Source organism: Papaver somniferum, chromosome 7, assembly GCF_003573695.1.
Source record: "Papaver somniferum cultivar HN1 chromosome 7, ASM357369v1, whole genome shotgun sequence".
NCBI classification, from domain to species: Eukaryota; Viridiplantae; Streptophyta; class Magnoliopsida; order Ranunculales; family Papaveraceae; genus Papaver; species Papaver somniferum.
Genome location: NC_039364.1, coordinates 230,990,797 through 231,062,885, shown reverse-complemented (window position 1 = coordinate 231,062,885; position 72,089 = coordinate 230,990,797). Strand labels below are relative to the sequence as shown.

General features: G+C 36.3%; 2 protein-coding genes across 2 annotated transcripts; both read right to left on the bottom strand.

The window, feature by feature from the left end:
- Positions 1-44,142: 44,142 nt before the first annotated feature.
- LOC113296096 (E3 ubiquitin-protein ligase MBR1-like) lies at positions 44,143-44,893 on the bottom strand. Its single transcript, XM_026544434.1, has 3 exons — positions 44,747-44,893; positions 44,487-44,639; positions 44,143-44,328 (listed from the first exon to the last, which is right to left on the bottom strand). The coding sequence occupies exons 1-3, from the start codon at positions 44,891-44,893 to the stop codon at positions 44,143-44,145; spliced, it is 486 nt and encodes a 161-aa protein (XP_026400219.1).
- Positions 44,894-46,117: 1,224 nt separating this feature from the next.
- Positions 46,118-46,989, bottom strand: LOC113293466 (multiprotein-bridging factor 1c-like). The gene has a single exon (XM_026542093.1). The coding sequence runs from the start codon at positions 46,903-46,905 to the stop codon at positions 46,456-46,458; it is 450 nt and encodes a 149-aa protein (XP_026397878.1). The 5' UTR covers positions 46,906-46,989; the 3' UTR covers positions 46,118-46,455.
- Positions 46,990-72,089: the final 25,100 nt, after the last annotated feature.

The following is a 72,089-nucleotide window of genomic DNA, read 5'->3' as shown; positions in this document are numbered from 1 at the left end:
AATACTGAGCTAACAAAAACAACGTCCACGTAAGTGTTGAAGGGGTCCCGTTGTCTTCCCTCCTTGGATATCCTCCAGTTGTGTGTATGAATCAATTACTCGACGATATCTCCCTTGCTAGGGTGCTCGTAAAGAATGGCATAGGTCAGAGAACAATGTCGGAACTCCCTAAGTGGAGTACATGTTACTCTACATGTTTCTTCATTTGATTATGGCAGTTGAACGACCATAGTTTGTATCTCATTAGTCATATCAATGAAAGGAACACAAGGATATCTATTCCTTGCGAAAACGCTAATTTTTCCGGTATTCATTTGTCATCTCTTTAGCATGCGTATCAAGTTGGATTTCGGAACATCAACCACCTAGCTCGTTTAGATACTCTAGCCCAGATGATAGCTTGGTGCTGTCAGCTTTTTCTCCCAAATATCAAGTTCAAATGTTGATACACCTCTGAAGGTACCAGACATGTCGTAGCTTTCTGATAATCAATGAACCGAACACCAACTGGGAACTGAAACAACATTATTAGATTAACCCATCAACATTAGATCATGAGAGCAATCTTCCTTCAGGTAACCGATTAAGTCGTAGCTTGTTCTTGAGGACATCCACTGACAAACAATGAAGCCGTCACCACACATTGTCAACTCCCACGTATGATGTCCGTATGTTACTACACTTTCCACTACACACTTGTAGAAACGCCGGTATGTACCGTGCCCGATGATAACTTTCTTCTGTCAAAGGAATCAACCACTTGATTAATTAACAGATGCAAAAACATTCTCAATTAATTTAGCATCCCACACGCCACATGGTTAGCTCATGAGACAAATTAAAAGCCTGACTCATGATCTTAACCGAACAACATGATGGTTTCAAGTTTCAAATTCGGTATGAGAACAGTTCCTCGAGGCAAGGCATCAAACATCTACGTGACATAATTAAATTTAGTTTCCACTTTATCATATTACCCGTTTAACATATTTGGTAAAACAAGGAAACGAGAAACGAGAAACGATCAATTCCAATATACTTTTAAATCAATAATTAGGTCTCAATTACCCACTGTAAGTATTTTTTTCTTCTTCGGGTTCATACAAATTTTAGATTCATGATTATCAAGACCGACATTCAGCTTTAATTGTCCTAGTTATTAAATCCAATTCCGCAATTTTAATTGTTATTAAAAAAGTATCTTGTCTTAAGATTGTTGGGTAATAACAATTAAAACTGAAAAAATCAAATAACTAATCAATAAAACGAAGCACTTATCTGATTTTTGTGTTGTCTCCGATTCAATGGTTGATGTCTTGCACATCCCTGTTAAACATCATAGAAAGAAGAAACTGGTAATAGTAGATTGAGGCGCATGTTCAACATACTGTCCTTAAGACAAGAATGCTCGGCTACACTCTAAAAAGATGATGCTATAGCCCTACGGGTACATCTGCCTCCAAGATACAACAATCTTAACAAGCTTGAATAGCACATTCAAACTTGTCCTTCTAGAACTTGGCAGCGGAAAACTCACGAATCGTTAGCACTTAAAACCCTCGTATCAAACATCGAAAAAACGAAGAAGAAGTACTTAAAAAACCTTAGGGGAAAAAAGAGAGGTTTTACTATATATATATACAATAAAAAATAATTCTTCATATATATAAAACCCTAACCCGATAAAATTTGGAAGGTGTTTTTATTTTTTGGAAAAACCTTTTTATTAGTAATTTTTATTCATATAAAACTGTATTTTTTCCAACACTCTCCTCTCACTTTCGTCTCTAACAAGGCTTCAACAACAAAAACAATAACAACAACTTCCAAAATGGTGCGAGCTTTTGCGGGGGTTAAGCAGTTTACAAACACTAATGGGGAGTATCATGTTTCTTACAAAAACACATCCTTTTACAAGAATTATCTTAAATTTTGTAAACACTACTTTATATTCCTATTTTAAAAAGTTTCCTTACGTACAAAAATTGTTTGCATAAAATGAAAGTTCTCTCATGAAATGTATTTGGCTTTGGTAACAAATTTACTAGAAATTATCTGAAGGATCTTATCAGATCAAATGATCCTGACACCACTTTCCTCATTGAAACAAAAAATACCACCTGAAAGATGACACAATATATTGCGTCTTTTAGTTACCCAAATTTCAGTTTTCTTGATCCTATTGGCTAGTTTGGAGGCCTACGCTTGATGTGGAAACATGGTGTCGATTTGAAAATTGTTGAATCAAAATTTAACATTTTACATTGTATTATAAAATTGGATTCGATAACTGATTACTCCTTCTTGAGTTTTTTGTATGGTGCTCTTGATGATAATCACAGGAAAATGCAATGGGATTTAATGCAAAATATAGCTATCCAACTGGATATGCCTTGGATTGTAATTGATGATTTAAACTTCATTCTTAAATAAGAGTAAAAGGAAGGTGGTAATCATGTATCTCAAACCCAGTTTGATATAACAATTGAGATTTGAGATTGTAATGATTTGCATATGTAGGCAACCTATTTACTGGGTATAATAAGAGACGAGGTCAAGAATTAACCCTTGAGAGACTAGATAGAGTTGTAGCTGATTAACATGGATTAATAATTTTCATGACTCTGTAACATATCATTTAATGCCTTTGGCTAGCGATCGTTGTAATATTTTGCTTACTACTTCTAGAATGGATTCTAAAATTCATAAGCCTTTTATGGTGAATATACCGTGGTTTAAACATCCTCCTTGTAAATACCTTATAGCTAATAATTCGGATGCTAGTACGAATGGCTCAACAACTTTCAGGTTGTCTAGAACTTTGTTTAATACCAAACAAATTCTTAGAGGTTGGAATTACATTCATTTTGGTAACATAAATACTAAAATCAGTAAGGCTAAAGATCAGATATAATTATTTACTGCTCTCAATGCTACACTACAAAAAAGAAGGCTTCTAGGGACTTTCAGTTTTGAAAAAACCGTCCCTAAAGAAGGATATTTGGGACGGTGATGGCCTGACCGTCCCTAATAATCATAAAATATTTAAATCAAGGCTAAAATATGTCCGTCCCAAAAAGAAAACATGGCTAAATAGTATTAGTGACGGTGGAACAGGGGACGGTACATAAACCGTCCCTAATACCTCTTGGGACGGTTTTTTGTCCTCTTGGGACGTTTTTTGGTCGTCCCAAGAGGCCTTCTGTTTTGTAGTGCTAATCCTGTTGATCCTGAGTTGATTAGGTTACAGGATATTCAAAATCATTGGTACGATGTTGAAGCTGACTACCGGAGACAGAGAGGTAAGGAAGATGATTTATTACTAGGTAATAGAAATACTGCTTATTTTCACCACAAAAGAAATTTTAGAAGGAAGACCCAAATTGACTCCCTAAAAAATGAGATGGGCTTTGGTTATCTAATACACAGGACATTGTTAATTGTCTTAACTCTCATCTTTTAAATATGAGCAGAACCTATAGTCCTCCTCCATCTGATAGATATGTTGATTTTATAGAACCTTGTATATATGATGATGATAATGCTAGTTTAGTTGTGATGCCTAGTTATGATGAGACAAAGCGAACTGTTTTCGCTATGAAACCTTGAACCACCCCTGGTCCAGATGGTTTTCTACCAGGTTTTTACCAAATCATGTGGGACACAGTTGTAAATGGTTTAGTTAAAATGGTACAAGCTTTTTTTTCCATTCAAAGCATATTTTGAATCAAATGAATCATAACTTTATCTCCTTAAAAACTAAAAATAGTTGTCCTAAGAGTCCTGTAGATTTTAGACCAATAAGCTTATGTAATGCTTCTTACAAAGTTATTTATAAGCTCTTAGCCTCTAGAATCAAAGTCATCTTAGAGAAAACTATTACCTCTTATCAAACTGCTTTTGTTGCTGGTAGATGCATTACTGATAATATAGTGATTGCTCATGAATTTGTTGACTCTATGAAAAATACCAAAGCTAAGAAAGGGTGGATGGCCATCAAGTTGGATATGTCGAAAGCATTTGACAGGGTTTAATGGCCTTTCCTCCTTAACACCCTTAAGAAGCTGGGTTTTGTGATGATTTTTGTACTATGATAGAATAATGTATAAGTACTGTTTCTTCTTCCATCCTTTTGAATGGATATCCAGGTGAGTTGTTCACTCCTCAAAGAGGTCTAATACAAAGGGACCCCTTGTCCCCTTACCTTTTCATTCTCTATATGTAAGCTTTTTCTAGAGCTTTACTCTTTGCTGAAAATCATAATCTTATTCGTGGTATAAAAATCAATGAACATTGTCCTGCAATTTCTCACCTTTTATTTGCAGATGATTATCTCATTTTTGCTAGAGCCAACGCTGAAGAAGCAAAAAATCTAGTTAATATCAATGAACAATTTAGCTGTTTTTCAGGCCAGTCTTCAAATTAGACTAAATCTGGTATTGATTTTAGTAATGATGTTCCTAATAATATTAGGAATGAGGTATCTAATGTTCTGATATATCAAGAAACTTGCCATGAATGAAAATTATCTTGGAATTCCTCTACTTCTACAAAAAAGTAAAGTGCAATCATTTTTTCCTCTTCTTGATATATATGGTGATAGGCTTGCTGCATGGAAACCTAATTTTTCTTAAACTTCCAGGTAAAACTATTCTGAATCAATCTGTGTTAGGAAGTTTAGCTTCACATCATATTCTTGTTTTTCAGGCCAGTCTATCAGTTAGACTAAATAAGGTATTGATTTTAGTAGTGATGTTCCTAATAATATTAGGAATGAGGTATCTAATGTTCTGAATATCAAGAAACTTTCCATGAATGACAAGTATCTTGGAGTTCCTCTACTTCTACAAAAAAGTAAAGTGCAGTCATTTTTTCCTCTTCTTGATATATATGGTGATAAGCTTGCTGCTTGGAAACCTAATTTTTCTTAAACTTCCAAGTAAGGCTGCACAGGAACCGAGCCGAAAAACTGGACCGTCCCGGAACCGGTGGAACCGTACCTGTTTTTGTACCGGACCGAGGAAGGGGATACATGTACCGGTACTAAAACTGAGAACTGAGCCTAGAGAGGTACAGGTACACGGTCCTAAGCATATCTCATACTGTCCCGTCCCGATTGTACCGAGTAATAATAACCATTGGATTTAGGGATTTAATTTATTACAGTTCATTTCCATGATTAGTGTACTTTCATCTTTCCAATTATTCCATCAAGTTGCCTAAGTCATAATTTACTCCTTATAAGAATTTCAGGTACAAAAGATAAAGTTGAACATTGAAAAATTCCATGTGCATATATAGGTGTGTCAGTGTTATAGTCATTTTGGCTTTGACTAATCAAAAAACAATTGATGGATGCTAAATTGCAGACGTGCGCTGACAAAGATGCAACACCAGAGAGGGATGAGCTAGATTTTGAGTTCTTGGGAAAAAAAACAGGTGAACCATACGTAATTCAAACTAATGTATACAAGACTAGCGTAGGAAACAGAGAAATGAGGCACAACCTTTGGTTTGATCTAACAGAAGATTTTCACACTTATTCAACTCTTTGGAACAGTCACCAAATTGTTCAAGTTAACTCAATATTATAACTTCTAAAGTGCCTGGATAGTACATTGCTTAATTAGTCTATGACAGTATTCTTCAGCACGACCAAAAGTCCTGAAACATTTAGTTCCTTCTTTTCAGGTCGGATCTTGGGAAAAGTTAAAGGGAGAGATGGATTGTCAGATTTTTGTAAACAACTGAATAGAGCACCCATTAGTGAATAACCATCCCCCAAAGCATGATGAAGCTTGAAAAAAAGTGTCCCAACATCATTTGTTGTTGGGTACTTAAATATGTGAATTTCCCACAATGGTATACTCTCTGGCAGTTGTTCCGTAGCTATCTTTATCGAGTATTCTTGAAAGCACTCGTCGTAAGATTCTAATGAAAACCCGTCAGGAAAAATGGGAACCTGAACGTGGTCTTCGAGTTTAACTCTAACCTTCTTCTAGTGTTTTCCCCCATTCTCACTATTTTTGACCTTCGTCCCGATTGTACAGAAAGTACCGACAGGTACCGGAACCGTGCATGGTACCGTACTTGTCCCGAATGGTACCGGAACAGAGGACGCAGGTACCAGTCCAAATTTAAGAGCCGAGGCTAGGGAGATACAAGTACTCGGCCTCGGCAAGAACCGAGCCTAACCGTACCGTGTGCACCCTTACTTCCAGGTAAAACTATTCTGACTCAATTTGTGTTAGGAAGTTTAGCTTCACATCATATTCATATCTTTCATATTCCCAAAACTCTGACTGATAAAATGGATCCAAATGACGTTTTGGTGGAACAAACAGAAAGGAAAAAAAAGTTGGTTATTTCAAAAAACATGGAAAACTATTGCTCAGCCTAGAGACTTAGGAGGTTTAAACATCAAACAACATGACATAATGAATTTGGCTTTATTAACCAAATTGGCATGGAGAATGTTACATTCTAGAGATGCTTTATGGGTGCAGAGTTTAGATGGGAAATACTTTCATAATTCCGATCCTTTGAATGATAGTTTAACCGCCGATAGGTCCTGGATTTGGAATGTCATTTGTAGGGGTCTTGAAATAGTTAAGAAATATGCATGATGGGAAGTTGGTGATGGAAACTCTATCACTATCTGGAAGGATAGATGGATTCCATCAATAATTTCCATTGTGAGTTCGCAATTTTTTTTCCTCGAATATGATTCATATATCCCAATTGATTAATTCTAAAACTAAACAATAGAATTTGCAGATTCTTAATGCCTTGTTTGATGCTAATACCATTAGTATAATCCAAGACATTAGAATCCCTTTAAATGGACAAGATTACCTCTGGTGGCAACCTAATTATGATGGTTCTTTCATTGTCAAGTCTGCTTATAAAGCTATTTTAAATGATAGGAATCAAGAGACATGTTTTGTTAATACTGTACCAATCTCTTGGAACTCATTTTGGAAAACCAACCTGTTAGAGCACTGCTCGGTCGAACTCACAAGCGTTGTTAGGGATGAAAACTTTATCAGATGAGAATAAAACCTTGTCCCAAGAGAAGAGAACTTATTTAAACAAGATGGTGATATCTTCGCAACAACTTAGTATTTTTTAAAAAGTATGTGATGACCAAGAGCAATCTCTCCGCTCTTTGAGAAATGAACTTAAAGAAGTAACAGAGTCATCTATCGTTGAAAGAGATACACTCATTCAAGGTAAAATATCTTTAAGTGTAAAGGCGAATTAGCTTAAAGAACAATATTCCAAATTAGAAGAATCTTATTCTTCTCTTGCGAAGAAAAATGCCTTTCTTATTTCTAAAGATAAAAATCTTCAGTCTCGACTTAAAGGTTTAGTTGGAGATAAATTTGATGACACAATGGACTGTTGGGAGAACAGTTGTCTGTCCTTGATTCAACACCTTATTTCGCAAAAGGAAGGTAGTCATAATAGTTTGACTGCCTTAATTATCTTTCCATTGTCATATCTCTCTGAATTCCTTATCTTAATAAAATTTTGTATTCTATCTTTCGCAGAGTCTGAGAAGAATCTTCATTCTTCCATTTCTGTTTTGGAGGCTAAATATGCCAAAATTCGTAAAGAAAATGCATTGCTCGTCTCTGCCCTTACTGGTTCTCGCGACCGAGCAGAAAGAAGACTTGATTATCTTGCTTATTTTAAGGATATTCAAGATAGGAATCATCAGAGAGCACTTCTTCGCCAAGTTCATCTCCGGGATGAAGTCCTTGTAAATGACATTTTATTGTCCAACTCTCTTCCTCATACATCAATTGATCCTTTAGAAGTAGATGATGATGAAGTTCCTCGTCCTGCTGATAGTGATTATGATTATGAAAGCAGTGCAGAGGATAATTTCTTAGAAGATGAAGAAGAGGTTCCTTCTAAAGAAGCATCTGCTGGTGTTAATCAGAATGAGAAAGAAATTTCTCCTGAAGAAGTAATTGCTGGCGATAATCAAGATGCTAGTCAAGGCGAAGATCAAAACCGAAATGAAGGAGAGGCTTGCGAGAATATTGGCGAAGAATTTTGTTATCTCCTGCTACTGAAATTAATACTGAAGCTTGAGCTTCTTATTAGCTTTGTCTTCTTGAACTGTCTTATTTTTATCACTTTTGCGAGTTACATTTTTCAACCAACTTTGGAGTCAACTTTTCCTTTTAATATTTTGTTGATGAGAAAGATAATGCTTCTTGTGTATTGATTCCCATACTTGCCTCTCATTATCTTTCTTGCAAAAAATAATCTGTTACGAATACTTATAAATATTTTTTTTATCATATGGTCTTATTTTTCCTTCCTAATTAAAGGTCTTATTATGCCCACCTCTTGTCATTGCGACAAAATCGCAGGACGTCCTTGCACTTTCATGCAAAAACCCATTGATCTTGCCTTAACTTTTTTTTTGTATTATGGCCTCTTCAGGAATGTTGCGACAATATGACAGGCCTAAATATTCTTGCGAAAATAAAGTCCCATGACATTGCCGTCTTGCGACGAAATCGCAGGACGTCTTCGCACTTTCATGCGAAAACCCATTGATCTCGTCTTATCCTTTTCTTTTGTATTATTGCCTCTTCAGGATTGTTGCACAAATATGACAAGCCTTAATACCTTGCGAATAAAAGCCTCATGACATTTGCGTCTTAAGACACTTATCAGCTCCCTAATGGAGGGTGCCGCCCTTATCTCCCCCTGGTTGCCCCTTCAAGGAGGCGTACTTCTACCATACAAGGTTAGCTCCTCCCATCCAGTCTTAACAACAACCAGTTGTTTTCGCAGCCTCTTATCCCTTTTACCTATAGGGTTTATGGTTACGAGACTGCACCCTAAGTGGGGTTTTCTTCAGGCCGAGTAGTATAAGCCAAGACTTGTCAAGAATGGCAAGGTACGCTTCAAACGTCCCTGGCACTCTTGACTCAACCGTGTACCTCGGCGCCTTGATCAGATCTGCACTCCTTGGGAGAGTCCTTATTACCTTAGTCGCCCAACCCAAGTCATATGCTTAAGCTGAGAATCCAAGGTGCCTCTCCCGGATGGGCTTTATTGACCCCAAATCTCCATGACTCAGGTTCCGGTGGCGGTGTAGCCTTTCCCTGAGCCATGTAACAGGTACCCCCTAATATGACGTACTTTAGGTCTTACATTTGCCTCTTGCGAAATTTTATTCGCGAACTAGGGTGTACGCCATAAAGGTTCGCCCCTTTCTTTTATGTCATTGTTCTGTGATTATCTCTGCGAAAATTTCGCACATCATGATCTTGTTTTGATATGAGTAATCTGCAATTATTCTTTCAGAATCATAACTTCTCAAAGCTTCTTACGGATAATATCTTTTTAAGTACAACCTGTTCCATGGTCTGTCTAATCTATGACCAACATCTCTTCCTTCTGGATCCATTAATCTATAAGCTCCTGTTCCAACTATCTCCTTAATGATGTAAGGTCCATCCCATTTTTTCGCTAATTTTCCACCATTTTCTCGCTGATATATTGGTGTTTCTCGCAGAACTAAATCTCCTGGTTGAAATTCGCGTATTTTGACACGTTTATTATATTCTCGGCTAATCTTCGCTGATAATTCTCCATATGTTGTAAAGCTTTTTCTCTTCTTTCTTCTAATTCATCAAGTTTATTTAAAATCAAGCCCACAAGATTTTTCTCCCAAGCTTCTCTTTTTGTTGTCGGAATAACAACTTCTGTTGGTAACACCGCTTCAACTCCGTATGTTAAACAAAAGGGTACATTCCAGTACTTCTCTTTCTAGTTTGTATTATAATCCCATACTGCATTTGTACTTGTTTCGCACCATGCTCTGTGATGTCCTTCCAATTTCTTCTTTAATATATCTGCAATTGTTTTGTTTGTTGCTTCTACTTGCCCATTAGCTTGTGGATACAAAGGAGTAGACTTTCCACATTTTATCTTGAATGCATTAAGTAGCATTTCTATATTCTGTCCTTCAAATTGTTTCCCATTATCAGATACCAACTGTGCAGGAATTCCGAATCTGCAAATGATATTTTCGAATATGAATGTAAAGATATCTTTGTCGCGAATATGCTGTACTGCCTTCACTTCTGTCCATTTTGTGAAATAATCTGTTGCGACTATTAAGTATCTTCTTTGTCCAGATCCTGGTAAAAATGGCCCCACAATATCTAAGCCCCACTTTCCAAAAGGCCATACACTGTTGAAGATGACAATGCTCCAGGTGCATGTATTTTCTTTCCATGCCGCTGACAATCTTCGCAACGTCTTGATATTTGTTTTGCTCTTCATGCATATATGGCCAGTAATAACCTTGCATTTTTGCTCTATGTGCCAAAGATCTTCCTCCACTATGATTGCCAGCATCCCCACTATGTAACATTTTTAGCACCTTTTCTCCTTCCTCCGTGTCAAACATCTGAGTGATGGTCCATTAAATTTTCGGTATAGCAACCCATCTCTTAATTCATAATTCGTTGCACGGCTTTTTAACTTGTGTGTTTCCAATCTATTTCTTGGTGTTTCTCCTTTCGCCAAATATGCATGAAGTTCCATTCTCCAGTCTGCGATATTGTTCATTTGTTCTTCTTCTTCATTGTCTATTATCATCACGTCCACGTCTTCTTCTTCTTTATTGATTGATGGTGACAGAAGTGTTTGTATTTTTATGCATCTCGCAGTTGGATCTGTCATCATGCTTGAGATGAAAGCAAAAGCATCTGCGAGTCTGTTATCTTTTCTTGAAATGTGCCTCCATTTTATTTTTGGGATTTTCGCTGACAATTCTTCAACCAGCTTCTTGTATTTCTTCAAGGATGGTTCATTTGTAGTATACTATCCTTTTATTTGGCGAATAACTAGATGCGAATCACTAGTGATCCTGGCATTTTCTAGTTTCATTTCTATTCCGAATTTTAAGGCATGTATCACAACTTCATATTCTATTTCATTATTAGTGGATGCAAATTCCAATCTGAATGAAAAAGCCATTTTTATTCCTTCTGGCGAAATTAAAATAATTCCAACTCCATTCCTTCTCCATTTGATGATCCATCTACCAATATCTCCCATCTATTTGGTTCTGTTAATAAATCTTTTGGATCTCCATGTTCTTCTTCTACATCCATCATTTCTTCTATTGCTTCATCTTCTTCTAAAGGAAATTCTGCCAAGAAATCTGCAACAACTTGTGATTTTGGTGAAGACAAAATTTCATATTTAATATCAAAGTGGCCTACTTGTGCATTCCATCTCTCCACTCTTCCTGATCTTTTAGAATTCTTCATCACTGATTCAATTGGTACTTTTGTTAATACGTTTATCTTGTGTGCTTGAAAGTATATGCGGAGCTTAAATGATGCATAAACTAATGCTGAGATTAACTTTTCAATCTTTGAGTAATGCTTCTCAGAAGTATTAAAAGTTTTGCTAATGTAATAAATGGGTTTCTCCACTCTTGCATCTACTCGCAATAACACAACACTTAATGCATGCGACGTCGCCGCAAGATAGATCAATAATTCTTCTCCTGATTCTGCTTTTTGTAAAATAGTTGTATTCATAAGATGTTCTTTGATTCCTTGAAAATATTTTTCACATTCATCCGTCCATTTAAATTTCGCACCCTTCTTGAGTATATCGAAAAAATATTTGCATTTGTCTGATGATCGCGAATCTCCCCAGCGAAGCTAGAATCCCATTAAACTTCTGTACATCTTTTATTGTTGCTGGTGTTTGCATGTCACGACTGCTTGCACTTTTTCTGGATCAACCTGTACTCCTTCTTTTGATACAATGTAGCCTAAATTTTTTCCCGATGCAACTCCAATAGTACACTTCTCAGGATTCAATTTAATGTTATACTGCCGCATTTGTTCAAAAATCTCCCTCAGGTCTTGTACATGGTCTTTAGCTTCTTTACTCTTTACTAACATGTCATCCACGTATACTTCTAATGTTTTGTGTATCCATTTTGCGAACACCTTCTCTATCATTCTTTGGTATGTCGCTCATGCGTTTCGCAAACCAAATGGCATTTTCGTGTAACAATATAAACCTCTAGGGGAAAAGAAAGCAGTATGTTCTTGATCTTCTTCAGCGAGAGGGATTTGGTTATACCCTTTGTATCCATCTAAAGATGATACCCTATCATTTCCCGCTGCGGATTCCACCATTTGAGGAATATCTGGTAACGGAAAACTATCTTTGGGGCAAGCTTTGTTTAAATCAGTGAAATCTATGCAAATCCTGATTCCTTTGTTTTTCTTTGGGACAATGACCATATTCGCTATCCATTCTGGGTATTTAGCTTCTTTTATGATTCCTGCCTCAAGCATTTTCTGTAATTCTTCTTCTATTTGGGAATGATAAGTTGTTGCAATTTTTCTTATTCTCTGTTTAAATGGTCTCACATTTTTTTTAATCTCCAACTTGTGGCATGCAATTGATGGATCTATTCCCGGTATCTCATCCATGTTTCCTGCGAAAACATCTTTATATTCTCGCAACAAGTTAACAGTTCTTTCTTCTTCTTCCATATCCATTTTGGTTCCAATTCTCAATGTTAGAGGTTCTTCTATAATCCCAACATTTATTTCTTTTGTTGGTTCTGCGGCAGTGTAAGTGGGTTTAGGTTCTCCCATTTGTGTTGGTTCTTTTATTATTTTCATAGGTTCTTCTCCTTCTTCCGAAATTTCGCTGGGTATTCCTTTGCCTTCTTTTTCCCTTATCATATATACTCTAAATTCTTCTTCTTTCTTTGCTTCCTTTGCCAACTTTCCGCGAAATTGTTTCTTTTTTGCCTGTCCTTCATAATGCTTTACTTCAATCTGATGACATAATTTCGCATTGTCAACATCTCCTCTGATTTCACCTATTCCATTTGGTGTGGGGAATTTAATACATTGATGCAACGTTGATACCACAACTTTTATCGCATGTATCCATGGTCTTCCTAATAACATATTATATGGAGATTCCATATCCACCACGCACAACGTTACATGTGTTTCGATTTCTCCAAGTGAAATTCGTACCACTATCTCTCCTTTAGGTATTGTTATGGATTTTCCAAAGCCGTGAACAAAATATGTTGAACTGGACATTTCTTAATCTTTAAATCCCATTCCCCGGAATGCGTGATAAAATATTATATCCACTGAACTTTCTGTATCGATTAAAGTTCTGTTCAATATCCATTCTCCTATGGATTTTGTCGTTGTCTCCCTCTTTTTTCGCGTAATAGGCACAGTGACAACCAATGGAGATGTGTGGTTCAAATTTTCTTTTGGTATTTCTGCCGCCATGAACGTAATTTTTTGCTTTTCCCAATCTTTCAAGGGTGATGTCTTTTCTAACGCCATAACTTTCCTTCCTTCAAAATTTCGTTTATGTATTCTTCCTTTGATGTTTTCATGGAATTCATTGATCATCGTTTTTGTTATCATATTACACTCCAATCTTTTGTCATCTATATTAATTCTATTCATCTTTCTTCTAACCGATTCACTGATTTATTTAATCACTTTCTTGATTTGAATACCCTCAACAACAATCTTCAACTTTCGATCTTCAGTCCCTGTTTCTAGCGCCATTATGTAGTTGCAGGAAATCCTACACTACACCCCTCATATGATTTCATTGTTAATCAACTCATTTTTAGGTTTACACTCTTAATTTTATTGATTAATATTTGAATGTTCTTATAAAAAAGATAAAGAAATCAAGAATGATCTTTTTTCTGAACTTTCTCTTTCCTAATTACTTGTTTCTTACTCAAAAAAGATCTCTCCCCTTCTTTACAACTCGAACGACTATTTATAAGGAAATACATAGTGGATGACAGCTAACCTGTCCTTTATTTTCGGATATAGTCTGCGACATTCTCGCAACGTTATAAATATTAATTTCGCAAACTCTCTAATCTTCGCAGGACTATCACATATTTCTCGTGATCTTAGATGACGTCATTTATTTTATCATTTCTAAAATTGTTCTGCGACGCTGTTATGTTGTGTCATTGATAATTTCGCTGAAACATTGTCATTGCGAAATTCTGATCCTACACGCTTCAACCAAGTTCATGTTATATTCTTGACTAAAGTCAAAAGATGATCATGTGAAAATCGTCGAGTAACATCTTACATGATTCGTGTGAGACAATCATTTTATGTAGACTCGGAATGTTTCGTATTGATCATTCGATCACTTGAAAATTGCTTTGAAGCTAATAGTTTGTGTGAGACAGCTATTGGCGTCTTCCAAGAATGTTTCAATTGTTTAAATGAGGTCTTAGAACATGTAACCATGATTGGATATAAACATAGTGTGTGCTCTCAATTCCTCTACCACTACTTATTGCATCAGTTCCAAAACTATCATCATCATCCCTTTCATAACCGCGCTCATCAGTTCCTAGTCTTGCAGCTACCTCTGGTGATTCAGATGCTCCTGTATTGTGTTCTTTAACTTGTTCGCCCATCTTACTCACAGCAGGGCTCTCCATTCCAGCACAAAAACTACCTCCACCACCAAAACTACCTCCGTCAGTTCCAAAACTCTCTTCTTCATCTGTTTCATAACCACGCTCATCAGTTCCTAATCTTTTAGTTACTTCTGCTGAATTAGTTACTTTATCCATATTCTCAGCGACTTTCTCTAGAAACTCTTCTTTTGGTTTATGCATAACTTCTGAGAACACTTCTAATAAGGGTTTGCCTTCGTCAGCATAACTTAACTTTTCTACCAGAGAATCCTTCACTGATCCGCCTGTATTGTGTTATGTAGCAAAGCCTACTTCCCCAGCACCTATACCTGCCACAGAACTTGTATCCTTTTCAGTTCCCTGAAAATTTGACACATCAGCATGTATGTGACCCATGATCGGAACTATAATATGCATACACGTATGCGTACCTGTTAGTTGTGAAATTCCGAGTACCTAAGTACACATATCCGTACGCGTACTGGCGAAGAGTTTGGGTCTTGGAATTTCTGCTGTGTTTGAAAGCATGCATACCCGTTTGCATACTAGCGAACCCAAACTCAGACCGACTACTAAAATATGCATACCCGTTTGCGTACTTGAGTGGTTAAAGTTCTAAAATCGGTTTGTTCATGAACTAATACATTTATATAATAAGGAATGCATTCTTTGCAAGCCGTGGCTATAATGTTCATGAATTGATTCGAGTGAATCAAACCGATTTTCCTTCAATTGTGTTCTTGTATACTTCTATGAGAATATAGAAATTTAACAACTCTATAACTAGTTTCATTTGAGTGATTTGAACTAGTTGTGGTTAAGATGAATAAAGTTGATATGAGAGTGTTTGTATACCTAACCTCGGTTAATTACTGTTGAGCCAACCTAGCGTACACGTTTAGGTACGGTTACTCAAACCTAAATGAAGATACATTTCATTTGTGTATAACAAGCTAAGTTCGATCTAACGGTTGAAAGATACTCCCTCCGTCCCACTATTAGATGACCTAGATCAAGTTTGCACAATTTTTTAAGGCAACAAATGGAAAGGAGTATTCTAATGTATTTTTTACAATTATACCCTTATGGATAATAATTTGTCAAATTTAGAAATGATTTATCTCACAAACGATTCCATGGATTTTCGTAAACTTTGTATCATTGAGAGGCATTTTAAAACACCTATGTAACGAATATAAACATCAATACCAAATTATACATATTTTTGATACTAATTATAATCAATTAAAAGGATAGTTTTAGAAATATCCCATTGTTTAATGAGATAGGTCAACTAATAGTGGGACAAAATTTTGAACTAAATAAGTAATCTAATAGTGGGACGGAGGGAGTATTAGCTTGAATCTAATCAGGTTTTCATCTAACGGTGAATATTGAATGCTTTGTTACCAAGGTAACTTAGATTGCAAACCCTGATTTGAAAATTATATAAGGGAGAACTCTAACAACTGGGAAACCTAATCTCCACACTTTCTGTGTGATACTAGTTGCGACTAGAGTCGATTCTCCTTTAACCTTAGGTTTTTCACGAAACCCTGTAGGTTAACGACTTGAAGACTTCATTGGGATTGTGAAGCCAGACCCAACTATTTTCTCTGTAGTTGCGTATTTTGATCTTACTTTTACTATCGTGATTGAGTATTATCTTTGCTAAGATTTGTTTGAGATTTATCTCCGATAGGTAAGATTAAAAGTAGTCATAAACATCTTCGTCTCATCGTTTGTGATTCCACAATATCTTGTTTCGCTACCATACAATTAGGATTATTGTGAGGTGATTGATAATACTAGGATGTTCGTCGGGAATTAAGTCTGGTTTATCAATTGGATCTTGTGCACCTTGATTTATCAAAATACGGAACAAAACTCATAGGTATTTCTGTGGGAGACAGATTTATCTATTCCAATAGACTTTTCTGTGTGAGACAAATTTGTTTATCAAGTCTTCGAATTTGGGTCGTAGCAACTCTTGGTTGTGAGTGAGATTATCCAAGGGAATCAAGTGAATATAATCATGCTGGGGTTCAGAGACGTAAGGAGCGCAACTATACCTTGATCAGTATGAGATAGAATAGGCCTCAACTACATTCCAGTCCGAAGTTTATTGGTAATAGGCTAGTGTCTGTAACGGCTTAATACAACGTTCAAAGCTGGACTAGGTCCTAGGGTTTTTCTGCATTTGCGGTTTTCCTCGTTAACAAAATTCTGGTGTTTGTGTTATTTCTTTTCCGCATTATATTTTTTTATATAATAGAAACATCATAGGTTGTGCGTTAAGTTCAATCAGTTCTTGAATCCGACCTTTGGGTTGTTGATCGAATTGATTGACACTTGGATATTGGTGTGTGCTACCGTCCAAGTTATTTCTCTTATTCAATCGGGCTCGCAAATCCCTATTTGTTCTTTGCAGATTGAATTGAGAAATTGAGATATAAACTCTTTGATATTTTTCTCTAGATTGAATCTGACTGTGTAGTTGATTCTCTTGAAAGTATATTAGAGTTTGTCTATTTAGATTGCCGAACGAAATATTGGGTGTGGTTGTTAGACCCCCGCTTTTTAATACCCGTATGCGTACTGATTGGTTTAGTAAAGGTTCGGGAACTAAGTACGCATACCGGCACACGTATTGGGTTCAAGTTCCGGGACTTAACTAAGTTTGGTGGTATGCATACTCGTTCGCATACTGATGAACCCAATCTTAGTCCGGCCACTTAAGTATGCATACTCGTTCGCATACTTGAGTAGGTTATGTTCTAAAATTGGTTTGTTCATGAACTAATACATTTATATAATAAGCAATGCAATCTTTTGGAAACCGTGGTTATAATGTTCATGAATTGATTCGAGTGAATCAAAATCTATTTTGCTTCAATTGTGTGTTGTATACTTTTCTGAGAATATAAACAATTGAAAAACTCTATGTTAGAGCACTGCTCGGTCAAACTCACATGCGTTGCTATCTTAAGCATGTTTGTCAATGTTAGTGATCAAAACTATAAGTCTTGATTTCTAGTCTACTATATCCAAGTCTCAGACTAGGATAGAAAGTGTAGTTGAGCTCAAGAACTCCATGGCGATCAACATACAAGACGAAGAACTACTCAAGGAACTGGTGGAACTTCATCGACTAAAAGGTATGTGGAGAATTGAACTTATCTATCACTCAAAAGTCTATCTACTCTTCTCCTATCTTGAGACAAAATTCGTTTTGCTATATAGACTTTGATTATACGCATTTGCTATTTCGAGCCGAGTTTATCTCGCTTATCTATTTCTCGAAATATTTGTTGCTAAGATTTCGCTTTGGCCAAGTTCATCTTTACCTAGTGACGAAAGTCATGTTAAGTTTCAATCACTTGAAAATGGCTTTGAAGAAAAATGGTTTGTGAATAACAATTATATAACGTCCTCTAAGAATGTTTCAATGATTGAAATGAGAGTTTATATTATATAATCATTGTTGGATATAAGCATTGTGTGGAAACACATACAAGTATAAGTCCTTATTCCTTGAACCAAAGTATGTGTACTTTGCTGCTCAGGAAAATCGGAATAGAGTCCGCGAACCCATTCCGCGAACCCTGTCCGCGTACTGTCGGAGGTTCTCTTCCCGAGAAAATCTGCTGGAGTTTGTGAACTATTTATAAACTTATTCTGGGTATTTAAGTCCGCACACCTAGTCCGCGTACTTAGGTTGGTTATTTTCTAAAAAAGATTATTCGTGAACTTATACTTATATTAACTAAGGAATGCAAGTTTGCAAACCTTGGCTATAAAGTTCATGAATCGATTCGAGTGAATCAAATCGTTTTTGCTTCGATTGTGTCTTGTATACTTCTATAATATCTAAACAATTGAACAACTCTCTAACTAGTTCATTTGAGTCATTTGAACTGGTTATGGTAAAGAAGAATATGGTTAATATGAAAGTGCTCATATGTCTAACCATTTGGTTAACTATTGTTGAACCAAAAACTGTACATGTTTGGGTACGGTTACACAAACCTAGAAACGTGCATTTCATTTGTGTGTAACAAGCTAAGTTTTCGATCTAACGGTTGAAAGATATTAGCTTGAATCTAATCAGGTTTTCATCTAACAGTGAATATTGAATGCTTTGTTACTAAGCTAACATTGATTGCAAACGCTGATTTGAAAGACTATATAAGGGAGAACTCTAGCAATTGGGAAACCTAATCACCACACCTCCTGTGTGATACTAGTTGTATAAGCTAAAGTCGATTCTCCTTTAACCTTAGGTTTCTACCGAGACCCTATAGGTTAACGAATTGAAGACTTCATTGGGATTGTGAAGCCAGACCGATACTACTTTCTTGTAGTTGTGTGATCTGATATTGTCGTTTCTATTGTATTGAGTACAATAGTAACGATTGGCTTGATATTGATATATCTGATAGACAAGATATAAAAGTAATCACAAACATCTTCGTCTCATCGTTTGTGATTCCACAATATCTTCTTTCGCCATGTTGATTATTGATTATTGTGAGGTGATTGATAATACTAGGTTGTTCTTCGGGAATATAAGTCCGGGTTATCAGTTGGTTCATGTTCACCTTGATTTATCAAAAGACGGAACAAAACTCGTAGGTATTTCTGTGGGAGATAGATTTATCTATTATCATAGACTTTTTTGTGTGATATAGATTTGTTTATTAAAGTCTTCGACTTTGGGTCGTAATAACTCTTAGTTGTGGGTGAGATCAGCTAAGGGAATCAAGTGCGTAGTATCCTGCTGGGATCAGAGACGTAAGGAGCGCAACTGTACCTTGGATCAGTGTGAGACTGATTGGGGTTCAACTACAGTCCAGACCGAAGTTAGTTTGTAGTAGGCCAGTGTATGTAGCGGCTTAATATAGTTTGTGTTCAATCTGGACTAGGTCCCGAGGTTTTTCTGCATTTGCGGTTTCCTCGTTAACAAAACTTCTGGTTTCTGTGTTATTTATTTTTCGCATTATATTGTTTATCTTTATAATTGAAATATCACAGGTTGTGCGTTTGAATCAATCAATTGGGAAATCCGACCTTTGGTTGTTGATTGAAATTGATTGATCCTTGAACATTGGTCTTTGGTACCGTTCAAGTGATTTCTCTTGTATTCAATTAGACTCGCAGATTTCTATTTGCTTGAGTAAGAATTGAATAAAGAAAGAGAGATATAACTCTTTGATATAATTTATTAAGATTGAGTCTAGTTGATTCTCTTGAAAGTATATTGGAGTTAGTCCATACAAATTTCTAATCGAAATATTGGGTGTGGTTGTTGTATCCCCACGTTTTCACTCTAGAACTAGTTTCATTTGAGTCATTTGAACTAGTTATGTTCAAGATGAATATGGTTGATATGGAAGTGTTCATATGGATAACTTCGGTAAACTATTGTTGAGCCAACAAAGGTGTACACGTTTAGGTACAGTTACGCATATCTAAATGAAGTCACTTTTCATTTGTGTGTAACAAGCTAAGTTAGATCTAACGGTTGAAAGATATTAGCTTGAGTCTAATTAGGTTTTCATCTAACGATGAATGTTGAATTCTTTGTTACCAAGGTAACATTGATTGCAAACCCTGATTTAAAGACTATATAAGGGAGAACTCCAGCAACTAGGAAACCTAATCCCCACACCTCCTGTGTGATACTAGTTGCGACTAGAGTCGATTCTCCCTTAACCTTAGGTTTTTCAAAAACCATGTAGGTTAACGACTTGAAGACTTCATTGGGATTGTGAAGCCAGACCCAACTATTTTCTCTATAATTGCGCGTTCTGATGTTTTCTATCGTGATTGAGTACTATCTTCTCTAAGATTGGATCGAGATTTAATCTCCGATAGGAAAGATAAAAAGTAGTCACAAACATATTCGTCTCATCGTTTGTGATTCACAATATCTTGTTTCGCTATCATACGATTAAGATTATTGTGAGGTGATTGATATTTCTAGGATGTTCTTCGGGAATATAAGTTCGGTATATCAATTGGTTCCTGGTCACCTTGATTTATCGAAAGACGGAACAAAACTCGGAGGTTTATCTGTGGGAGACAAATTTATCTATTCAATAGACTTTTCTATGTGAGACAGATTGGTTTATCAAGTCTTCAACTTTGGTTCGTAGAAACTCTTAGTTGTGGGTGAGATCATCTAAGGGGATCAAGTGCGTAGAGTCCTACTGGGATTCAGAGTCGTAAGGAGCGCAACTGTACCTTGATCATGTGAGATTGGTTAGGGCTCAACTACATTCCAGTCCGAAGTTAACTTGGAGTAGGCTAGTGTCTGTATCGGCTTAATACAGTGTGGTGTTCAAATCTGGACTAGGTCCCGGGTTTTTCTGCATTTGTGGTTTCCTCGTTAAAAAAACTTTTGGTGTTTGTGTTATTTTTTTCCGCATTATATTTTCTATATAATAGAAATATCACAGGTTGTGCATAAGTTCAATCAACTGTGAATCCGAACTTTGGGTTGTTGATTAAATTGAGTGACACTTGGGTATTGGTTGTTTCTTATAATGATCAGGCTCACAGATTTCTATCTGTTTGATTTGCTGATTACATCAAGAAATAGAGATATAACTCTTTGATATACTTTTATTAAGATTGAGTCTGACTGTCTAGTTGATTCTCTTGAAAGTATATTGGAGTTAGTCCATACATATTGCTAAGCGAAATATTGGGTGTGGTTGTTAGACCCCCGCTTTTTTACAACCTCCCTCGTAATATTCTGTTTTTTATTTGGAAAAGTTTACAGAATTGTCTCCTTGTTGGTGAAAATTTAGTTAGGTTTCGTAATAATAATTATGTTAATTGCCCTCTCTGTAATAATTATATTGAAAGTATGCAACATCTTTTTATTATTGTTACCTTTCTAGAGTGTTTGGAATGTTGTGATAAATAATGTTATCAATGATATGGGAAGTGTTCAGTATAATGATTGGTTGTGTAGCATGTTTCAGGTTAATAACCAATGAAGGCACACAGTAAGTATTATATAATGGTTTGGATTTGTTATGTGGCAGGTATGCAAGTGTATATGCAAAAAAGTGTTCGAGAATATCCAACCTAACTCTCAAAATGTGGTCAATCTTATAAAATATGACTATGCTGGGTGTCACAGGATAAGAAATGCAATTTTTGTATTTGTTACTACACCTGTTCAACCTTTTACAAAACTTAACTTTGATAACAATATTATGGGAAGTGGACTAATATTAAGAAATTTTGCAGGCACAACCGATGGGATTAGATGCAGCAGGAATGGAGCACTAGATCCTGAACAGGCTGAAGCTAAAGCTCTTCTAGATGTTGTTCTATGGGCCAAAGATAAAGGTGCAGCAGCTTTGCACCTTGAGGGAGACTGTCAAAATGTCATCAATGTTGTTAATGATAATTTTGAAGCAATAAAATGGACAACCAGAAACATAATCATGGATGTTTTAAAGATTTTATCTTCTTTTAATAGTTGGAAATGTATTTATGTGCAAATAGATGTAAACCATGTGGCTCATGCATTAGCAAAGCATGGTATCTTAAATTATCAAATTATAGAAATGTCTTCTAATTTCCCTGCTTGGAAAGCAGAATGCATTCATAGGGATGAACAAGTGTAACCTTTTCTCTTAATAATAAATCACCTTTTGTATTAAAAAGAAAATGTTAAGAGTTAGATAATATTAATAAAATAACGGAAAGAATTTGATCGTAAGTGATAACAACTAGGTCGAGCGATCAACACATTATCGTTAGAGCTATACTCTATCGTTCAATAAAATGTTTGTCTCATGTTCCTAAGTGGTATATTTGACGCTTAGACATCACCAATTGGTCTTGAAAATTTTCTAAGAGGACCACAAATTGGCTTTGTACGATTGATTGGCTAAGTGGTATATTTGACACTTAGACCCTGCTCTTTCTCTTTCCCCTTTCTCTAAACGAAAACCATTTCTTTACAGCCGTTTCCTGTTCAGATGGGCTCCTTAGGAGCAGATATGAGCAACCATGTTACCCTGGTCTTCAGCCTCTCATCTATTCTGTTTTTAACTTTGATTTTACTTTATGCCATGTCTTAATTTCGGTTCTTTATATTTTAAGGTTTGTTGTGATGCAATTTTAGTTCTGTTTGTTTGAGTTTGGGATTGTTTGGGTAACTATGGGTTTGCATCTGATGAAGATAAGAGGCCAGAGGTTACCACCATATTCATCTCGTCACAATCGGCAGTTGGCAGTTTCAGCATCTCTTCCGGCGTCTTTGTTCAAATCGGCGATTAATGGCTACGGATATCCTCTGACTTTTCTGTTAGGGGTTGTATTTGATTTATTTTCAAATGCATCAAGTTTTGTATCGGCTGTTAGTTTTAGTTTTAGGTTTACACTAATTTTGTTCTTTCACTGCTTAATCCCTGTATCTTTTGTTCCTGTGGTTCATCTTTTGGATTGGGTCTCTGGGTTTGTTATTTGGTTTGTGATGTTTGCTTACCTCAAGGGTAGTGTTGAATTTATTCTTTTTCACTGGGAAATAAAGATCTGTCGAGTTCTCCGACGAACTTTCTTTGTACCGGCAGGAAAAGTTGAGATTCAGTATGAGACTTTTGGTACCTCCTCTTCTTTGAGAAGAGGGTTCCATCTTTTGGAAATTATAAAAGTTGTTGTTCTGACGAGCTGTGAATCTAGCTTCACCGATTCAAGTTCTCCCGTAAAGGCGGGTGTTACTGTTTTATGGTTACGTTTCAATTTTCCGGCGGAGTTTCTGGTTGCGGGATTCGGGTTACAGAAGATTCTGGTTACGGAATTCAGATTACAGGATACAGATTACAGGATATGATTTGGAAGTCAATTAATTGTAAGTTTTGTTTGTTTTTGATTCTCTGTGTAACACCGGGGTTTTCCCCGTTTATTTATTAAAAAAAAAGAGGCTTTGTACAATGATTGACACTTTGCACTTTAAGAGCATCTCCAACAGTAGGTCAAAAAAATCCTACGTGGATGTCATTGCTAGACCCCCATTTATTTAGATTTTATCCCTGGATCTTAATAACACCTTTTATACTAAAACTCATCTCCAGCAGTTAAGGTTATACAATGAATTTTAGATTTAGATAAAATATTAAAAAAAAAAATATTTAGCTTGATTCCATATTAAAAAATATTTTTTAAAAATAAAATTGATGACATGGAATTAGTTAAGGGTCATCCCGAAGGTGTAGTTAAGACTTTCTTTAACACCTTGGTATTTAGTATTTGATCCCTCCTAGTTTATAGGACCTAACCATTGGAGATGCTTTTATATTAAATGGGAGTTTAAAATCCTGTGTGTCATTTAAAAAAGAATATTTTCACCCTCTGTTAAAAATGCTCTAAAAGGGATACTCCAAAGGGGTATTATGTTCTGTGGAGCGATACAACCCACTTGGTAAGTCTTATGACATGAATAATAGTTAAATCAAGATTTTGAAAGATGTGAACGATGAAGTGCTCATTTCTTATTCAATTTATATCCGGTCTTTGAAATCAGGAGTTTCCTTTTGTCTGGATGTTTTGACCCTGCCTCTAACCCCCTAAAATCTTTATAATCGTATATAGACCCCTAAAATTTATATCATATTCTGCATTTAGCCCACCTTATGATTAGTTTTTAGTCCATTAAGTCCAACATATTTATAAAATTTTATTTTAACCCCCTTAATCTTAATTTCTGGCCCGCCACCCGATATAATATATTTTTTTGTATTTCTGCAGGTATTTAAAGTTATACAGGAGGTTGAAGGGACAACATGGTCGCTAGGATTGCGTTTTTGAGTGACTTGTGATGGGTTGTTTTTGTTGTTTAAAATGGTTGCTTTGGGAATTACATTTTTGAGGAAATCTATTTTGAAGCATACTCATTTTTTTTGAGGCATACTCATTCATTATATTATTTAGGGTGGGTTCATAGTGGTAATTGAATATTTGTCCCTACTTTTGATGGTCTATACAAATATCCTTATCACACAATAAATATGTCCCTCTTCATCCCTAAGCCCATCAGGGGTCCAATAAGGTTTTTATTTCTTCCAAATTTGCCCTCATATCTATTGTTTTTATCTATCCCTACTTACTTCTTATTCTTCTTCATTTAGCAGCGAACCCTCCATTGTTCCACCACCATCGGCAGCATCTTCATCGTCACCACCACCACCATCTCCATCTCCGTCACCACCAGCAGCGAACCCTCCATTGCTCCACGGCCACCATCACCATAACTACCACCACCATCTCCTTAATCACGATATACATCTCCATCTTTCCAGATTGAAAATTACTTTCTCCTTCTCTTCTTAGAACAGCCATCGCCACCATCACCACCATCTCCGTTGTTTTTCCTGCTTTTTTCGCCGCTGTTACAATCGAAATATCGATTGAGAGAAAGATTTTCGATTGAGAGATATTTCAATCGATATTTCGATTGAAATTTATTTTAGATTTCATTTTAGGTTTCAGATATTTGTCAAAATTGATTTTGTGTTGATTTCAGTTGGGAAGAACACAAATGATTGTGGATCTAAGATGATTCATGAAGGAGATGTCGCTGTTGTGTGTCAATTCAGCTTGATTTCATGACCTTGTGCTGAAGTTGAGAATGAAGCATAAATGGTGATTTAGTGAAATTAGGATTTGATTTTGTGATTTTGAAGAAATTGAAGCTAGGGTTTGAGATCATGGTGGTTCAGATGGTTTGAATTGGTGTTGAAGTTTCAGAGCAGACAATGGTGGTGATGCTATGGATTATAGATGGTGTTTGATGGTTTTGTTGGTGGATCTGAAACTGCATCTGGTGGAAAAATGTGTATGTGTTTTAGCATATATGAATTGCTGCTAATGTATGCCAGAATGGATTGGAGATAAATAGATGTATGTTAGGGTGCAGTTGAGCAGAGGATGATGTTGGTGGCTACTGCAATGAAGGAGATGAAACTGTTGTTGTTTATGAAGCTACAAGTGATGATAAATTTTTGTTTGTTTATATGTTTTTATGGGATCAACTCCTGTTGTTGACCCAATTTTTTATTGGATCAACTATGGTTGTTGATCCATCTATGGGATCAACTTCTGTTGTTGACCCAATTTTTATTGGATCAACTATGGTTGTTGACCCAATTTTTTATGGGATCAACTACTGTTGTTGTTCCTTTGAACTCCTATTGTTGACGATATTTCCTTGGATAAGTATAATCATGCTTGTAGTTTAAATCATGTAAATTTCTTCCAGTATTGAACTTGTGGTGCAATGGTAGTATGACTGACTTCATGTCAGATGATGCGTGTTCGACTCAAGCCAAGTTCACTCCATTTTACATGGATCAACTTTCATTGTTGATCCAATTTTAGTGGATCAACAACCATTGTTGATCCACTAAATTGGATCAACTTCTACTGTTGATCCTTTTTTTTGGATCAACTTTCGTTGTTGATTCCCTAAACTAGATGAACTTCTACTGTTGGTTCTATTTTTATTTGGATCAACTATTGTTGTTGATACAAAAATATCTGAACCAGTGGCGACGGCGGCGGTGGCGGCGGTGACGAACTAGTAGTGGTGGCGGCAACAGACTAGTGGTGGTGGAGGACTGGTGGTGGTGTAATGATGGTGCTTAAGGAGTGGTGGTGAAATGTTAGTGGTGGTGGCAGTTGGTAGGTGGTGTTTGTTGAACGGTGGTGGTGGAATGGTAGTTGAATGTTGGCGGTGGTGGTGCTACTGGTGGTGGTGAAGTGGTAGAGGAAAAAATTTGTTCCATTTTGAAATAAAGAAAAATATTATATGGGTGAGGGTATTAAGGTAATGTAATATTAAATGGATAAGGTTATAAAAAAGTAGGGACATATTTATTGTTGAATAAGGATATATTTATTGGGTGTCAAAAGTAGGGACATATAATTAATATACCCGGGTTTATAAGGGGTGTCTAAAGGTAGTGTAATTACTTATATATCCCTAAATAATTTCAATTTGTCATAGTTCCGTTATCCTCAAAAACCTAAAATTAAAAATCAAAATAAACTTTAAACTTAAACATCTAGGACTCCATTTCAATAAAAAAATTAATCAAACAAAGGAAACACGAATCGAAGTGAGCGATGTTGGTATGCGAAATCCAAATCTCAATTGCTCTTAGATGTATTTTAGAATGTATGCGTAACAAACCCATCTTGTTTTTGATTGATTTTATTTTGTATGATTGGTAGAATATGATTTCAAAGATGAAATTAGGGTTTTCAGAAGATCAGTTCGGCTGATCTTGCAGTATCAATTTTGAGTTGAACTTAGTGTATGATTTAGAGAAACACTATGTTTGGATAATGCGACTTTACAATAATTTCAGCCGAACCTCAATTTTCCAGCCGAACCTCAATTTTCCAGCCGAACCTCAATTTTTCAAGCCGAACCTAGTGGATGATTCAGTTTCTGAGTGAAGTTCGACTGATAACTTTTGAGCCGAACCTCTGTTTTTTGAAATTATGCCTAGGTTCGGCTGACAAGTTATCAGCCGAACCTAGGTATAATTTCAAAAAAACAGAGGTTCGGCTCAAAAGTTATCAGCCGAACTGTTCATCTGGTCAGCAGATCTGGGTTTTAAAAATTGAATTTTTTGGCAGATTCAATTTATAAAAAGAAATTAAACATCGATAGAAGTTTACCTCTGATTTGAATCACACATTTTGGTCACTTCTAATCACTAAAATCTCAAAAGTCAAAACCCAAGCTTTTTTTCTTCACTTCTTCTTCTTCCTCTCAAAAATCCCAACTCTCTCACATAAATTTGATTTTTCTACTAATTCACCACTAATAATTTAATGTTTAATCAATCCATAAAATTCATAATTAAGGATTCGCTTAATAGGTTTCTAGTATGCCTCAAAAAAATCTAGTATGCCTCAAAATAGGTTTCTTTTTGAGTAAGATTCGCTTTTGTGAGTTTTGCCTTTATTGAAGCCTTTCTCTCAAGTGCGTAATCCATTGGAAGCCCAATAACAAGTAACAAATTTGTAGATAGATTTGGAATTATTAAGGTTAAGAGCTTCCTATGATTTGCCAACGAAGGTCCTTGCATTAATTTCAAATGGTCCAGAGAATGCTAGTTGGCAGACGCTTTCAGATTTGGGTTAAAGGACAAAATGCCCCAAAATCGATCCCCTAGATTTGAAAATGCCCCGGACGTTAGGCAAGAAATAAAAATGCCCCATTCCCTTAGTTTTCTCTATTTTGGTCAAAATGGGGCATTTTGATTTCCTTTGACTAGTCAACTGTTAGGTGAAATGTCTTTTTTTCCCTTTATCCCAACGAAGCGTGTAAGTCTCTTTGACACGTGTGCCCCAAAATCGATGACACGTGGGCATCCAAGGTCCCGACACGTGCACCTTAATCGACACATGTTCCACCCGTGTGGTTCGTACGTGTGCACCAGATCTTATCTTCCTCCTGTTGAACCTAAACCACACAGACCAGAGATAGAGAGAGAGGCTGAGAGAGACAGGCGATTGAGGAGAGAACCCATGAGAGATTGAGAGGGTGGAAGAAGAAGAGAAGATCTTTATCGATTAGACGGATTGGATGCAAGGAAAGGTGTTCGTGGACAGGTGAAGAACAGGTAAAAGTTAACCTAACTTTTGTTTTGTATTTTGATTACGAGCAAGGGTTTTCACCATTGTTCTTCAACATTTCAGAGAGAGATTGATAGACAGGACGGCGATGAGCTTCAGGAAGACGATGTACACAGGAAGACAGTGAGAGACAAGAAGACGGTGAGAGATTGAGAGACAGGAAGACGAATTGGGTAACTTCCTTCAATTTTTTTTGGTTTTACGATTTAGGGTTTGGGTTCTGTAGGATGGGTTTCTCGATTTACGAATTTTTTTGGGGTTTTATGATTTAGGGTTTCTGTAGTAGAGGAAAATTAGGGTTTGACGAATTTGGGGATTATAATTTGGGGGTTTTCAATTTTTAGGGGATAATTGAATTTGGGGATTACTGTAAAAGCCCCATTTGTAATTTTATTAGGGAACAAAATTAAAATTGCAGAGCTATTATTACTGTATAAGTATGAGCTATTTGAGCTAAAATGGAAATTATTACTGTGATGGTGTAAAAGCATGAGCTATTTGAGCTATTATAACTGTAAAATTGATTGATTGTGTGGTGATGTTGAATTGTGTTGTAGTCAGGGTGGAGCAATTGGTTTACTGTATAAGCATGAGCTTCTTGAGCTATTATTACTCTTTTCAATATCACTGTGATTGTGAACTGTGTTAACTAGAATGGAAATGGACATTAGCATAGTTGGGTGATGTTGTTGTAGTCAGGGTGGAGCTGAAGTGTTGTGACATGTTGTTTGTTTCATCTTATTGACATGCCAATTTGTTATACTAAAAAATGAACTTGATTGTTATGCTAATCCATATTTGAAGTGCATGGTTTATATGTTGATTAAATGCATATCCATATTTGAAGCTATATATCCTTGTTCCTGCTGCTTATCCATATTTGAAGCTGAAGTTAGGTGAAATATCTTGTTTTATCAGCATTAACTATGTATTACTTATCCATATTTGAAGCTCAAATACAATGGGCTTATCAGTATTTGAAGCTCAAATACAATGGGCTTATCAGCATTCTGTATGCATTGCAGTTCTCACTTACAATGGGCTTAACCAAAAAAAATGGGCTTAACCAAAAAACAAAAAACCAGTCTTGTATTTGATGTGTTACACTGTCACCTGCATTGCCATTTGTAATGGACTTGTAAATTTTATACAAGAGCATTGCCATTTGTATTAGATAATGTATATGCCATTTTAATTGATTTGTTTCATTATTGTTAACTGTTTCAGAATGGGGAGTGAGGATAGGAATTTCTAGTTATAAGTGTGAATCAGAGGAAATGTTTATTTCATTTTGGAACAAAGGTAAACCAAATAAAGATGATTTGGTAAGACTGTGGTTCACTCCAATCATTCCTACACAGGAATCTGTTGCAGCCAACCATGTACAGGGGTATGAAGATGACCAGGTGAATTTGCCTAATGTACATCAAGATGAGTGTCATCCTGATGACATGCCTGACTTTCTATTTAAGGACTATGATGAGGAAGAGGATGGTGAAGATGAAAGTGAGGATGAGAGTGGAGATGATAGTGAGGAAGAAGAAACACAAGAACAGATGAATTATGAAGATTGGGTTTCTATATGTCATAAATGGATGGAACATTTGAGACTTGTTACAAAAAAACACCACAAATGGTCATAGCTGCTACCTCATTGAACCCAGGGAGCATAGGTCATTTCAGCTGGTCCAAAGATGATAAAGATAACAGATTTGAGAGTCTCATTTTGGCGTATAATGCACAGATAAAAGGTTTTATGAATGGTTGTAGAATGGTTATTGGGTTAGATGGAGCTCACCTAACTGGTAAGTTTGGTGGTGTGATGCTTTCAGTAACAAGTATAGATGCTCAGAATGGGGTATTTCCTTTATGTATGATGATTTGTATGAGTGAAACTGAAGAAAATTGGTTTATGATGTATAAATACCATTACAAGGAACTAATTTACACCTTGTGTAGATCCAATGACAATCAATTGATTGATGATTTCTTTCATTGCACATCTCACATTCCTGGCTTGATGTAGCAGCCATTATGAAGAAAAAAAATATTTTTACTGATTTTTGGTTGGATCATCTTCACAATTTATAAGTCAGGGGAGACAAAAAAAAATGACCGTTATTACAACGGTCGGAAAATCTAGCCGTTGATTAGCTAGGATGTTCCACGTGTCGCGATCCTAGCTAATAGGACACCGTGGTCATTTAAAAAAAATATCGGTAAATGTAAAACCCAAAATCTCTCGCCGTCCATTTTTGTAATCGACACATGTCGCAATCTCAGTAAATGACGAAAATACGACCCTAAATTTTCATCTTGGTGGACAGAAGGGTATAAATGTCAATCGATTTCCACGTGCGGGCCACATGCTTACGCATTTGACCACTTAACGCTCTGAAACGGAAAACATAACAGAGTAGGGCATTTTGATATGATTTTGGGGCATTTTGATTTCTTGCCCAACGTCTGGGGCATTTTCAAACCTAGGGGGTCGATTTTGGGGCATTTTGTCCTTTAACCCTTCAGATTTATTTTCTTTTGATGGAAAGGCTCCGGAACACTGCAGTTGGTAAACAACTCTTTGACTGCGGAATGAATATATAGCTCCTGGCTTTCCTGAATGTTAAGAGTCATCCTGATGACTCTCCGAACAAGTCTCAACAACCATGACTATGACTTAGTATCATTCAAATATTCCTAGTCTAGAATAACGGGTTGCAAATCTATCCCTATTTTATATGTTTCTTAACAAACTTTGTAACTGTGTTGAGCAGAATATCTCGTTATAAATAAACAAGCTCTCCATACGCATTTGGTGTGGAAGCATTCATCCTCATTATCATTTTCTAACTTGGTATCAGCCTTGATCCAAGCCATCTTCCGCAACATATCAAAAAAAAAAATACATATCATTAGAACCCTATCAAAAAAAAATGGCAGAAACCACAAATACTCTTCGACAGGTGCAGATCCATCACCTTGTCACTTTGAAGCACACATAAACCAACCACATCCTATGGAAGGCTCAATTCAAACCTATTCTAAAAGGGTATGATCTTAATGGATTTGTGGATGGAACAAAACAAGTTCCTGCTAGAACTTTACCTAACGATGAAGTTGTAAATCCAGAGTTCACAGCATATGAACATCAGGATTCTTTAATTGTGGGATGGCTGAATTCCACATTAACACCAGAGGTTCTAAGCAATGTAGCCCATCTTGCAACTGCAAAAGAAGTATGGGACAAACTCGAGTCTGAATACGCACCAAAAATATTTCATCATCAGATGAATCTGAAGAAGCAACTACACAACATGTCGAAAGGTAACAAATCACTAAAATCATATTTAAATGATGCTAAATCTCTATTTGCTCAACTGGCAGAATCAGGCTGTGCTGTTACAACGAATGAGAAGAAGCAGGCTATCAGTAATGGTCTTAACCAAAACTATGATACAATTGTCACCGCTTTAAGTACAGTTGACAATATGGATATAGACAGTTTCTATTCTCATCTTGTCACCTTTGACATGCGTCAAGAACAACAACTATCCATGTTACAAACTCCGGTTGCAAATGTGGCTGTAGCTAACTCTGCATCTGGATCCAGAGGAGATTCAAGAAAATTTAATACCCAATATAGACCTCAGTTCAACAACAATCAACCAAACTTTCCCCAACAACAATATCAAAGGAATCCTCAGTTCACAGAAAAGTGTCAAATCTGTAAGAAAAAGGGACATCTTGGAGACAAATGTTGGTTTCGTTGTGAGAAATCATCCAGCCAAACCAAACGCACTCCTGCAGCCTATATTGCTTTACCTGGTGAGCATGGAGAACAACAATGGGTGACGGATACAGGCGCTACTCACCATTTAACGGCTGATATGCAAAATTTATCCATTCCACATGAGTACAATGGCACTGAACAGGTTCATGTGGGGAATGGTAATGCACTGGATATCTCTAATGTTGGTAATGCCTCTTTTACAGTTAATTCAAGAAATTTTAAGTTGAATAATATATATCATGTTCCTAAAATTCGAACTAATTTATTATCAGTCTCACAGTTCTGTAAAGACAATGATGTCTACTTTGAATTTCGCCCAAAATTTTTTGTTGTAAAGGACATGTGCACGGGAACGCTGCTGTTGAGAGGCTTCACTAAGAATGGACTGTATGTTTTCAACGGATTTAAACTGCTGGAGAATGCAATAAAACCGCAGGCATTGACTTCATCTACTCTACCTATATGGCACCAGCGTTTAGGTCATCCCATGCTGAGCACTGTGTCTAAAATTTGTCGTCAGTATTCCCTTCCAATAAAAAATAAGTCTTTTGACTTCTGTCATTCTTGCCATGTGAGCAAAAGCAAGAAGTTACCTTTTGTTTCAAGTAGTACTGTTTACACTAAGCCATTAGGTTTAATTGTGTCAGATATTTGGGTTTCTCCCTCTTTATCAAGAACTGGATATCGGTATTATATATTATTTATGGATGTGTTTTCTCATTATACCTGGGTATTTCCTCTTGTTCAACGTTCTGATGCTCTGCACACTTTCATTCTATTTCGTAAACAAGTTGAAAATCTTACTGATTACAACATTAAAGTTTTTCAATCTGATAATGCACTTCCTATCTCAATGATTCGGGTATCCAGCATCGTTTCTCTTGTCCACATACTTCACCCCAAAACGGCTTAGCAGAGAGACGTATTAGACATGTGACTGAATCTGGTTTAGCTCTACTCTTCCATGCACATATGCCTACTTCTTTCTGGGCGGATGCTTTTGTCACTGCATGTTATCTTATTAACAGACTTCCTAAATCTACTTCAGATACAAAAACTCCATTAGAATTGTTGTTCAACAAGCTTCCTGATTATTCCTTCTTGAAAGTGTTTGGCTGCTTAGCTTATCCATGCTTGAGGCAATATAACAGCCATAAACTTGAACCGAGATCCCTTTCTTGTGTCTTTATTGGATACAGCAATGCCCATAAAGGGTACATGTGTTTACACAGAGAATCAAACAGGATTTATATTTCTAGGCATGTTCGTTTTGTGGAAAACTACTTTCCATTCTTACCTCTCAAGCAGCATTCTCCGGAGCCAAATCCAGGTATGGCTACCTCCAGCACTAGTGTTTTCTTTAAGCACCCTTTTCACAACAGTTGTATTCCTGTGCATCAAAGTGCTGTTTCAGAGCAGAGTGGTAATCTACAAGAAAATGAGAGTATCAGTGCTCCATCACCAGTTGCTTCTTTGGGTGGTACATCAGATACCGCGGGGTCTGTTTCACAAGTGGGATCTCCAACAAACAATAACTCAGTAGCTGAGTCTTCACTACAATCCTCAGCTTCTACTGCTCATGCAGACTTGCAGTCTGATAATGTCAGACATCCAATGGTGACGCGGGCAAAGTCTGGTATACATAAGCCAATCCAGAAACTGTGCCTAACAGCATCTAAACACCCCTTGGCTGATGACGACTTTATGGAACCAACATGTTTTTCAACTGCAAGAAAAATTCCAGAGTGGAGAAGTGCGATGGATGTCCAGATAAATGCATTGATTCAAAATGGTACGTACTCTCTTGTTAAATACGAAAACGGCATGAATGTTGTGGGTTCAAAGTGGGTGTATAGGGTAAAGCAAAATCCGTACGGTACTATTAACAAGCGTAAAGCTCGTTTGGTTGCCAAGGGTTATACACAACAGCAGGGAATTGACTATGGTGAAACATTCTCGCCGGTGGTTAAACCTTGTACTATTCGGCTTGTGTTGTCTATTGCTATGATGCGTAACTGGGATATCAAGCAATTGGATGTGGAAAATGCATTTCTGCATGGTGACTTGAAGGAAGATGTATATATGCAGCAGCCTCAAGGTTATGTGGATGAATCATATCCTAACCATGTGTGCAAACTGCACAAATCCCTCTATGGGATCAAGCAGGCACCTAGGGAATGGTTCTCTAAGCTAAGTAATTACTTAGTTCAGTTGGGGTTCAAGGGTTCTATTTCTGATAGTTCTCTTTTTATTCGTCATTCTCATAATCACACTTTATATGTTATGGTGTACGTCGACGATATTATTGTAACTGGTTCAAGTACTGCTCAGATTACCAAGTTGTTTGAGGATCTTGCTGTTGTGTTTGCTCTTAAGGATTTGGGTGATTTGTCTTTCTTTTTGGGGATAGAAGTGCTTAGAAAGGGGAATGAATTAATTCTTACTCAGCGTAAATATATAACGGACCTTCTGCGCAAAACAAAGCTGGATGGCGTAAAACCGGTGAACACTCCTTTGTCGGTCAATGCAAAAATCCAGAAGCAAGGTTCTACTAGATTTCATGATTCCACATTGTATCGAAGTGTTGTTGGTGCACTTCAATATCTGCATTTAACAAGACCAGACATCTCTGTTGCTGTCAATAAGGTGTGTCAATTTATGCATGACCCTTATGACGAGCATTGGGATCTCGTAAAAAGATTATTCGATATCTCAAAAATACAATTGATTATGGTTTGCATATCAGTCCGTCGAAGGATTTTTCGTTGCAGGTCTACACTGATGCGGATTGGGCTGGGAGCCTGGATGATAGACGATCTACGAGTGGATTCTGTGTGTACTTTGGGGGCAACTTAATTTCATGGAGTGCAAGGAAGCAAAAAACGGTATCCAAGTCCAGCACTGAAGCGGAATACCGTGGCATTGCTATTGCCACTTCTGAAATAATATGGATCCAATCTTTACTTCAGGAGCTGGGTGTGCAGTTCTCACCACCTATCCTTTGGTGTGATAATTTAGGGGCAACATATTTAACCTCTAATCCGGTCTTCCATGCACGTACTAAACATATCGAAATTGACTACCATTTTGTTCGGGAGCGGGTAGCGGCAAATCTACTCAAAGTCAGGTTCATCAGTTCAAGAGATCAGGTCGCTGACATCTTCACTAAAGGTCTTCCATCACCCAGGTTTCATATACTCCGTGCCAAGTTGAAACTGCGCCAGCTACAGTTCAACTTGAGGGGAGATGTTAAGAGTCATCCTGATGACTCTCCGAAAAAGTCTCAACAACCATGACTATGACTTAGTATCATTCAAATATTCCTAGTCTATAATAACGGGTTGCAAAGCTATCCCTATTTTATATGTTTCTTAACAAACTTTCTAACTGTGTTGAGCAGAATATCTCGTTATAAATAAACAAGCTCTCCATACGCATTTGGTGTGAAAGCATTCATCCTCATTATCATTTTCTAACTCTGAACATACGGTAAAGAAATTTGTGAAATTTGTATACCATTTTTGATGTAGAAATTTTATAGGAGTATTTCGACCCTAATAAATAAGACAAGTAAGGCAGTACCAAATCCTAATCATTAATGGAATCAAAGTTCTACGTCCTTCCCTTTTCCCTTCTCAAGTAATTAACCTTCTAAAATCAAGAAAGGCCGGCTTTACATACTTCTAGTTTTCAGTTACAACTTAGCTTGGGGATTAAGCTGAGGGAGCTCTATAAATAGAGAACCCTGACTCCCTATCAGCATCACATCAATAGCACTTCTCGTTTTCATCATACATTCTAAATTTCAGCTACAACTTCTTGAATTACTACGTTATTAGGTTTGTTCTTTGTCATTCTCTGCAGCTAACTACATCAGGAAACTCTTAGTCATGTCTCTTAAAAATTGGCTGGCGACGTGGGTTACTCCCATGCACAATGCAAATTTTTCTTTTTTATGCAGGGACCAAAAGGTGGAAAATTCATCGTTACAAACTCAACTGCTAGTAGAGATTCAAGTACTACGATCAAGCCAGTTTTGGGACGCAAAGACTGATGATGATATTGTTGGCAAGATCACGAACCATTACTTGTGAAGTTGTTTCCGATAAGTTTCGGTGATTTATTATCAGCGTCAGATGTATTTAGCCAGTCCAGTCTAGTCCCAACGAATTTTATTCCTTCTGATTTTATCGAAGACTTGGAAGAAAAGATTTTTGACATTACTACGTACCTGGCTGAAGATATTGAAACAGAAAAGTTTGATTTCGTATCAATTGTCATACCTAAACAAGTCGTAAGAATAGTGGAAGTATTACCAGATGATTACTGTGATTGCGAAGGATGTTCTCGACTGAGACGCGGCCTTAATATGGAGTTTGTTTCGGAGATGGTTTCATCAAACTCAGTAATTACGCATTCTTCATTATTTGCCACAAATTTGAAAAAATTCGACGGTGGTGCCCAAGGAGAAGAACGGGATTTATGTGCGATTTGCTTGAAAGAATTTGAGGTTGGGGTCAGTAATGTATTTTTAGGAACCATAATATCTTGCACACCCGGTGCATCACCAGATGGTTTGCTCAACATATTAGTTGTCCGCTCTGTCGAGCTCTGGTTCAACCTCAAGCTTCGGCTCAACTGCCATTGTAATGAATTTGGTTACAGAGTTAAATTAAGAAGTCTATTATTGGGGCGTCACACTCCAATAGGAGGGCTTCACTTGGATTCTTAATGTCCAAAAAAGTGGTTATGGGATATCCTAACAAATATACAAAATGTCTAGAATACCCTTTAACTAGAAGTGATTTTACGTCCAGGTTTGGATTAATTCCAACCGTAGAATTTTATTTGCATGTAATTTTACGTCCAGGTTTGGATTAGTTCCAACCGTAGAAGCTCATTTTACGTCCAGGTTTCTTTTAATTCCAACCGTAGAATCCGATTTTACGTCCAGTTTTCTTTTAATTCCAACTGTAGAAGTGACTTTACGTCCAGGTTTGGATTTATTCCAACCGTAGAATTTTATTTGCATGTAGTTTTACGTCCAGGTTTGAATTAGTTCCAACCGTAGAAGCTCATTTTACGTCCACGTTCCTTTTAATTCCAATCGTAGAATCTGATTTTATGTCTAGTTTTCTTTTAATTCCAACCGTAGAAGTGATTTTACGTCCAGGTTTGGATTATTTCCAACCCTAGAAGTGATTTTACGTCCAAGTTTGGATTATTTCCAACCGTAGAAGTTTATTTTACGGCCAGTTTTTCTTCCCACAAAAACTTTGTCCCAAAATTCACCAAGTATACAACAAAATTCATTAATTTAATTTTTATCTAATTAAATTAAATTAAAATTAACTAAATAAGAGTTGTTTAGTCATTACAAAATTATTTTAGATAAGGAGTTTTTGGTATTACTTATGGGTGACCCGTTTTTGTCCTATTAGGTGACGCCCCTCTAATGGAATGTGACACCCCGATAATAGCCTTCTAAATCAATAGAATCCTACATTATGTATGCTATCAATTTTCAGTGTTAGTATATTTCTTTTTCTGTTTGGAAATAATTTTTGTTTTAGTTCAAAAATATCTAGATTTTGTTACAAATCGAGCTCATCATGGTGCCTTTGGAAAGCTAGCAATTGTTTTGTGTTTGACAATTTTGAACCGAAGTTTAACGCTTTCATTTAACAACACAATGAGATGAAATCAAAAACCATATTTTGTTAGGATTCTAGACCAAAACACAAGGTTTATGTGATAAAAATAGGTATAAAACCCGGATAGTTGAAGAATTAAGATATTTAGAAGAAGATTAAGAAGAGAATAAGAAGATCAAAGAGATTTAAAGATTTCTTATATTAATTCTTGAGTCTTTTACAAAGCTCATGAGTTGTATTTATAATTAAGTATACTTGTGAAACAAGTAATGCTAACTATGGAGTTTAAACTAAACAAGGGAACTAATATAGAGAAACTAAATAAGTAAACTAATATGAATAGCTGTTGGTACCGCAACATCCCACCCTTCTCGAAAAATGGCTTGTCCTCAAGCCTGAAATTCTGGAAATACATCACGACACAACGAATGCGGCGTGTCATGTATTCTCCATATAATTCTCTTAAAAACTTATCACGATCAAACACAAAAGTCACTTCATTAGTGGTGGTCATGAAAACTATGCCAACAAGTACCACAATGAGTACATCATGGATATCTCCCAACTTCTAAGCTATACCATGGAATGCACAACCAATTGACTCTGTACCATGGAATTCACAACCAATTGACTCTTTCCTCTGCTGGTCCAAGAAATGGAATAACTCCTTTGATTCATTAACTACATTTCTGTCTTGAGATAAAATTGACCAACCAAGTCTTCTAATTTCGACGTAACGTCTAACGTCAATTGCATCATCTAGAAGTGTCTCAACCGACGGTGCATCAATAGGTGCTGAAAAGACTATGATGTCATCTAACAATCTCCCTTCGGTATAAACTGATTCAAGAACACTTATATTTTGTCCGCCAAAAGGAATTATGTCAGTACACATGTCAAAGTAATTGATCCAATCTACCCTGACTCTCAGGGCTCTAATCATTAAAAAGATCAGTAGCCTAAGATACTCCACTCCAAGTAAATTATTTGTTATAGCTAGGAAAAGTGGCACACATTGCCAATCATTACCAGACTTACGTATTTGCATCAACTTAGAGATCTTCTCGACCAGCGCCTTAACAAAATTATTTTTTCCAAGAGATTCCTCTATTTGTAAAATTTTATGCCCATTATCTGAGTTTAAAAATTCTAGAAATACTTTGTCTCCTTTTGCGTCATGTTCACTAACAATTCCCGGGCTTTTAAAAATTTCCATAGTGGTTATGACGGAAGATAACAAAACTTGGTGTTCGCCGTCATCGGTAATACTAGATTGTAGGAAGAAACCAAACATCACTTTTTCCCTAAACATCCACTCACTGGATTTAATAACCCGTACTTGGACAACTTGGGTGGTAGGGATCTTTCGCAGCTAATGACTAGTGATATAAAATGACAAATCAATTGTCCACATGCATATTTGCCCTGCACAGCTCCCATCAAAGCTTGCACAACTCTTTTTCATACCACTACCTTCTGTTAGAACATTACAATGTACACATGGAACACAATTCTGAGCCAAATATATATAGGCTTCACAAACATTTAGCATCTCAAAAATTTCCACAGGTTCAAACGGCTGACATTCATTAGAAGGTTCAAACACGGGGAAAGTTAGAGTTGCCCAGACCTTATGGTTCGAAGCATGAATAAGCCGTAGATACTCGTTCTTGCTGTAATACTTGGTAGTTCCAAGTTCAAGTAGTTTCTGACGAAAACGTCATAACTTCTTTTGGACAGACTAAACCCTGTAGACTTGGTGAATATGAGCAGCAGTTTGAGCACTTAACGAATCCTTCAGTGAAAAATCCGGAGTACCAACAGTGTCTAGCGTTGGACCGCGCTCTGAAAGTGTTTGTACAGCTATCACATTAGAGAAGGTCTCTCGATGGTTCTTCCCTTTTCTTTCCTTCAAATCAAACGTAGAATCAATAATTCCTTTGCTTCTGCAGGCAGAAACAAGATTAGTTGTTCTACTAGAAGGAAATTTCGGACTAGGACCTGATAATTTTCTAGGAGCATCTGCTAACGTTACTAGAGCACCAATAGTACTCCGCTTTCTTCCACAAAAAGCATCCCAGTGAAGTGCAGTCCATTCATTGACATTACCGAAAGTGAGACTACCAGATTTATCAACATTTTCATATACAGTAGTTGAAGATTTCCCTTTAGGCTCCAAAATAGCTTGTTTAATGTTGATTTTTGCTGAGAAACAAAGTATTATTTTTCCAGTAGAAGTTGATCTCGTGAATGCATCCTTGTCGCCGTCCATGTATCTGGCAGGAACTCCAATTACGAAGATAACATTTCTCACTATTTTGTCTTGAGCAACAGAAATTTCTCCAAGAAGGACTTCAACTTTTCCATTAGTATCAGCATTAAGGTTTGGAAACTCTGGATTTATGGCGCCACATACAACTGACTCCCAAATATCAGGTTCATATGCCTTTCTGCTCAAAAGCTGTGTAATTATCTGCACATTTTAGCGCTGAAAAATCCATAGATGGATCTTTTATATAAAGAGAAATTCCAGAACTCTGAGCAGCTGTTTGTAGTGGCAGTACTTGTGGAATAAGTAATGTAATCAGTGAGTTAGCTGGCTCCCGTCCAATATAATTATGTTTGTTCTTCTCGAAACTTGCAAATGAAAGAAATGGTTCCGAATATAGTACTGAATGCATGTCCATCACCAGTTTTCGAATACCAACTTTGTGGGCTTCTACCAGCACATTCGTGTAATTGCAAGACTTTTCCTTGTAAAATTCTTCATTGTAATAAGCAACAACATCGCGTATGTGCACAATAACTCCAAGAAGATTTGCGAAAAGAAGAACATAATTCTCATAGTTACAGTCCACCAAATCTAACTTAGTGTTAGCATCGTATTCATCAGTTTGTGTTAAAAGTCCAGGCTCGAACAAAGATGAATGATTTGAAACCGAAAGGGTAGATGCGCAGCTGTCCAACTTATACTTATTGCTGGTCGCAATCGAGTATCATTCATGCAAATACCAACGTCTTGATTGAAAGACATGTTTCTTCTTACAAACTATTTTGTCGTACCTTGTGCCAACGATACTCTCTCGGCGTTTGAGAAAATTCTACCACGAAATCGTCCATTGTAATTCTCTATACTTATATTTTCTTGAGATAGGTAATCAAGCTTATAGTCAGAATTATAAAGCAATGATATATAGTTTATTCCCTTAGTTGGATATACCATGAAAGAAATCTCAGGAGTTAACTCAACAAGATGATCCTTGTTAGGGTTTACATGAGAGACGATTGTACGTGTTTCCCCATGAGTAAGAACTTGATCATTCTCAACAGTAGACGAAGAAGATAAATCTATATCACGAACTACTAAATCATTAGGTTTGTCGAAATTTGAAGACTCACCATTAACTTCTAGCGGAACATGTGAAACCTTGTCGTCTTGATTTTCTTCTTCTTCTTCTATAGAAACAACGTTCGCTTCATATCCAGCTGATGTGGTCGAAACAGCGATAGTATCATTAGAAAACAATGATTCCTCTTCAGTTGACAACGAAACATGTTTAAACTGACTGTCATCTTGCTTTACCGAAGTAGCTTGTACATTCACATAAACTGATGTATTAAACTCTTGCGAAACATATGGAACCTCATCGACCTGTTGTTTTACTTCTTCCTTTTGAGAAGTAGTTTTGGTTTCTGCACTAACTTTTGTTGTGGAAATCATATGAATGCTGTTTTGAGTTGAAGATCAATCTGTTTGTTTAGCAACAACAAATCTCTCAAGACCAAAACGAGCACGAACTAAAGAGCAAAACTCTACCCACGTAGTAACAGTAATCGTGGTCTTCTTCCAACGATACCAAGCATAAGCATCACCTTAAAGATGCACGGAAGCGATAGTGATTTTTTGATTGTCAGCCACCATGTGTAAACTAAAATATTGATCGGCACTAAAAATCCAATCATCAAGGTCATCTCCATCAAAAGTAGGAAATTTCAAACTAATAGCTCCAACATGAATAGGGTTTTCAAGAATTCTATCACCAATATTAGGGTTAGTAGTAAACTGATGGTTTTGTTGATGACCAGTACCATGAGCAATAGGCTGGGAAAAAATTCACGAAACACAGTACGTAAAGAGTTTTTTAGTTCCGATCTCAGAGCTTGTGTCAAACTCGATGTCAGAGATTTTTCATGTTCAGCTAGGTCAAGTTTATGCTTAGCTCTGTCATCTTCACGGGCTAACTTTTCTTCTATGCGAAATTCGCGTAAAATCTTCTCAGTGTAAAACATTGTAAAAAAAAATTGGTCGAAAATTGAGTATAATCGTGGCCTGCTCTGTACCAGATGTTAGGGTTCTAGACCAAAACACAAGGTTTATGTGATAAAAATAGGTATAAAACCCGGATAGTTGAAGAATTAAGATATTTAGAAGAAGATTAAGAAGAGAATAAGAAGATCAAAGAGATTGAAAGAGTTCTTGTATTAATTCTTGAGTCTTTTACAAAGCTCATGAGTTGTACTTATAACTACGTATACTTGTGAAACAAGTAATGCTAACTATGGAGTTTAAACTAAACAAGGGAACTAATATAGAGAAACTAAATAAGTAAACTAATATGAATAGGTGTTGGTACCGCAACATATTTTTGGTCTCCTCCATGGGATCTGAAAAGTACATGTCAATTATGGAGGTTATGATTTTTTCAAGATATTCGGCAGCTGCTGAAGTTAGAGACAGTGCATATGGTGATGTTGGAGGTAGTCAATCTACGACATCATGCACTAGATAGCGGCTCACTCTTTAGCTAAATTTGCAACTGAAAATAAAATTTTCTACTAGGATTCTTTTTTGGGGGGATTTGCGGCTGGGCGTTTGCAGATTGGGCAAGCATTCTTCGCTCTCAGCCATTGTTTAATGCAGTCCACATGGTATTCGTGATCACAATTAAGAGTTGCAACTTCTTCCCCGCTCTCATATTCTGCCTGTAAAACGAACAACAAAAAGTATATGTTAGATTGCATATTCTTAATTTGCATCGTAAAATCTTTATTGCTCAAATATTACGGGAAAATTATGCTGCAAACGAGTTTTAGTCTTAGATAATTGATAATAACGCTTAATGAGTTTACCCCATCCAGTCTCAATATTTACCTGACAAATAGTGCAGATCTCAGCCTCCTCGTTCCAATCTTCAGAGGTCGGAGACTCAATGTGAATTATTTTTGTTTTCAAACTAGCTGAGATGGTTTCTTCTGATAATACACTTTTTTGGACACTGTGCCTCTCATCGAATTCTCGTAGTATCTGCAGTTTGCAATGTAAAATAACATATTAGTTTTTACTAAGAAACAATTGCGGTTAAAGTGATGCATGCAACTTATTATTTCACGGAGAAGTTATGTCACAGGATTTTACCTCATCTATGTCTATGTCACTCAGTTCCAAATCCCATGGTAGTACAAGATTATTAGCAGATCTTACGGTTCCTTCAATTGGTGCTAATCGTTCTTGACGACCAAGTGGGATGCAAAGACGAAGCGTACGTGTTATCCAACCCATTGTCTTTGAGACTATCCGCACCTTGACAAACTATAGTTTAGCAAAAACGATCTGCTGCATCCGACAATTACATAAATTTTTATCAATAAGAAACTATAATTCGACAGTGCATGTCAGACAAACATTACAAAAAAAGATGTTTAAGAAAGCAACAGGAAAATATGATATGCCTACCTCGGTGATATTCACAGTATGCCTGCCCGAGGAAGAAGATTGTGCAAACTTGTGCTTCTGTTTAGTTAATAATCGGGTATATATACTGGCAGATGCTTCATGTCAGTGTTTAGGTAGGAAAAAGAAAACGAGGGGTTAATATTTGGAACCCGTGATTCCTAGTCAGGCTCAAATTGAGTAACAAAGACCCAATGAATTACAGGCCCTTACTAATCAATAGAGCCAGCTTCAAATCAACAAAGAAGGCACACCCTGAAACACCACATGAAGCAGCCATGAACACAAACAGCTGCAGCGGCTAATAGGGCCCTCCAGAGAAATTTATTAATTGGCCGTCTGATCCCATACCGTTGAACAAGTTATGCCTCTCAACTGAATTGCGTAGTGTGCAACAAAAGTTTCTTTCTCAGTCATTACTGGCAATTGTTGTCCTCAAGGTAATTTTGTAGGGGTTTGCAGTGAAGTTTTCCATATCACCACACTTGTTCATTCTCTGCAGCATGAAAGGGCAGCATTATTAACAGTGATTCATATTAACAACCATGCACCAACCTTCTCCCATTTAGTATTTACTTTCAGTTGCAGAGCAAGCTACGATTCAGTCAAGGGGAATTAGATTTTGTTGCAAATTTAGCTTATCATGTCAAGGACTCTGCTTTGTTAAAAAAAACTGTAATGGGATTTTTTCTAGGAAGAAACTTTGCCTTTATTAAAAAAATGAGATATTTACAAATGTGCAAGAGAACTAACAAACAACCCATAGTCGATGTTTGTGAAGTCCTTTTTATGCCACACTGCTGGGCACATGGTCAATCATAGCACAGCTAGGCATTTGCGGCTGGGTGTTTGCAGCTGGGCGTTTGCAGATTGGGCAAGCATTCTTCCCTCTCAGCCAAGGCTTAATGCAGTCCACATGGTATTCATGATCACAATTAAGAGTGGCAACTTTTTCCCCGCTCTCATATTCTGCCTGTAAAACGAACAACAAAAGTATATGTTAGATTGCGTATTCTTAATTTTCATCCTAATAATTTTCTTGCTCAAATATTATGGGCAAATTATGTTGTAGACGAGTTTTAGTCTTACTTTACTAATAATAACGCTTAACCATCCAGTTTCAATATTTACCTGACAAATAGTGCAGATCTCAGCCTCCTCGTTCTGATCTATAGACGCCGCAGATTCAATGTGAACTGTTCGTGTTTCTAAACTTCTTGAGATGGTTTCTTCTGATAATCCACTTCTTTGGACACCGAGACTCTCATCCAATTCTAGTAGTTGCTGCAGTTTGCAATGTAAAATCACATATTAGTTGTACTAAGAAACAATTACGGTTCAAGTGATGCATGCACCTTATTTCACGGAGAAGTTATGTCAAAGGCTTTTACCTCATATGTCATAGTGTTTTCGCTATCCAGAATCATACTCAAATGTTGTAACATATTAGCAGATCTTACAGTTCCTTCATTTGGTGCTGATCGTTCTTGACGACCAAGAGGGATGCAGAGACGGAGTTTACGTGTTATCCAACCCATTGACATTGGGACTATGCGCGCGTTGACAAACTGTACTTTAGCAAAAACGATCTACTGCATTCGAGAAATAAAATAGTATCGATAAGAAACTATAATTCTGCGGTGCATGTCAGACGAACATTAATATTTTCATGAACATAGTTAATTGCGGGGAGGAAGGAACACAGACGATCAAAGCATTATATGAGAAGATGAAAAATATTTTTACGCAAAGGGAAATATGATATGCCTACCTTGGTGATATTCACAGTATTCCCCAGCCCGAGGAAGAAGGTCATGCAAAGTTGCGTGGTAAGTATAAAGTTCTGTCTGATAGTCGGGTATATATATTGGCAGATGCTGAGATACTTTCAGTGTTCAGGTAGGTATCGGGATTCAAATTTAAGAAACAAGGGTTAATATTTGGAATCATGATTCCTAGTCAGGCTTAAATTGAGTTCTTCCACACACACACACACACAAAAAAAAACGCTTAAAAAAAAGGAAGTCGCTTCCCTTTCTTTTTTGTTTTTGTCATTGACATGTGAAACTCGTGGCTTGTGGTTACGGGCCTTACGGGTATCAACGTTTGTCTTCTGATCATACAGATTGTGCAACTTTTTTCGTGCCTAGATGAGATAAGCCTAATGAATGGGCTCGCAATTCTGAGTACATACTGTGTGGTCTTTACAAGCGAGTCAAGCAACCAATGATCATCGTCCAAGCAGCCGGATTGCAGCATCAGATTCCCAACTAACAGTTGGATGGTCTCTGTTGAACAACACAGCCTATGTACAATGTGCAGTGGTCAAACCATGATATGTTGGGAGTGCTGTTTTGGCTTTCTTCTTATTCTGAATCTCCCCACTGCTAAAGCAGCATGTGGCACTGTTGAGTTCAGGTTTTTGAATTAATTGGATGATCAGATTGTACTTTACTTTCCACCTACCTCATTCAATGCAACAAAGTTTCACTTATCATCTCCACCAACTCCAAACAAAATTCGAACTCTAATTCAATAAACACCCAATAAATGAAACTGGAATTTAACCTAAATTGAATTCTACCTTGTAAGGGTTCCTGTGAAATCATCTAGGGTACTGGTTTTGTGTGTTTCTGTGTTTCTTAAAGAGAGGACGGTATCCTGGTTTACAATTAGCTCAAGTTTGCAAGGCATTTAGTCAAATTTCCATCAACGAAACATAAATTAAAGCAATGAAATCAACTAAAACTCAGATTTACGCAGATTTAAAAGAAACTAATATTCCTTGATTTCCATTAATTCATCACCAACACATTTCAGTTTTCAACTCCAACATCTCATTACACCCAGAAGTAGCAGAAAACACGAAATTAAAGCGATGAAATCAACAGAAACTTAAATCTAAACGAACCTAAAAATTCCATTCATCAACAACACATTTTAGTTTCCATACTCCAACATCTCATTACACCCACATTCACAAACACTTTCAGAACACACTATTTTGTTTTTCCCCTTTTTTTTTTTTACAACTTTCCACATCTAAACCCTAAAAACATGAACCTACCAACACCTCACACCCCAGATCTGAAACTCCTCCTCACTTTCCATGATGAGTTTTGCCTCTGAGCTTAACACCAAGAACTCTCTCAAGTTTCCCCAAAACAATCTGGTTAGGAATAGCCTTCCCACTTTCATACTCTTGAATAACATGAGGTTTTTCATTAATCTGTTTTCCCAAATCAGCTTGACTCATCTTCTTCTCTAATCTTGCTCTCTGAATCGCCTGTCTAACTTCAGTTGAAACTCTCTCTAACGCTGCTGGTTCACCTGCTTCATCAAGCTTCCTTGCATCTATGACTGGAACTGCTGATGATGATTTCTTGTTAGAACCAGCGTTTGATTTCTTCACTGTTGATACTGAAACACCTGCTCTTAATGCTTGATTCACAGCTTTTGGATCTCTGAGATCTGATGGTTTTGGCTTTGATTTGTGGAGTACTACTGGTTCCCAGTCTTGAGTGATTGCACCTGAGAATCGTGACGGCATTTTTTATTTTCTGAAGGAAAATTTGGGGATGAGGATGAAATATAAGTTTCTTTTCAGATTTTGTCTGATTGTGGATGAGAAATGAAATGAAGTGGAGTGTTTTTATAGAAGAAGAATGAAAGTTCCAGACTCTTTCTCGAAGGTTCGAGCTTCTCTTGGTGGGAAAGTTAGGATCATCTAATCTAATGGTGGAGATTGTATGCGAACTTTCCAGAAACGTGACTGGGCTGTGTATGTGGGCTTAATTATCTCAAATAAGTCCACCAATCAACGATCGGATTTTCAGGCGCCCGAAACTTTGCACAAGGTGTACTAGTGGAGGTGAATACAACAGTGCACGTCGCAGCTTACGTATAACACCAATAGAGAACATGGCAAATGACACAAGGTAATGGAAGGTAACCGGTGGGGGAGCCAGGTTTTCAAACCAGGGACTTAAAGAAAAATTACAGTAAAACATCGAGGCGGCCGAAGGATGTGGCAAATTTTTTTGGACATGATGGACTAAACTAATGAAATCTCATGTTTTTGGGAAGGTTGTATCCAGGAAGATGAGTCGGCGTAAAAACTTATCTGTACTTTTATGAGATAAATCCACACGAGATAGTTTGTATTCCTATACGAGACTTGTTCTTGGACAAAAGGGCTTTCAGTTTTCAGACTAAACTATGAAAGTGGTAAACTAAATATTTTAGCACTTTAAACTTTTCCCCCTCGGCCTCTCTTTCTCTTTTCTTCCTACTCGGAAAATGTAACCATCAAGGCATAAATAAATTCTTGGTTTTAGAAGGTGAATATTTAGGTTTTGGTTGATTAAATTACTTGGATTAACTTAATCGACCTGTTGGAGTAACTTGGTAGATTTTATTTTGTAAGGGGTGGAATAATAACATGTCGTTTTGGTGGACTAAATCATTTGGATTAACTTAATCGATCTGGTGGACTAACTTGGTAGATTTTATTTTATAAGGGATGGAATACTAACATGTCGTTTTGGTGGACTAAATCACTTGGATTAACTTAATCGACCTGGTGGACTAACTTGGTAGATTTTATTTTATAAGGGGTGGAATACTAACATGTCTTTTTGGTGGACTAAATCACTTGGATTAACTTAATCGACCTGGTGGACTAACTTGGTAGATTTTATTTTGTAAGGGGTGGAATACTAACATGTCAAGGTTTTTGTAAGGAAAGTGGTGATATTAACCCTCCTTTAGTTCCACCGTTAAAGACAACAAATTGGAGATGTTATTATTGTACTGTCGTGAAGTCATTGAATGATGATATATACGATTTGAGTTTATAACTCGTTAGTAAGATGCGATAATAATTTCTTTCTTCTTTGCGTAGCCGTTTGGGGTCATAGATAGCAGATCTTTTCTTATAAAATAAAAGAAGTTTTTTGAAAAATATTGGGGGTTATAGTTAGCAGACTTTTTCTTACAAAATAAAAGAAGTTTTTTGAAAAACTATGACAATAATAAATGTGAAACAAATGTTTTTCTATGGTATAAAATAGGGGTAATTTGCATTACCTCCCCCGCCGAAGATTATAATTTGAGTTACCTCCCCTACAGAAATAATATTAGCAAAACCTCTCCTCGTTAGGAATTTCGTCCATTCAAAGTTAGTTGACTCAACAAAGTGTCTGCGTGGCTAAATTATGCACGTGCAGTGCACCTGTTTCTCATCAATATAAATACTCATTCTTAACACCCTAAAATACCCTTTGCATAAAAAAAACAGGACCACCATTGGTATACCTTCTTCCCTCCAGGTTCGGACTCCATTTTGTTCTCTGTAAGTATAATTGAAGTAATCCAATAAACCAAACTAACTCATCTTTAATTCTACATCATTCACTCATTTTGTCTTCTCCAGTATACAGCAAATTAGACATCATCATTCATCCTCTTTAAAATCCCTAAATCTCATCCAGCTAGCCCTAATTTCAAAATTGATAAGAAATTATTGCTGATTTTTGAAATTAAAGTCGTGGGTTTAGGTAATTTTTGTTTTAGATGACGGGTATGGGAAGAATCAGACGAAGGGTTTGATTAAGTTGTAGCTCTAAATTTTGTGAAACCTAAAACCCTAACTTCAAATATTCATTCAGGGAACAAAATGGGAAGATCCGTTTTGGATTGATGGTGATGATGAACTCGGTGATCAGAACAGAGAATGATGAGATTTTATCTCCTTCAAATATGAAAGAGGAGAACAGCTTGAATACGAGCAGTGATAATGCCGTTGATTTATCCTCACGATGATAGTGATTCGAGTTGCTACTGTTGACGAGAATGATGCGTGGGTATTGAAGAGAACAATGATTAATGGTTGCTTCCGGTTTTGGTGATGGAGCATAGTTTTTGATGATGCTCTGTTCTCGAACTCAGATAGAGTAATGAAGCTGTGATGGTGGTTCTCGGTAATTCAGGTATGGCCGGAACATGAGAAGAAGCTTGGTCACTGGTGAGACCCGTCTAGCTTCTGCTTTCATGTGCAGTAATGGAAAGTGAGATTATTAATCTGGTTTAGGAGAATTAAGGTCTGGAATTTGTGTTTGGATTTTGATTTGTTCCTCCTATTAGTCAATCAACCAATTTCAATGTTGTTTTGGTTGCGAATTTTGATCGAATCATAAAGCTAAAATTGGGTCATCAAACAGTTGTGAATTTGATCGATGAACTTCTCTTGCTCTCGGTGATTGATTGATGAGGATGCTGCAGGTGAAATTAAGAAAATATCTCGTGTTGAAGATGAGGGTATTTTGGGTACCTGAGTACCGCGTTTCTGGTGTCATCCACCTGTATATAGCTGGTGACTCAGCTAACTGACCTTTGGACGGAATACTAACGAGGGGAGGTTTCACTAATTTGATCTCTGTAGGGGAGGTACTCAAATTATGATCTTCGCCAGGGGAGGTAACGCAAATTACCCCGATAAAATATTTAACATGTACTAGCTAAATTAAACCTTTTCGTTTCTCAGAAAATATAACCGAGAAAAATAACATCAAGTCACCATTTCATCGGTTAAAGGAAGATTGTAATCTAGAAACGTTTCACCGTCAAAGTGAGCACCATCGTCGCTTACGAGCAACGCCACCATCCATCGAAAGAAAAAACCGACAACTAACCAGGTCTGGTCCCGACATTTTGGTGATTTTGTATAATTATTTTGTGGTGGCCTTATTGTAAGAAATTTTACTTGTTTAAAAGAAAGAAAAAAATAATAATAATTGTACATTTTTCATATAATATTAAATTAGAATTTCATTAGAAAACTAAGATGTGGTCTAAACTCTTATTTAAACCTGAAACTAGTCAATACAATACTCACATGTATGCAGAAGAGTATTGTCAGCGTATTTGCTTCGGGGAATTCAAGGCTCAAGAAATATAAGCTAGTAAGGTTCTAAATCGAGAATTGGATTTTTTAGAAATCTGATTTGCTTAAAAAACTCGTCTTTCTTGTACAAGTCAAAGAGTACAATGGAAACTGATTTCAACTGAATCAATAATATTTTTGTAGAATGTCTTAACTACCCTTTTAAATGAAATATTTTTTCTAAAATTTTCACTCATTTTCTAAATTTATAATTGTTCGCACCGATGATTATGATCGAATTAAACAGATCCTAGTGGTTCAGAGTTGCCGAAGCCTTGTACAATAATGTCAACAATCTCCTCTCAAAGATGAGAGAATAAGCCACAATTTCACCACTAGGACTATTATCATCATGCTCACTCAGAATCAATCAAAGTTCAAACAAAGTACTTACAAAACTTCCTAAGTTCAGTTCATACAAACTTATAAAATTTCTAAGCTCACAAATTAAACAAAATAGTCCTAGTGGTTCAGGGTTGCCGAAGCCATGTACAATAACGACAACAATATCCTTTGAAAGATGAGAGAATAAGCCACATATTCACCACTAGGACTATAATCATCATGCTCATTGAAAATCAATCGAAGTTCAAACAAAGTACTTACAAAACCTCCTAAGTTCAGTTCATACAAATGTTTCTGAAGCCCTGCAAGTTAATGACAAAACATCCTCTCAAAGAAGTGAGAATAAGCTGCAAGTAGCTTTTGCGAATCACCACTAAGACTATTATCATAATGCTCACACAGAATCAAGGTTTATATTATAAATCAAGACTATTATCATCATGCTTCAATATAAATTTGAAATTTCAATCAAAATGGAAATTCAGCAAACACCCAAATCTCAACATGCTAGCTTCTATTATCGTTCAAAAAAACAACCAAAACAATCAAAACAACTTCACATGCTAGTTCATAAAAAAATATTCCTTCTCAGTTCCAACTTTGACCAGTTTTTCAAGTCCAAATTCTAATGAGCAACAACAAACCCTAAAATCATAAAACAATTACCCATTTTAGAACAACAAATCCCAAAATAAATTCATATTTTTAAACCCTAAAATAAAATTAACATAAAACAATATATCAAAATAAATCAAACTTATACCTTTTAAGTTCAGTTCTTTAGAGTTCTTCAAAGTTATTAAGTACTTCAAATATATTTCTGACGAACCCTATATTGAAATCAGAAAAATAAATCGTATTAGATTTAATAGATGGTTGAAGAAGAAAGACTAAGATTAACATATTCATAGATGATTGAAGGTTAATAGAAAAAACAGATTCACAGATGAAACCATAAAAAACAGACAATAAAATCCTAAAATTGAAAAATTAGTGATGATGAAACACATACCCAGATCGAAACTGCAATTGAAACCTTAAGATCAACAGATGATTAAAGATATGTTCTGGAAAGAAAGAGATGAGAGGCGTGAGGAGGAAAAAATAGAGAGAACTAGAAATGAAAAATGAGGAATACTCGGGAGAAGAGTGGGAGAAAAAATCAAGGGGAGGAATTATCCTCTAGTAAAACCAATCTTAGGTGGGAAAAAGTGGCACCTATGTGAATGGAACACGCACAAGTATACGTGTTACCACCCTTGTGTTCGTAACGGCTGCTGGGGCGTTACGAATTTTAGTTGCAATATCCAAAAAATGGTGTAGTGTTTATTGAACTTAATTCTAACAACATAAATAAACGAAACAAACAAAGTAAACATTTTTAAAATAAATAAGTGAGAGTAAGATTAAGATAAATAAGAGGTAATAATCATGATAAAATCATAGTGTAATACTATTTTACAAGAAGACTCTTATATATATGAAATACATTTTCAACATGTGAATAATACACATGGAAAGACATGTTGTACTTACTTGTTTTAAAAGAAAAATATTTCAATTTTATTTTTTCAGATCAAAATTCAAATTTGCATGCTCGTGAACATGTTCAAGAATTTTGTTGTAAAAGAATTTTGTTGCTCTAAGTTTTTTTTTATTTTATTTTTTTGTAAGAAACATAAAAGGTCCAAATTGACATATATAATATAACTACTACTGAAGATATGTAAATTATTTTATATCTTTCTTTGTTTAAGGAAACAAGGTAAGAACATTTTGACGTACGTATTTCAAAAAGGATCACAACTGGAACTTATAAATTACAATTTCCCAACTTAAAACGGAGTAACAAAGAAATTTAAGAAATTTTTAGAAGAGATTACTCTAGTTAACTTGGTTGTTGCAGTAGATAACAGAAATTAATTATGCTTGTTGTGTTTATGAGTATGTTTGGCTGTAAAGTTAAATAAAAGACGATAATATCGAAAGACATATAACAAACATATCAAGCACACAACTCCACATCATATTCCCGATATGCATATGAAACCTTGAAATTTACCTCAACTATTAATCAATCCCATAAAATCGACTAGTTGTGCTCCGAGCTCTATAATAATGGGACGGGAGTTATATAAAAATGCACCATTAAAACCTAATTAAAGATTAGGTACGTCTTAAAAATAAGTTTTAAAACACTTACCCAATCTGAAAGTCTGTAATAGCAGTCAAAAATATAAGAAGGTTTGTGACTACTCTGCACCACAGTTCGATCAATTCATATCAAGAGAACTCCGTATTGACACCCGCCATCTCTTAATAGTTCCTAGAATTCCTTCCTTAAAGTCCCACATTGATAAATTGTATAGATTGGTTCCGTATATATATATAAGTTTCTTCGATTTTTCAAGAAGGCAACACTTAAAGAGGACTTGGTAGAAGTTTGTCCGACAAAGTTCAAGACCGAGATCTCATACTTGTTTTTTTTTGTATGCAATCCATCACGCACTTGATGGGAGCACCGTGCCAACTTCATAAACTCCGGATTAGCCAATAAAAGATGCTTTATTTGTTCATCCTCATCTTCTTCATGGAAAATCGTTAATTATTCTTCTCCCCCAAATACATTAATTGTTGCATGTGGTCCATTTCCTCCCATTTATCACTTTTCAATTTTTCTTTTGCGTTGTAGATAGTCTTCAAAGTAAAAACATTATCTGAGATTTTATGCTTCAAGAGACCGAGGATATCAATAGGTTTCATACGTTTTTGGGTCATGGAATCTACGATCACTATTTCTTCATCAGTCAGCCGTGCTGCATAATAATGTTGTAGCAAACTCTCTGATATTAGGTGGTTATGACGACCACATAATTTCTTCGAAAACCACTCTTTTTGATGTTGAGCTCAAATCGAAGCTTGAAAGCGCATCAGGTCTTCTTAATGAAAGTAGTATTCTTTTTCCTTGTCTTTCCTTTATACACGATATCCTTTTTCGCGTGAGTTTTATTCTCACTCGCAAACCATCCCAAAGCAGCGGTCACTCACTTAATTGTTACAAACTATCACACATAAGTTCTCCAGCCCACTGCTTTTGTGATCTTTATTTTCCTATGTTTACATGGTCCAAGAACACAAAGTTAGAAAAAAAAAAACCCAGCAATATGGTCCAAATGAACGAGCATCATATCTTTTAGAAAAACCTACCAAGCCATTTAATAACGATGAGTAGTATCTTTAGTTTGAATATTGTTCACTTCAATTAATCATTAATTGCCCGAGGTACAAACACGATATATCAACCAAAATATCAAAACATTAGTCTAAACAAAGATGCTAAAATGAAGCTTACGGTTGGTAATATAAAAAACGAACCTAATCGTAAACTATGATGCTCAGCCGTAACTATTTAATTTCCAGCCATAGAAACAAAAACCAACACACATGATTATTTACGGCTGGTAATATAGAAAACCAACATAACCGTAAGCGGACCTACGAGTTTACTTTTTTTGAATACTCAATCGTAACTGTGCAATAAATAACATTATATAAATCCATACACCTAATGAATTATGGTTGGAATAGAAAAACCAAAAACCCAACCGTTTCAAATTTTTCCCGGTGACGGTTAAGATTTCAGGGTCACCTAATAATAAATTTGGGTTACGACTGGTTACAAAGGGAAAAGGCCAACCGTAAACCAAACTGAAAAGCTAAAAATCCAATCTTTTAACATACTTTAACCAATTTTGAGCAATAAAAAGGACACTAGAGCTAAGTTGGAGGTATACCTGACTATTTTCAGCAATTGTTTGTTTCTTCATTAGGTCGAGATTCACCTTCACTTTGGGTTAACAACTCTTACCATCTACGAGATCAGCCATCCTCGGATCTATATCATGAGATATGTAAAATTGGTTTCGATATCATATTAGGATTCACCCACCTCAAATTTCTCTCTTGAATCACTCATTTTAGTTGAGTAAATCAAAGTCTAGGTTTTTCAAAAAGATCTCCAAAAAAAATCTTTTTTTCTCTTGTACCTTTTCTTCCCACCAAAACAAATAAACAACACACTTGATTTGGTTTCACTAACTATAAGAGAAATTCATTAGGTAAATCTATTATCTAATTAAATAGTTACCACTAGTTAAACGGGGACAGTTAATCCATTATGAAAATATTTTCGATATGGGACATTTGATTTTACCACCCGGTTATCCTATTTTGTTTATATGGAAAAACTGTGTTTGTCCACCCCCGTGGCAGGCTAATTATTTTGTATGATATGGATATTGGATTTGGACTTGCACTACCTTTTCGAGTGTGATAAGGCAAGACATGTTGGTCACTTCTATGTACACATCTGGTTAGAGCACTGCTCGGTCGAACTCGCAAGCGTTGCTATCTCAAGCTTGTTTGTCAAGTTTAGTTGTCAAGACTACAAGTCTTGATTTCTAGTCTACTTATAGCTATGTCTCGGATTAGGATAAAAGTGTGTAGTTGAGTTTTAGACTTCACGGCGTTCACCGATTGAAGACGAAGAACTATTAAGGGGATCTTGTGGAACTTCATCAACAAAAGGTATGTGGAGACTTGAACTCATCTATCACTCAGAAGTCTATTCTATTCTATCTCCTATTGAGACAAAGTCGTATAGCTATATAGACTTTACATTATACACATTTGATATTTCGAGCTGAGTTTAACTCGCTTATATCTTTCTCGAAATATGTGTTGGAAAACGAAAGTCAAAATATGATCATGTGAAAATCACCTGGTAACATCTTACATGATTTGTGTGAGACAGTCATTTGATGTAGACTCAGAATGTTTCATATTGACCATTCAATCACTTGAAAATTGCTTATAAGCTAATAGTTTGTGTGAGACAGTTATTGTCGTCTTCTAAGAATGTTTCAATTTGAAATGGAGTTAAGAGCTAAAACCCATGTCTTGATACATTACGGTTTTTGTACTTAGTGTACGAACTGGTTCAAGACTAGGATCACCGTAGATCATCACCGCCTATGAAGGCGATGATGATCAATCTGATAAAACCGTTACCCCTTAATTACTCAACTCATTAACTGTTACTTAAAAAAAAATTAAACCTAAACTTAACTCCCCTTCTTCTCTCTTCTTCTTCTTCTTCAAAAAAGAAACCAAACCGAGCTCTCCCCCTGTTATTCTCAAAATCTTATTTTTCGACTAAGTTCTCGATTAAATCCATGTATGGCACCTCGTGTTAAACGATGTCCTAGAAATACGGCGTCAAATCCTGGTGTTGCTTCTGTAGCATCTCAATCTAGGGTTTTGTAAAACATGGAGATGAAGAGGAAACTGAATTAATTGGCGTTGGAGAGCGAGAAGTAGACCCCGATTCCTTAAAATTGCACATAGAAAGGTATTTCCCACAAACCCATTTCTTTTTTTTTCGTATTTCATTGATTTAATGAAATGTAATCAATGATTCCTCGCGTTTTAGGTAGTTACAATGTAGTGTTTGGCTGACAATTATCAGCCGAACTTGTTTTTTTCTACAGACGAAGAACAGTTCGGCTGAAAAATATGTTATGTTTTGAAAATCGAATCAGCCGAACCTACATACTCAAACTTATCTTAACCATGTTTGGCGTATAATTAATTTTCATGATCATTAGCCGAACTTAAATACGTTTATTTAAAAATCCATCTTACATTCTTCGGCTCATTTGGATAAATTTCGAATGTGTCGAACTTTACTCTGTATATGGCTAATAGCTTCCTATAAACTTGTCCATTTATAGGTGACTTATCACATTATTTAATAGAATCATATTTATTTATTTTATAAAATTAATTAAGGTGACTTATCACATTGTTTTAGCACCCATCCGAGAAAATTCAAAGAGAAGCTTAAAAGGAGAACAATGGAAGTGACTCATTCTAATTCTAAAACTCCCAAACCTCGAGGTGGTGGAACCAATAACTTGCATGCAGGGAAAAGGGGAACTGACACGACTGCCTCTTTGCCTGTAGAACAAGAGAATGACAATGATGAAGATAAGGGTGTAGGAGGAGTAGTAGGTGATGATGCATATGGTGGTGGAGGGGATGATGAAGATGGTGGTGAGGAAGGTCAAGAATAAGAAGAAGAAGAAGAAGAAAGGAAAGAAGAGAAAGTAAAGAAGAAAGTTGTTACATCAAGGGAGATAGGTACGTTCCTCATCCGGATAATGTAATACGTGATCGCAAGGATGTTTTGCCCCATGGTTTCCCGGAAGATGGTGGAAGAGTGTTAATTGGCTACAAGGAGTCATGGGAGAAGATAATTTACGAGACTCCGGATCACAGGGATGCAGTCCGCGTACTTAGACACCAAAGTGCCGCATATTGGGATATTTTCAAAGAGACTCCTGAGGTGGTGGATTTAGTACAAGGCTCTGGTTTATGGCCTGCTATTTTCTATGCACAAGAGGAATTTGATGCAGTTACAACCTCAGCCTTTTGTGAGAGATTTTGTCCGGAAACTTACACATTTCATTTCTCCTTTGGCGAGATGACAATCACTCTTGATGATGCTCAGAAGATTAGTGGTCTTAAAATGAAGGGGGGAAATATGAAATCTGTGGTTTATGACATGTCTTGGGATGAGTTGTATGTACTGGCTGAGGAAACTCTTGGTTGGTCAAAAGACAAGACAAAATTGGAGTTTTGTTGGCTGCTAAAGAGGTGAAGTTTGAGGATTCTAGTACAAATAAGTTGAATAAAATCAAGTTCACCGCTTTGAAAAAGTATTTTGGAGACACAAATGAGAAAATTTCAAAGGGAGAGTTGGTTATGGACGATGTCACAGCTAGGCGCACTGCTACCGCGTATTTGTTGTATACTCTAGGAAGTGTTATATTTCCTGATAACAGTGGGAACATGGTGAATGCTCAGTATATTCAATTGTTAATGGATTTGAAAACCTGCCAAAAGTACTCTTGGGGAACCGCGACCCTTTCTTTCCTATTCACGCAACTTGGAAATACCTCTAGGTTAACAAGTACCAATATTGGAGGTTATTTCACCATGCTTCAGGTAAGTTTACACACTACAGTTCAATTTTTATGACTAAGCTCGTCTTAAAATTAACTTTTAGTTTTATGTCGAACCTACTTTTAACAAGGTGCGGATTTTGCGATTTTATATTTGTAAGCTGAACCTTACTATGTGACACTATTGTTGATCTACTTAGTTGGTTCGGCATATAACTGTGTTATCTATATGAGCCGAACTCTTTTCTGTTTCCCAAATTTTACATCCCCAATGGTCCAATTCTATTGATTTTAATAAATGAATTTTGGTTTTTTTTTCTTCATATTGTTGATGTAGGTATGGATATATGACCATTTCCCGGAATTAAGTTTGGCCAAAGAAGATGACAAATGGGTGGATACATTCCTTACCTCGGCCAAATGGATTTTCAAAGGAAAAATAAGAAGAGGAATAAAAAGGAAATCTTGATAGCTTTGAGAGAAAAGTTAGACTCTTTGACTGTTGAAGACGTTGTATTTCAACCTTACAAAAATGATGAAGAACGAGATGAAGTTGTTGAAGATGAATATATGTCATTGGAGATGTACTACGGGCCTTTGTTTTCTCCCGAAGGCTTTATATTGTTTTATTCTCGTCGAGTACTCCGTAAATATGGATTATCCAAACAATTCTGGTTCTAGAGGAATCAAAGTTCAAGTTGTTACCCAAGGGTTCTAAGGGAACTAAGAGTACGGATAGTTCATGGAATGCCGAATATGATCCCGATCCTATTACTGATTGTTGGGATAAATTGAAAGAGAACAAATTAAGTTGGGTTAACTTAGAAGAGTTGCATGGCGATCCTTGTGAAGTTGACCCGGCTTATATAGATTGGTATAACCAAATTTCACATCCCTTAATCATTAATAGGGAAAGTCAAGCTTTGGTAGATTGTAAGAGGTGAAAGCATAAACAAAAGGAAGTGGAGCCGAAGACGAGGAAGAACTCAAAGGGCACATCTTAACATCATTTTATTGTAAAAGCTTTTGTGCGAACTTGTATTGGTTCCTTATGGTTATCTCTGGCTCATCTTAACATCATTTTATTGGATTTCTCGATTGTAAAATTTCAAGTGACTGAAATCCATCTACGATAAGTACAACGAAAACAAAAATATAGTTACACAATCGGTGTATAGAATAATATATGTAATCATATTCTGTCTATAAAAACACACATGAAACTGGAATCATAGGAGTCGGTAGATAAGACAAATAAATAAAAACTAATTCTGATGTGAGAATCTCAAAAGACAAGAGGCATAATAGGTGCATAAACCACGTATTTAAAAAACCGATTGTAAGAGCACAGAATTCAAAAAAAAAAATAATACACCGAATGGGTTTATGACACTTATAAACATATTCTGGTGATGCCTTTATACATTCTGATTTCTACCCAGAACTGGTCGATAATATGGATCCACAAAAAACGATCTTGGGTAGAAATCACAGATTTTGATTTCCTAAAACAAATTTGTTAGAGCATAGCTCGGTTGAACCCACCAAGCATTGGTATGTCAAGTTTGATTTTCATATTTTAGTGTATTAAAACTCATTTAAAGAGTCGCTTGATTAATTATATGCTGGAGTCAACTTCGTATAGGTTAGCTTGAAAGTATTAGGATATAAGACATTACAAGTATTACGTGAAGACTTGAAGAATATGAAGAAGTAAGGAGATACAACGACGGCATCATCCTTCCACTTGATGTTAGTAATATTTTACTTGAACTGTTTCATTCCCTAACGTATCTTTCAAGTCGTGCATATTGAGAACATAATTGCGAAGCTATGAATGATTATACTCTAGTTAGACGTAGTATTAAGGAATACAATACGAAGTATAACGCTTATCTTTTGAACTTCGTATACAAGCCATCGAAATAATCGTTTGAATGCTATTGTGATTATGTATGGGTATGAGGTGAAGATTTCGTCCTAGGAAACAATATTTTACATTCGTGTAAAGGAAGTACATTCATGAACTTGTTTTGTGAATCGAAATTGGTATTGTTATTCACTGCAAATCTTTTGAATTACAATTATGTGTGTTTAGTATAACCGCTCATGACTTGCTTATGTTCTTGGTAAAACTATTCACAAGGCATGACTTTTGTATTGGTATGACTTTTATTAGTGAAACCGATCTTAAGTAATCACATGAGATGGTATGATCGATTTATTGTAATTGGTATGAACAACTCTAGTCATTGGAGAACCGATCCAAGTAAGAGGTTCAACCGATCACAAAAGGGGAATCGATCCTTGTAAGAGGTGCAACAAGTTTCTAGTTATTGGGAACTGATCCTATGAACATGTGCAACACGTTTTTAGTTATTGGGAACCGATCCTATGGACATGTGCACCAAATACAAGTTAGATACCATATATATGTGGGAACCGATCCTAGTACCTAGTCAACCAAGTTTTGGTAACTAGCGTGACTAATTCTAGTACCCACATGGAGGTTGATAGACGCATTTATGTGTTTATTTTGATCTCAATTTTTTATATTGTTAGTACCCATTTTTGTACTTATTTTGGTATTTTATCTCTTTGTAGGTATTTTTGGAGAAATAAACATGTGTTGAAAAATTGGCTTGAAAAGTGCTATTTGCGCTCGTGGGAGAAAATCACTAAAGGCACCCCTCATTTGGATAAAGGACACTCAATTACTAAGGGGCGACCACTTGCTATTTACACCCCAGGGCACCCAGTGTTAAAGGCACCCGAGTTTTGGGTGGAAACTGCTGCAGTTGAAGAACGGAATTAGGGTTGATGATTTGGACCACTTTTAACGAGATTCAATTGTTGATTTTCATGGGATAGGTCTGTTAAGGAAATACAATGCTGGTACGGATATTCAGTTGGGCTAGATTTGGCTGTATTATCGTGTTGAAGCAAAACAAGGGAAAAAACTTTTCTCGGGTTTATTTTGATTTTTGGGCCAGTTCTAGGGAGATTCAATTGCTGCTTTTGTTTTGGATAAACTCGTTTGGGCTAAATAGAGATTGAATGGGTGTTCGAATCGAAAAACATGGACCAGATCATCGGAGATTGAGTTAAATAGGGTCTCGAATTTTCTTGGTTTTACGTGGGACAGAAGAAAGAATTATTCTCGGGATTTTGTGAATTGTTTGGAAATTACGCAAAGATTGGGAAGATATCTACCAAATCTGGGAAGTTTGGATTAAACAGAAAAGCGTATGAAGATAAAAAGGAAATAGGAAAAAAATTTGGTAACTTTGCTTGAAAGAAAAGACGAGATTTCTTCGAGATTTCTTGTCCTGAAGGGTTTCTGTGTATATAAATAGGAGCAGGGTGAAGCCATACATATTATCGAGACCTTGGGGGGTACTACGTAGAGTTTGGGGAAGTTTAGAGAAGAAGAGAGCCGAGAAGAAGAAGTTGCAGGAATCTCTTCTGCTGTTGCATCATCAAGAACACGAAGAACATTATACTCACACAAAGTGTCGTAGAAGCAGTCGAATACTCAACAAAAGTCTTTTATCGTTTTAACTGTAACTGTTTAAGATTTTCAGCAACTACATTGACTTTCCTTGCAAAAGGCTTTCTGTAACTACAGTTCATTCTTTTCATCATATACCTTCAATAAAAACACCTTTTGAGCTATGAATTATTATTTTGAGTGTGTTTTGAGCATGAGGAGCTGAACCCCAACACTGGGATGACGGAGGAAGCCATGTTTCACAATTGTTTAGTAATTATAATTGATTCTTATGACTTTTTGCATTGATTTTTAATCGAAATGTGATTTTCATTGATTATTTGTGATTTTGTTTGATAGTGTATGCTTAGTCTAAGAACTTTTGATGCACTATACTTATGATTTACATTTAATGCTTTATAAAATCTACTTTTGGCAAAGAAATAGAGTCTAGAAAAGAGCTAAAATTGTTATGAACCAATTGATTGTGAAGTTTGGTGGAATCCTAAGTCCCAGTATCTCTCAACTTTGTTAAAATCTTTTCTTTGTTTTTAGTATTTTTGTTTATCACATCTGAAATCAAATCTCTACAAGTCTGAGAATCGAACATCTTATTTACCACTTCTACAACACATTAATTTTTGGCGCCGCCGACGCGGACTTATATTTAGGTTTAGGTTTTAGGTTTTAGGTTTTGCATTTTTTTTGGGTTTTGTATATATTTAATTATTTTTTTTCTATTTTACGTCTTTGGTATTTTTTTTTTGCTGTGCAGGATTGGCTTGAAGTGAAACGTGTAAAGTTGAACTTGCCTTACAAAAAGGGAGGATTTGAAATTTTATTTTTAAACTTTTATCTTATTTTTAGTAGTTTCTTTATTTTTTTGTAATTTTTGTTTATTTGTTTGTTTATTTTTAGTATTTTTTAATTGTAAAAAAAAAAACACTGCACACACCAATTGCATTTTCGTCCGGCACCGATTTTAGGAAAACAAGTGGTTTAGTAAGGTGAACCCTCTGGGAGTTATCACCCAAAACACTACAAGCCTCAGCCTCGTACCTTTGGGTATATTTTTTTGTAGGTAACCCAAGCTTACCTAAATTAGTGAACCCAGCATTTGCATGTGCACAGTTTTTGGTTGAATTCTTATATGCCAGAACGTAAGAGAGACGCTCTAGGATGGTTTATGCGTGAAAAACCTAGAAGTGATATTTCAGGAAACAAGAATCTTGATTACCTTAATCTAGAGAGTCATATTTTTGGACGTTCTTCTCACAATGAGGAAAATACCCTTAGTACTCATATAGTGCTTGCAATGACAACTGTGAGAGATTACATGTAGCCAACTAGGTATTCTCGACCATCGTGCATAAGATTACCAGCCTCTTCGACTAATTATGAGTTGAAACCTAGTACTAATCAGATGATCCCTGTATTCTTAGGGAAAGATGATGAGAACCCATACTTTCACGTAAGGGACTTTGAGGAAATTTGTGGAACAGTTAAGATTAAAGACCTTAGTGATCAAATTTTAAAACTTAAATTGTTTCCTCTTTGCTTATGAGATAAAGCTAAATATTGGCTAAATAATTTACCATCTGAGTCCATAACAACATGGGATGAACTCACTTCTGTGTTCTTCCAAAAGTTTTACCCAAAACATAAAACCTCGTCTATTAGGCAGAAAATTAGCACTAGTATGCAACAAGAAGGAGAGTCTTTTTATAGGTTTTTAGAGAGTTTCAATGATCTCTTAGTGCAGTGTCCCCATCACGGGTTTGAGAAAATGAAATTAGTGCAAATTCTTTTTGACGGGTTAGACTACTCGACCAAATCCTTGGTTGAGTCATTATGTGCTGGGGGGTTCTTAAATAAAACTGCTGATCAAGCATATTCCTTTTTAGAAGAAGTAGTTGACAAATCCCAACAGTGGGAATCATGTGTAGAACCCCCTAAAAGACTTTTGTAAATGGAAACAAGTACTAATATGGTAGACTCAAGCTTTGAGTCGGATGCAAAATTTGCTGCCTTATCTAGACGGTTAGAAGCTTTAGAATTAAGTCAGTCTAAACATAAGTCCTTTGTTGAAACTGATATTATGATTAGAAACTCCCAAATCTCTAGTTGTAGAATAGATCCCAATAACTCATTTTGGGAAGGAAAGATTAGTGAAGAGTATGTCTATGCTCTTTATAACAACTCTAGATTTGATAACCGTCAAAGGTTTGATCCATATTCAGAGACATACAATCCCGGTTGGAAAAAGCACCCGAATCTATCATGGTCCCAGGGTCAAAATCAAGGTCAGACTAGTAATTTCCAAGATCCACCATGGTTTAGTCACCCTAAGAACTCGTTAGATCTAACTTACTCTTTCGATAACAGGATGAGTCGCTTAGAGGATTCTTTTAGTACGGTAACAAAGACCCAGGAAATGTGAGCAATGAGATATAATAGTTTTCAAAAGGAAACCGAGCAGAATTTTCAAACTAATGCCAAGACTCTTGCTAAGTTAGAACTTCAAATAGGTCAAATAGCTCAGATTCTATGTGAGAGAGAGAATGGAAAGTTCCCTAGTCAAACCAATCATAATCCCAAGGCAGATAAATCATATGCTCAAGCGAATTCTGTCACTACCCTTAGGAGCGGAAAAACGGTAGACAATAAGGTAGCCAAGCCTAATAGTGGACATATTGTAGGCCCACCTTCTAGTTCCCATGAGGCCCATGAGGAGTCTCTAGCTGAAGAGACTGACAAAGTTTCTAGTGATGCCAATGCGGTTCCTCATAGGTATGACTTTATGCCTAGAGCCCCATATCCGCAGTTGTTAGATCCAACAAAGAGATAGTCGACCTTCAACGAGATAATGGAAACATTTAAGCAGGTGAATATTAACATCCCATTATTAGAAGCAATTAGGCAAATTCCTGCTTATGTCAAGTTCCTTAAGGATCTTTGTACGCGGAAGCGTAAGCTTAATGTCAATAAGAAAGCCTTTTTAGTCGGTCAAGTAAGTTCAATCCTTCTGAACCAAACAACCCCTAAGTATAAAGACCTTGGATGCCCCACTATATCTTGTGCGATAGGTAATCACTCAGTTGATAAGGCATTACTTGACTTAGGAGCTAGTGTGAACTTACTCCCGTATCATGTTTATAACCAGCTAGGTCTCGGTAAGTTGAAACCGAATAAATTGACCCTACAGTTAGCCGATGGGTCTGTCAAATTACCTCGTGGTGTCATAGAGGATGTTCTGATTGAGGTTGATAAATTTATTTATCCAGTGGATTTCGTTGTTCTAGATACTCATCCTATTCAGGACCCTAGTGCTCAAATTCTGGTGATTTTAGGTCGACCATTTTTAGCCATAGCTATCGCGCTCATCAACTGTAGGACCGGACTTATGAACATATCCTTTGGTAATATGACCACTGAACTAAATGTATTTAATGTTACTAGACAACCTTCTGATGACTTGGAGGAAGTGAGTATGATCAAAACTTTAGTTCAGGATAATTGGGACGACACTTTATTGGATGGTTCTTTGGATGAATTTGATGAGAGTCTCTTAAGTCAGTTAGGTGACCAAACTGCTGAACTACAAGAATCTCTCGAGTACTTTAAAGACTCTACGGAGCCTGAAATTCAAGCCATAGTGCTAGGTCTAACGAAGAGTAGTGTTGACCCTAAGTTTGGGGGTAACGATCTAGAAGAATCTCTTGAGTATTTTAAAGACTCCGAGGATCCGGAAATTCAAGCCATAGTTAGAGGTTTGTCTAAACATATTGACTAACCTAAGTTCGGGGGTAGTGATGGTCAAATATCTCTATTAAAAGTCCCTAACTTGGGACTCGAGACTAGTATGCCTGAGGTATTACTTGAGTCTCTTCCGACTCCACAACCTGATCCTCCTGACACTGTCCAGGAGGAAATCCAACCATTAGAGACACATTGTTTGGATAAATATATTTTTCAAGACACTCATATGAAGCCCAAATGGGAGCCGCAGAAAAACCCAATTGTCTTGCAAGAAATTTTGGATCAGGTTGTGCTTTGTCTGTTTATTTTTTTAATCCGGTGTAGTTATCTCATAATTGTGGTAGTTTTATTTGGTATTGTTGATCCACAGTTGTTTTGGATATTGATATATGATTTAAAAGGTAATTAGCCATTTTGGGGATATTTGACGTCTAGCTGAAGACTTCAAACTTAACACTTTTTGGGAGGTAACCCATGCTCATGCAACACGGTAATATCTTTCCTTAACTCTTTTGCTTCAAATGGTAATTGTTTCTCCTTGTTCATGTTTTTAATTTTATCTTTAGAACATTGAGGACAATGTTAGATTTAAGTTTGGGGGTATGGGAGAAACTTTTTAGTTGCATTATTAAACTCCAGAGCCTAGAAATTTATGCTTATTAAGGATGGCACTAACCAATGTAAGTGGATGGAAGCATCTTGGTTGTAGGAGTTGAGGAACCAATCTGATTAGATGGAAACATCTAAAGAGTCTATTCATAAAAGCACAGAGCTCAGGTGTTAGAAATAACATGGTAGTTTCGCCATATCTAGTTGAGTCCTTTTCACCTTCTGTTTTTATTTTCTTTTCTTTTTAAAATATGTTTCTAAGTGATTTGGTGGGCCCCACACATCGAGTTGTTGCCACTGCTCGGATGAAATAGAGTGATTGAGTTACTAAAGAAAAAAGACCAGACCAAACGTAATAATTTTCAAAAATAAAAATAAAGTAAAAGTAACACTTTGATAGCAATATGTGTGTGTTCTCTCTGTCTCCGTCGCCTAAACAAGTGTGGAACGCAGGATCCACGGGAATTACCATGTAATATGTTGACAAGAAGCATGCGCTTGGAGTCACAAGATCTAATCATGTTGTTGAAAAAAAAATGTTAATTGTTAATGTTCAGTGAATAAATTGACCGCTGGTTCCCTTGTATATGCCAGACGAGTTGATCTAGAATCAGGATTATCGACCATTGGTTCCCTTGTATATGCCAGTTGTGTTGATATTAGCCAGACCAGTATCTCAATCCATCAAGATAGGTTCATCTTGGTAGTGGCCTTCAGAAAGATATGGGAAACACCGTTCACCTTAGTCAACATCAAAACCATCTATATTTTTCTCTATATCCATCTTCTTAATCTGTCCATGTGATTTGTTGACTCCGGATATTGATGTCAATAGTGCGAGTATCTGAGTAGAGCTCTGTCGTTTATATATGAATTTTAGTATGCTTGAGTGCAAACTCGTGTACAACAATTGGAATTTCGCATCAGGGTACTTCCTCCTGTAGTCAATGAGAGTATGCCAACCAAGGAGATTCTTTAGTGCTATTCCAAGGTTTTGCGTAGATAGCTAAGGTCTGGAATAAAGGTTTTGTTGCTATATCTCTTCTAAGCCCTCCCGAGACTATAACTCGGCCACTAGGGCCACCTAGGGGTTTAAAGGCTTGTTGCACATGCTAAGTGCAATCGTGATGCATGCGATAGTGAGTTAGGATTTTATTTTATGAATTAGATTTGCTCGAGGACTAGCAAATATTAAGTTTGGGGGTATTTGATAGACGCATTTATGTGTCTATTTTGATCTCTATTTTCAATATTGTTAGTACCCATTTTTGTACTTATTTTGGTATTTTATCTCTTTGTAGGTATTTTTTGAGAAATAAACATGTGTGGAAAAATTGGCTCGAAAAGTGGTATTTGCGCTCGTGGGATAAAATCACTAAAGGCACCCCTCATTTGGATAAAGGGCACCTTAGTTACTAAGGGCGGCCACTTGCTATTTACACCCCAGGGCACCCAGTGTTAAAGGCACCCGAGTTTTGGTTCAGGGAACTTCATCTTCAATATTTGAATTCTGGTTTTTGGCGGGAAATTGTTGCAGTTGAAGAACAAAACTAGGGTTGATGATTTGGACCACTTTTAACGAGATTCAATTGCTGATTTTCATGGGATAGGTCTATTGTGGAAATACAATGCTGGTACAGATATTCAGTTGGGCTAGATTTGGTTGTATTATCGTGTTGAAGCAAAACAAGGGAGAAAACTTTTCTCGGGTTTGTTTTGATTTTTAGGCCATTTCTAGGGAGATTCAATCGCTGCTTTTGTTTTGGATAAACTCGTTTGGGCTAAACAGAGATTGAATGGGTGTTCGAATCGAAAAACATGGACCAGATCATCGGAGTTTGAGTTAAACAGGGTCTCGGGTTTTCTTGGTTTTACGTGGGACAGAAGAAAGAATTATTCTCGGGATTTTGTGAATTGTTTGGAAATTACGCAAAGATTGGGAAGATATCTACCAAATCTGGGAAGTTTGGATTAAACAGAGAAATGTATGAAGATAAAAAGGAAATAAGAAAAATATCTGGTAACTTTGCTTGAAAGAAAAGAGAAGATTTCATCGAGATTTCTTGTCCTGAAGGGTTTCTGTGTGTATAAATAGGAGCGGGGTGAAGCCATACATATTATCGAGACCTTGGGGGGTAGTACGGAGAGTTTGGGGAAGTTTGGAGAATAAGAGAGCCGAGAAGAAGAAGTAGCAGGAATCTCTTCTGCTGTTGCATCATCAAGAACACGAAGAACATTAGACTCACACAGAGTGTCGTAGAGGCAGTCGAATACTCAACAAAAGTCTTATATCGTTTCAACTGTAATTGTTTAAGACTTTCAGCAACTACAGTGACTTTCCTTGCAAAAGGCTTTCTGTAACTACAGTTCATTCTTTTCATCATACACCTTCAATAAAAACACCTTTTGAGCTATGAAATATTATTTTGAGTGTGTTTTGAGCATGATGAGCTAAACCCCAACACTGGGATGACGGAGGAAGCCATGTTTCACAATTGTTTGGTAATTATAATTGATTCTTATGACTTTTTGCATTGATTTTTAATCGAATTATGATTTTCATTGATTATTTGTGATTTTTTTTGATAGTGTATGCTTAGTCTAAGAACTTTTGATGCATTATACTTATAATTTGCATATAATGCTTTATAAAATCTACTTTTGGCAAAGAAATAGAGTCTAGAAAAGAGCTAAAATTGTTATGAATCTGAAAAAGTGGGGGTACAACAACTACACCCAATATTTCGCTTAGAAATCTCTATGGACAAACTCCAATATACTTTCGAGAGAATCAACGACAATCAGGCTCAATCTACCTAAAAAGTATATCAAAGAGTTTATATCTCGATTCTCGATTTGATCTTTACTCAAGCAAATAGAAATATGCGAGTCTTTATCAAAGAGAGATAACTTGGATGGTACCAAAGACCAATATCCAAGTGTCAATCAATTTAAATCAACAACCAAAAGGTTGGATATTCTAATTGATTGAACAACGCACAACCTGTGATATTTTAATTATATAACAAAATATAATGCGGAAAAGAAATAACACAGACACCAGAATTTTTTAAAGAGGAAACCGCAAATGCAGAAAAACCCCGGGACCTAGTCCAGATTGAACACACACTGTATGAAGCCACTACAGACACTAGCCTACTCCAAACTAACTTCGGTCTGGACTGTAGTTGAAACCCAATCAATATCACACTGATCCAACGTATAGTTATGCTCCTACGCCTCTGATCCCAGCAGGATGCTACGTACTTGATTCCTTAGCTGATCTTACTCACAACTAAGAGTTGCTACGACCTAAAGTCGAAGACTTTAATAAACAAATCTGTTTCACACAGAAAAGTCTATGGTACTAGATAAATCCATTTCCCACGAATATACCTACGAGTTTTGTTCCGTCTTTTGATAAATCAAGGTGAACAGGAACCAATTGATAAACCGGACTTATATTCCCGAAGAACAACCTAGTATTATCAATCACCTCACAATAATCCTAATCAACGCAGCGAAAAAGATATTGTGGAATCACAAACGATGAGACGAAATGTTTGTGATTACTTTTCTATCTTGCCTATCGGAGATATAAATCTCAAGCCAATTATTACAATTGTACTCGTAACGATAGAAGATGCAAGATCAGATCACACAACTACAAGAAAAGTAGTATCGGTCTGGCTTCACAATCCCAATGAAGTCTTTAAGTCGTTAACCTGGTTTAGAAGAAGAAACCAAAGGTTAAAGGAGAATCGACTCTAGCTATGCAACTAGTATCACACGTAAGGTGGGGGGATTAGGTTTCCCAGTTGTTAGAGTTCTCCCTTACATAGTCTTTCAAATCAGGGTTTGCAATCAATGTTAGCTTGGTAAAAAAGCATTCAATATTCACCGTTAGATGAAAACCTGATTAGATTCAATCTAATATTTCTCAATCGTTGGATCGAAAACTTAGCTTGTTACATATAAATGAAATGTCCAATTTTGGGTTTATGTAGCCGTTCCCAAACATTAACATTTGTTGGTTCAACAATAGTTAACCAAATGGTTAGCCATATGATCACTTTCATATCCACCATATTCTTCTTCACCATTACTAATTCAAATGACTCAAATGAACTAGTTAGAGAGTTGTTCAATTGCTTAGATCTTATGTTACTACACAAGACACAATCGAAGTAAAAACGGTTTGATTCACTCTAATCGGTTCATGAACTTTAGCCACGGTTTGCAAAAGCATTCCTTAGTTTATATAAACATGAGTTCAAGAACAACCCATTTTAGATATAACCTGCTCAAGTTCGTGGACTGGGTTCGCGGACTTAAGCTCACGGAAGGAGTTCACAAACTCCAACAGAAATTCTCGGGTCGAGAACTTCCGCCAGTTCGCGGACTGAGTTCGCGGACTTGGCTCACGCCACATTCCATTTCTCTTAATCAACAAAGTTCGTAAACTTTGGTTCAAGGAATAAGGACTTATACATATATGTGTTTCCACAACAATGCTTATATCCTACCAATGGTTATGTAATCTAAACTCTCATTTCAATCATTGAAACATTCTCAGAGGACGTTATATAGCCGTTATTCACAGACCATTTTTCTTCAGAGCAATTTCCAAAGTGATTGAAACATAACATGACATTCGTCACTAGGTAAAGATGAATTTGGCTAAAGTGAAAGCTTACCAACACATATTTCGAGAAATAGATAGGAAAGTTAAACTTGGCTCGAAATAGCAAATGTGTATAATGAAAGTCTATATATCAAAACGACTTTTGTCTCAAGAATAGGAGATAGAGTAGATAGACTTTTGAGTGACAGATAAGTTCAAGTCTCCACATACCTTTTAGTCGATGAAGATCCACCAGTTCCTTGAGTAGTCCTTCGTCTTATATGATGATTTTCATGGAGTCTTGAGCTCAACTACACTTTCTTTCCTAGTCCGAGACCTTTAGCTATATAGGCTAGAAATCAAGACTTATAGTTTTGATCACTAACATTGACAAACATGCTTGAGATAGCAACACATGCGATGCTCTAACAATCTCCCCCTTTGTCAATTTTAGTGACAAAACTATTAATACATATGGAATACACAAAATAAATTAACTTTTATAGCTCCTATTCCACATGCCTAATCTTCAACATTACTCGAAATCTTCGTCACTTCCAAGTACTCCAATGATCCCAAAGGTTGTAAGTTTAGCATCATCGTTGTTGAAAATCCATAGCTATAACAAAAAGAAATCAATAGTTCTCAATCATTGTTATACAATGTCATAGTATCACTACACAACGTCAAAGTCCAATTGTATCATAACTTCAACAACAATACTATGGTGATATGTATCACTCCCCCTTAATCAATACTCCATCTCACATGGAAACCACTCCCCCTTACATAATGATCCGAAAACCATACGTATTTGTAGTGTGAACTACATATTAATTCTCCCCCTTTTGTCAATAAAATTGTCAAAGCTACAAGAACGGGATCCTAATGAAATTTCCGAAAGAGACATTTCTTGACCAAAAGAAAGCAAAAATATATCATCTTATTTAGATGCAATCATAAAGCCGAAGCTAAATGCATTCATCAAGGAGTTTGTAAAGATACAAGATAACCCCTAAAATATTCCACAGCCGCACTCCCCACAAAGATTTGGCAATTAAGCACAAGTTCAAAAGAACTCTCCCCCATAAAATGTCATTCCCGAAGGAACAACAAGAGCGACCTTAATTTCGCAGGAAAATAAGGATTTCTTTGGACATAACAAATCACATACAAGTATGAATTTGAATCCAAAATATTCAATTAAACTAACCACAAGGGAATCCCATGATTAATTTAATCGACAAATGCTCAACATAAGTGAACTTATGGAGACTCAAAAAATACAATTAGATTAATCACAAGAGAACCCATAATTAATCTAATCGAAATACACAATCAAACTAATAAAAAAAGTAATCAATTTAATTGGTCGTGCTCGACATAAGAAAACTTACTGAGAAACAACTAAATAACCAAACAAGATGATTAATTTAGTTGAATATGCTCGTCATAAAGTACCTCACAGAACAACAACATAGCTAATCATAAAAATAATCAACTTGGTCGTTCAATGCTCAACATAAGACACTTTACGGAGCCTCACAGTAATACATAAAATATGGATCAGGGAATATCAATTACTGCGGAATACACAAGGATTCATTCTATTTTCCATCACTATTCGCATAATGACATTCAATAGACACAATACTTGGAAACAAAAGATTTTAACATATCTTCCATCAATAATTGACATAATAGGCTTAACTTTTGTATTTGTCAAAAGTCTATGCATTCTTTTATCAATACATGCATATCGACGTACAAAAGACTTTACTTTTGACAAGATATGGGATAGTCATAGTTCACGGACGCAAACACACATATCCCATAACAATTTTGCAATATATAAAACCATAGAGATTAATACTGCAAAAATCATCTTCCAAACAATTTTAGAATTTAAACCAATAAATCTAAAAACATGAAGATGAAA

Excerpts from the sequence above, each read along its gene's own strand:
- LOC113296096 (XM_026544434.1), bottom strand. The coding sequence starts at position 44,893 with ATGGGTTGGATAACACGTAAACTCCGTCTCTGCATCCCTCTTGGTCGT. Across the intron at positions 44,640-44,746 it reads AAAACACTATGACATATGAG|CAACTACTAGAATTGGATGA; the intron begins GTAAAAGCCTTT and ends TGCAAACTGCAG. Across the intron at positions 44,329-44,486 it reads AGATCTGCACTATTTGTCAG|GCAGAATATGAGAGCGGGGA; the intron begins GTAAATATTGAA and ends TTCGTTTTACAG.
- LOC113293466 (XM_026542093.1), bottom strand. The coding sequence starts at position 46,905 with ATGCCGTCACGATTCTCAGGTGCAATCACTCAAGACTGGGAACCAGTA.